This window comes from Hydra vulgaris, chromosome 05, assembly GCF_038396675.1.
Source record: "Hydra vulgaris chromosome 05, alternate assembly HydraT2T_AEP".
NCBI classification, from domain to species: Eukaryota; Metazoa; Cnidaria; class Hydrozoa; order Anthoathecata; family Hydridae; genus Hydra; species Hydra vulgaris.
This window is the reverse complement of record NC_088924.1, coordinates 40,807,944-40,875,000: the sequence shown is the minus strand read 5'-3', so window position 1 is coordinate 40,875,000 and position 67,057 is coordinate 40,807,944. Positions and strand designations below refer to the sequence as shown.

General features: G+C 27.8%; 1 protein-coding gene across 1 annotated transcript; it reads left to right on the top strand.

Annotated features, from left to right (window-relative positions):
* The first annotated feature begins 6,436 nt into the window (after positions 1 to 6,436).
* LOC136080867 (uncharacterized) lies at positions 6,437 to 45,596 on the top strand. Its single transcript, XM_065798206.1, has 4 exons — positions 6,437 to 6,538; positions 22,764 to 22,866; positions 27,870 to 27,929; positions 45,424 to 45,596. Exons 1-4 carry the CDS (start codon positions 6,473 to 6,475, stop codon positions 45,498 to 45,500), a joined length of 306 nt encoding a protein of 101 aa, XP_065654278.1. The 5' UTR covers positions 6,437 to 6,472; the 3' UTR covers positions 45,501 to 45,596.
* Positions 45,597 to 67,057: the final 21,461 nt, after the last annotated feature.

Sequence of the window (67,057 nt, the reverse complement as noted above, 5' to 3'; positions counted from 1 at the left end):
TCCATTTCCAACGTTAATCTAACCAAAAAAACAACGTCATTTAACGTTGTATCAACGTTGTTGTGCCCGCTGGGAATTTTGTCCAAAATAGACTATAAAAAGAATTTTCTAACAAAACATTAAAATAAAACATCCACGTCACGCTGTAAAAAATACCAAGAATGTGTTACAAGAAGTAATATAATCTATCTATTTTGTGTGGTTAAAGGTGATGCGATTTACCTACAAAAACTTTATCAAAAATGTTAATACAAGAATCTAAAATTCGTACTTTTACAACAGTAGCAAGTTTAAAGCAAATAGAAAAAGTATTAAACAACATTTTAACAAATTTTTGTATTTAATGTAGGCTATAGTGTACGTTTAGGAAAATTGGCTTCCTTGTTTTCGATATAAACACATCTAATAAACAATTTAAGACAATTTATTTGCAACAATGCTTTCCTTTTTTAAAGCTTCAATTTACTTTTAATTTCAAATTCTTCATTGCAAACATACGGTGGTAACTCGAACTACATATAAAACCGTAAATGCAATGATAAATAATCAGTGGGATTTTTACAACCAAGGATGTGATAACTTTACGTTTATTATTATTAATATTTTTTTGATAATGTTGCAATTTTTACTAGTTAAATTGTTTGCATTATGATTTTGAATTTATAAATACATTTATTTTTAATTATAAATCAGACATCATTGAGGCATCGACACTAATATTTTCAAACAAGAAATTACTTGAATTATGCGTTCACAGAAATTAAACTCTCAGTGAAACATTAAAGAAACTTTCTCACTAAATTTTAAGTCGGACATTATATTTCAACAAAGATAATCATATATTATCATATTTCACATAAACGACAAACGCCTAACCCTAACTTATCCTAAACAAAAAGGCAGACTAAATTCATATATATAAAAAAGACAAAAGCCTAACCCTGACCTGCCCAAAGCAAGAATTCTGACGAAATTCAAATAAATAAAAAAGACAAAAGCCTAACTCTGACCTACCCATAACAAGAAGGCTGACAACGTTTGTACATTAGACAAATAAAAAACTTTTTAATTATTTTTCATAATCGGATCTTTTATGATTATTTCTTTGTGCTTAGCTTTATCAAATAAATTGACTTCTTTTGTAATTTAAACAATTAATTTAAATTCGTTTCCATGCTACAATTTAAATATATATATATATATATATATATATATATATATATATATATATATATATATATATATATATATATATATATATATATATATATATATATATATATATATATATATAATGTGGTAAAGGAAAGAGTTATTAAAAAGCAACAATCACACAAGTTGTGTAACACAACAAAGTTTATTTGGTAAGATTTTCTGATGTTTTAAAAATATTTTGGTTTAAGTTTTTTCTGTGTAATTACTGTAGTTGTTACCGTATATGAACAAAAATCGAAAGTTTTTTTATTATTATGAAAATGTAAATAGTTTTATATATACCCAGTGGGCTCTAAACAAAGTGTTACTACGTGTTAAAATGTTTTTTAAACGTCTAAAACACTTATTGTCCCTACTATTGGAAGTTTTAAAAAGTCTTTTAGAGGTGTATTTAAGTTTTCAAAAAATTTGGTGTATATCAATTTTGAGAAGTTGACGTAAAACTTGACTATTTATAGGTGCTCTACAACAGAAATTATTATTTTCTTTATCTATTACATGGACCCATAGTCTATTATTAGATCTAATATTTAAATAGATGAATACAGGATATTAATATAATAAACATTTTAGGAGCCCATCTACAAAACTCGTTCAGCCACAAAAATAAAAATGAAATAATTCTATTTCCACGTTCTATATACTAAAATCTATCATCAATATAATTTTTTGACCAATTAAAAAATTTTTGGTACTAAATATGAACAAAAAAAACATCAATTTCTGTTGATGTTTTTAACATAAAATGTTTTTTAAAACATTTCTCGTTTAAAAAACTATATATATATATTTATATTTTTATGTATATAAATATATATATATATATATATATATATATATATATATATATATATATATATATATATATATATATATATATATATATATATATATATATATATATATATATATATATATATATACAGATACATATATATATATACAGATACATATATAAGGGGTACTTAACGTAACTATTATTTGAGCTCGTTTATTTGTATAGTTTTTTAGGAAGAACATATTTTCGTGCTTGAATTGAAAAATTAATTCCAATTTTTTGTTTAACAAACATTCTTGGTTTGCATGTTTTATTATATGGATTGTTTCCTCAGAAATAACTGTTTGGCTAAGATTAGTGAGATTTTAAAGATTAGTGAGATTTTAAAGATTTGTGAATTTGTTGGACTATATATTTTAGATATATTAAGTTTAATGATCAATATAAATGATTTATGCCTTTATCGCTACGGTGGTTTAATTGTATTGTGTAATAAATCTGGTCTACACCACGATAAAATTAGCAAAAGATATTATAAAATTTTTTAAAAATATTTGCTTTCAAATCGAAATAAACATAAATTTAAAAATTGCGAACTTTCTTAAAGTCACATTTAACCTCTCTGAAAATTGATATAATTCTTTCAAAAAACCAAACGATAAATTTTTGTATATTAAGAGTCAAATCACCCACCCCAAATTCTTAAACAAATCCTAATTTCAATTAATAACAGACTAAACCAAAACTCCTCTTTTGAAAATGTATTCAATTCCTTTAAACGAATATTTGAAGATGCCCTTAAAAAAGTCATTTTGAAAATTTTAAACTATAATTTGACCCTAAAAAAATGAATTCAAAAAAGCGAAATAGAACTAGAAATGTAATTTGGTTCAACCTCCCATAAAGAAAAAATGTTTCCACTAAATAAGGAAAAGTGTTTTTAAAATTGGTCGATAAGCAGTTCCCGTCGGCTAATAAATTATATAAACTTTTTAATCGAAATACATATAAAGTTAGCTACAGTTGCACAAAAGATATGGAAAGAATTATGAAAAGGTCACAATAATGCTTTGTTAAACAAAAAAGAAATCCTAAACGAAAAAACTACAAAAAATTGTAATTGTAAGCAAAAAACAATTGTCCAATGAGTGGAAGTTGTTTTTCAAAAAATGTGGAATATAAATGTGTTGTTTTCTCTGAGAATGTACCTGATAAACAATATATTGGCATAACAGAGGGTGAATAGAAAAAAGGTTTTGCCAATCATAAGCAATCTTTTAAAAATAAAAAGTATTCAAAAGACACCATGCTGTCAAAATATATATGGAAACTAAAAGGTAAAAATATTGATGATTATATACTGAATTGGTCCATCCTTAAAACAGCGCCTGCATATAACAATACTTCCAAAAAATGTATACTATGCCTACAAGAAAATATTTTTAACAATTACACTTATAAACAAAGAATGTTTAATAAACAAAAAAATTGGAATTAATTTTTAAATGCAGACACGACCCATTGGGCACGGTACGTTCTTAGAACGTTCATTGAACATTTTAATTAGGTTTAGGCCTAATAAAAACGTCTAAAGAACGTTTAAAAAACGTACCGTGCCCACTTCGGAAAGTTTCTCCTAAAAAACTATGGAAATAAATGAGCTCAAATAATAGTAAATTAAGTACCCCTTAATAAAAAATGTTTTTCTAAAAAAGCATAAGTAATCATTTCTAAAGAATTCTTTTTATAATAGTGTCAGCAAATTCCATGTGAAAATATACTATACAAATATACTATACAAATGTGTGAAAATATACAATAGTATAACAAGACATTTGCAAATTCCTGTAATTAAATTTTTGGTATAAATTGAAGTTTTATTTTTTTATTTTTTTGTTAATTCATCTCCCCAAGGCCCAGAAGGCCACTACAGACGGGGAGGCTATTTATATATATATATATATATATATATATATATATATATATATATATATATATATATATATATATATATATATATATATATATATATATATATATATATATATATACGCACACACGCATTGCACACATACCTCTAAAGGCTGTCACATTATGAGCAAAGCCTGTTTTTGAACAGATGTAAAAATGCCGTGCAATTTTGTTCTACAGAAATTACGTCAAAAACTTATTTGTTTCTATTTCTGTAGCTATTGTTTTACAACAAAAATTTCGAAGTACAACTGACGCTAAATTGTAGAACTTACGCTAGAACATGTTTTGATTAAAAATCAGTTATTGTGTAACTGTTGTACAACAATACGACAGTCTAACTGCTGTACAACAGTACGACAGTCTAACTGTTGTAAAACAGTACGACAGTCTAACTGTTGTACAACAGTACGACAGTCTAACTGTTGTACAACAGTGCGACAGTCTAACTGTTGTACAACAGTGCGACCGTCTAACTGTTGTACAACAATTGGTAACAATTACAACAGTTGTTATTGTTTTCAAATGTTGCAACTGCTAAAGTTGTTGAAAGATTAAAATAATTTTACACAGTAACGTTTTAAATTTTACTTATTTTGAGATCAATAATACAATAACTGTTTAAAAAATAATTCATTTAGTATTAGGATTAAATAAATTATTATAATAAAGATGTATTTGTTATTTAATGATTTTTTATTTGCTTAGACGCAAGGACGGATCCAGCATTTTTTGGTCTTTTTGATAACTTCCAGGCATAGAGCAAATTTTAATTATTTATATGTTTACACTTATGTCAAAAAGCCCTAAAAATTTTTCTCCTACGCCCTAAGCGTGAGAGCAACAAGTAAACAAAATATACTTGACTTTTCTCAATTAGACTTACATTCAAGAAAAAATTTTAAGTTATAAAGTGTAATATCTAAGTGTTCAAAAATTATGACTATATACTGTATGAGCTCCCCTCAGTTTTAGGGGGTTTCATAAAATGCTGGATCTGCCCCTGTTTATAAGCTGTTTATATATGGCGGGCTAACCTGGTTAACCGAGCTAGCTCACTTAAACGAGATCTCGGCATGTTTAATAGTTTAAAAATCAAACTTGTTTAATTTTTAAACTATTAAAAATGAAACAAGTTTAATTTTTAAAATATTAAACATGCCGAGATCTCGAGCTAGCGCGGATAACTGAGATCTCATCTAATTTCAGTGGGATCAGACAATTTTTCTCCATATAAACACAAAAAAATAAGCCAGCTCTGTTCATAAATGTAACTGATTGGATAAAATAAATCATGCCATTTATTTTATTCTATCAAAGACATTATCAAAAATAGCCAACTAAATAAAAATGCAAAAATTCAAAGTTTAATTAAAATTATAATGCAAACACTTTTTTTTATTCCTTTAATTTTTTTAGTCAGTCTGGTTAACCAGGCCAGCCCGATTCATATAAACAGCCTCTAAGTTTGTAAAACGAAATTTTTGATTTTTGTTTTAAATTTCTTTTTATTGATATCATCTGATAAAAAATATTTTTACCGGAGATAAAAATGTTTTCCTCCGTTTAAATATATTTTAAAACATATGTTATAAGGTTGTTAAGTATCCCAATGTGTACGGGGCATTAAAAAGACTTTTTTAACGTTCAACAGGCATTCAAAATGTTTAAAAAACGTTTAAAAGACGTCTTTTTTACGTTAGGTGCCCACTGGGATACACAACGTTATAACGTATGTTACCATGAAAGTATAAAATAGATGGAGGTTCAACCGCATTGAAATGCTTCGAGACTTGCTTGTAACCTTTTGTTTCGTAAACAAACAAAAAAAAGACATTAAGACTGTACCTAAACGGTTAATCTTTATACGTTCATGCAAATAGGTACTTTTATAATAAAGTATTTTGACGGTTTTCCAATAATATTCCTAAGTAATTGGCAATAATAATAAAAGTATAAATATTGAAAATGTTTTTACTTGAATATTATTGACAAAAATGAACAAATAATTCCTTAAAATTTTTATAAAATGTATTACAAGCATAAATTTAATTATGATATACCCAACACATACCGTTTTCTTTTTTAAATCTTAAATTTATTTAATATTGTAGTTAACAGCTATGTATAGTATATTATAGTGTTACGGAATCTGGGAAATACTGACCTGGTAATTACATTATCGATTTATTTCAAAATAAATAAAATTTATAGATGTATATGGTAAATTAAAATGAATTAACTAGTTGTTATACAATAAAGGACCACGTGATGTTGTAAATGAGTTTTTATTTAAGATTAATATGCGTGCAAAAAGAGATCAGTAAATTCCGAACGATAAATCTTGCGTCATTGATTTTATTTAATTTCAGAATAAAAATAAAATTACTTTTTATGTAAAATTGCGTAAAAATAAAAATAAAAATTTATATTGAATGCAATATATAACTTTGTATTTCTTTTTAGTTATCTTTTTTTTTAATTTTTTTTTAGTCAATTGAAGCCAACATGCATCTTGTAATTTTAGCTGCGATGCTTTCTATAGCTGTAGCTGTACCAACATATCAATTTGTTGTAAGTAATTAGTAATTTTGTAAGTAAATCAGCTTTATAATGTAAAAAAAATAGTAAACTAATCTTCAAATTAACCATTTAGTTTACCTAAACCATTTAGTTTACCATCCCAGCGGGCACACGACGTTGGAATAACGTTGAAATAACGTTGATTGACGTTGATCGACGTTGATCAACGTTATTTCAACGTTATTTTAACGTTGTGTGCCCACTGGGATTGTAAAAATAAAATAAAAATATTTTTTGTTTAATTTTTTTTTTTTACTATGGTATTCTAAATCGCGTTCAAATAAAAAAGTATACTTTGGTGATTTATTTAAAAGATATGGACATGTTGTTCTACAACAACATTGCAAAAAATGAGTATACAAACTAAACACATTTTTAAAAGTAATTTTTGAAATACAATCATGTTAAAAACAAATACAAATCAATATAAATAATAAAATTATATAAATTCCCATTTAAATTTCAAAACTCTATAAAAGTTTATATTCATCAATAAATTATAAAACACACTTTACATGTCTATCCCCCGACTGTAAAAAACCGGTTGGCAAATATCGGCTATATTTACTTTGTCGGAAAATGTTGACTTTCAGTCAAAAAAAATTTAAAAACGGGGACGTTTTTTGTTTTTTTTAATTCTTTTTCTAATAAAATGTTAACAACTGAAAACTCGTCGGCAAAAAGTCATGTTTCGTCCCCCCCCCCCCACCCCTCTCATGCCCATTTTTTCGGGACGCTACTACACTATGTCGTATCTTTATACAACTGGATGGCCAAAAATAGTTTTGAAGAAAGTAATAAATTTTTTTTTTATCTTTATGTCATTTAAACTAACAGTTTATTAACTTATTTAGTTCAAACAACTGGACGGCGCTGCGTATTGACTCAATTTTAAGAGTTTTTTATAAAAGTACAAATTTGGAATTTTTTTTTTTTTTTTAGTTAAACTTAATGAAGGAAAAAATTTTAAAATTTTTTGAGCCCTAATGACTGTTTTTTTAGGGGACAACTCCAAAAAACTTGCCGCACCACTGATTATATTTATTATTAATTATATTGTTTCGTAGAAGCAGGTAACTTTTAAAGATAACCCATTACCCTAACAGACCTAATTAGTAAACTGTGAAGTAGGTCATACATACCTTAGAGGACACTAGTACTTCTACAAAAGGTTATAAATTTGTTTTAATTTTTAAAAAGCCAATATTTCAAAAACTATCTTCAAAGTAATAACTTTTCACAATTTTTACTTTTAATATTGCTATATTTATTTCACACGTCAATGTTTTCATCTTCCAAATAATCTTCATAAGTAGTTTCTAAATCGTTTATTATTTCATCTGATAATTCTAAGTCTGTGGATTCTAGCTCTGAAGGTTTTATTGATTCCTTATTGTCCACTTCTAAAATTAAAAAACTCTTTACTTTTTTTGACATTTTTCTTCGTCCGTCTAGATTCTAAGAAGATAGAACTAATAAGAGGATCGGATGATCTCATTGCACGATTAAAAACGTTTTTAAAATTTGCTTGTCTTGAACATTTTTGAGCATGTAGTTCACGATGTTGTCTGTAATATTTGTTTTATGCATTCAGATGCTTCTTTTTGAACATTAATTGCTGGATAAATTTATTTTTTTTATCGTATACTGTCTTGAAATCTTTGATTCCATTTTTTGAATTTGAGTCGGTATAAAATATGTAAAAGATACTCTAGAAATCTTATCTAAGCATGTAACGGAGATATCCCATAGATAAATGTACCTTTTTTTGCTGTAAATCCACTTAGAAAGTTCTTCAAACATGTCATTGCAGTTAGTGTAGCTCCGCAAATACAACAGCACTGCTTTGATGATGTGATTGTTATAATTGCTAAAACCTTTCCATCAGTCATGCACAAAATAAGATTGAAATCAATAATGACAAACTTTCCATTAACCAATTCAATATTCACTGAATGCAAATCCAAAATTTCATTTTCTATTTAACGTTGTTTTCCTAAAACGACTACGGCAGTTTCTTTGATGAAATGAAATTCAATTGGTCTACAAAATCTTACACTAAGAGGCATTAAGTTGGTCCACAAAAATCAATTTTTGAATTTGACAACCTGAGCCTCAAAGGTGTTGTTACAACTACAAACATGTTTGAATTTTGACTGTCAACATAATCGGAAAACGCTCGGATGTATAAAGCCTGCCCAGTAGATCCATTCATACCCCAACTGTTTAAAAGCAACATATTTTCATTTAGTTTGTTACTGATATCCAAATAATCCATTATTTCTTTTTAACTCGTTTTTACAATTCTTTTAACAGTTTGATTCATAAGTGCGTGTTAATTTACTTTGACTCTTAAATCTTTGACTTCCAAATGATTTTCCTGTTGGACCACACAACTTAAGTGCTTTTTCAATTGTTGAATAAGATGAATATCTTATTTTAGATGCATGTTAGATTCGTTTATAGCCAGATACGTTAAGATTTACATCAAATATTATTGCAGCGGCTTCTTCAGTTGTCATTTTATTGTTATCATTTGTCAACTGAACAAACATATGATGTGAATCTTTATGATTTTTGATGACATGTGTTAACACATTGAATAAAAAAAAATCTTTTTAATTATATATTTTTCTACGGACTATAAGTAATGATATTTCAATTAAATCAAAAATTGATTCTGTATGCTCTCCTGCGATTATCAGACGTTTACTTCTCTTACTCATATTATTGAATTCTTTTTTTGCCCTTTTATATTTTGTGCCGATTCCAATGAAAAATAAAAATTTATATCAAATTTTTGATTTAACCATTTTTCGTGTTTCTTTTCAAAAAAAAAACTGTATTTCTTGATGAATCTCTCCAAAATATTTGGTTATTCGATTTAACTCCATTTAACTTTTGTACAAAGTTTTCTTTTTTACCATCACTCGTACAAACTCTATAAGTTATGAAAAGTAAAGCATTGTTTATATTTTCTTTTTTTGTTGAATATTTGAAACAGCTAATAATATCTTTGGTTGTAAAATCCATTGCTTTTAATTTTAGTAGAATATATAACTTTTTATTCTTTTGACTTTTTTAATTTTTTTTTAATTATGTTAATTTCAAGCATAGAATGTTAATTTTAGGCATAGGATAATAACACATATGCAAATAATTACCTAATTAAATATCAATTATCAATAATAAACTTTGTATTCAATAATTATTTTCAATTGATTACTGAATACAAAGTCTTATGTCGACTTTTGATCAATTATCACTTGGAAAAACAAAAAATTGAAAATTGGCTATAATCCAGGTAACACAAACTTTAAATAGAAATTATCTATCCGACTAAAAAGCTGAAAATTTTTTCTCTGTTACACCTAAAATGATTTGTTAACATGTATGTAAATTTTTCATTCATATTACTTTGAACAATTTATAAAACTTTAGATGTGAAAACGTGAGACGTAATTGTTAACAATTCAATAGTAAAATGCTATGAAAATACTACATTCACAACTAATTGTAAATTTGTGTTCTGATCCATCTATCAACTAGACAGTCTCTAAATTTTTCTGGATTGCCAGGTCTTGCCACGTGGAGGCGAGACACATAAAACCCAATACAAAGCATTGAATGCTTGCATTACCTGAATCAAATATAGTGGCATTGCCTTGATGCCAAGAAGCACGAATAATGCAAGCTACATTATTAATACTAATAAAACTATTACGTGCTTGATTTGCATTCTTGTTTAAATTATTATTTACATTATTTTCTTCTTGTGGCTCTGGAGGAACGATACGCACAAGATCTTGCATATTAAGTCTTGCTAAATTATTAGTTGTAACGTCATGATATAATGGATTATTCGCAATAAGCCAATTAAGAGCGTTATATACTCTTTCTCAAGATATATATATTCATGAGGTTCTCTGTTGAGATTTTCAAATCTTTCAATGACTACGACTATGATTGCCTCATTGCTAGATCTTGGCAACATGTTTCGTAGAGCTTCAGTGACCTCAAATAGATCGCATGACCTTTGAAGCCATTCTGGCCGAAAGGGCAATCAAACTTGGCAACTTTAATAAATGGTATTATACGTGCCAAAAATCTTTGTTCAAATTCATTTAATGCCTTTATCTCATCTGGAATAGCACCTGGGTCTTAGTTATTCTAGTATGCTTTAGACGGTGCCTCATTCTTTCTACTTTTCAGATGTGTATTACATCTGTGCCAAACTAATAATTTTGATATATTGGCAAGCTCTGGAGGCAAATATGGCTAAACGACATTCAAGTGACATTTCACAACTTGATTTGGATAACATTGTTTAGTACATATGTCGCATGCTTTATTGCAAAAGACATTTATTGTGCGATTAAATTCGTCAGCCTCTTCTGATCTTGCAGCATAAACTTCACGGAGGCGATTTAGTCTTTCTTCATGTACTTGATCTGTTTCATTCGCACTCAACTCAGTTTGTCTATTTCTATCAATTTCGCGGTGAGAATTTCTATTTTCATCTGTTTCATTCGCTCTCAGCTGATTTTGTCAACTCTTTTGTTTAGCCAAGGGAGAAGTTCTTTTTTCTTGAGATTCTGTGGAGCGAGCTAATCTTTTTCGTTCTCTATCTTTTTTAAGTCGTATACTTCGCTGCTCTTCAGCCTCATTAACATATTTCTTACGTTTTAAAATAGCATTGCACCTACCTGCATCCCCGTGTGTTCTCTTTGATGCTATGCTTGCTTAAACTCTAATGAAACTGTAAGGAAATGATAAATTGTTTGAAACTTTGAGAATTTCCATTCAAATTGAATCTCTAATATATGCACGAATGAATATACGATAGCTTTAGACTTGAAAATACACTTTCATCAATATTGACTAAACATTTGATTTGTTCGTAAGTTTTATATGCAACATAGTTTCTTGAAATTCAATCCTTAAAATACCAATTTATTCAAATAAACAAATGAAATACTTTGTATTCCTCTTAAGAATTAAATCCAATGCAATTATTAAGCTCATAAAGGTATAATTAATTAAATTAAGAAAATTTTTTGTAGGTTTTACGCAGTAATGCGCTAACCTTTAAAATGAAACAAAGACTTTCCTCTAAAATCTTACAAACAACAAATAGTACACTTGAATGGCTTAATTTTTACTGTTTTTCAAAGGGATTAAACCTTTATTATTTGAAAAGGTAAATTTCAGCATAAAACTTTTCTACAACATTGAAGACAAAATAGAATTTTCAAAGTATTATACTTAAATTGTATATAAACTTACCCTGAAAACTTAAAGAAAACATTTTAATCGATTAAAAATTAACACTTGTTAAATAATATTCCATTATCAAATTTAATTTCCTGCATTATAATGTTATTATATGTCACTTCACTAATTTTCTTTACAATCTTTCCTTTTAATTTTTTTTTTAATTTCTTTTCTTTAATTTCCTTCTCACACTATACTCAATAATTTTCCTTATTCTAATCACTAAACACTAGGGTGTTTCATATTTTATCAATTTTTGAAATCAAACTTGCGAATCGATTTATAAATTGACTATTTGTATAAAAATAAGTTTGAGTAAAAAAAAATAAAAAAAATTTAATTTTCAGGGTCCCCGCCAGTGGTTTTTGGGCCAAAATTGTCGGGTGTTTTAAACGCCTGGCGGGGACCTTAAAATTTATCTAAATTTATCTTTTTTTTTTTTAAATGTTATATGTTGGATTGAATGTTTATCACATAAAAGGAGCATGTCAAAAAATAAAGAAATTAGTCTACATAATATTTTGAATGTTTTTTATACGCGATTGAGTGATAAAATAGATTTTTAAGATGGAAAATTTGGATTTTTCACCAATTTTAAAAGATTCTGTAGACTAATTTCTTAATTTTTTCAACATGCTCCATTTATGTGATTAATATTCAATCCAACATATAACATTTAAAAGAATAAAAAAAAAATTTCGATAAATTATAAGGTCCCCGCCAGGCCTTTAAAACACCCATCATTTTTGGCCCAAAATCGAACTGGCGGGGACCCTAAAAATTAAATTTTTTTTTTTTTTTTTTGCTCAAACTTATTTTTATACAAATAGTCAATTTATAAATCGATTCGCGAGTTCGATTTCGAAAATTGATAAAATATGAAACACCCTACTAAACACTTTGTTATTTATCCACAAAAGCACTAAAATCCGCGAACTACTTTTTTTTCTTTCGATTAGTAATTATTTAAATAATTTAAATAATTTAAAACTATTATATATAATTATTAATATAATATAATTATAAATCATATTTAATTATTAATATAATATAAATTATATAATATAGTATAATTATATAATATATATAATTATGTAATATAATTATATAAATTATATAATATAATATAATTATATTATATATATATATATATATATATATATATATATATATATATATATATATATATATATATATATATAATTATATTATATAATTAATATATAATATAATATAAATTATATATAATTATTAATATAATATAAAATTATTAAAATAAATTAAAAAATTATTTGAATAAATACACCAATTACCAGATGTAAATCTGTTGTCGACCTTAAAAGATGCTCGTCGAGTGCGTTAAAACAATCAAATTAGAAAACAAGAAAATCAGAGACGAACTACACTTATTACAAGTCAATTATGATGAATTACAGCAAACGTGCAAAAAAATCGAAAAAAAATCAAAACACGCTGCATTCTAACAACTGCAGTAATTTATCATCTCAAAAACTGCTGCTTTCTAACAGCTGCAGTAATTTATCATCTCAAAAACAGCTGCTTTCTAACAGCTGCAGTAATTTATCATCTCAAAAACCGCTTAATACTGAAATCTTTTGTTTCTGGTTCAATAGAAAATCATTCCACAAATACTGAAAATACTCTTAATGATATACCTTAACGTTTCCTTCATGATGAGACTACCATTTTGAAGTCTAGTTTAAAAACATACAAAAACGGAAACCAAAATAGAGTCACCTATGCTAACAAGGTCCAAATGCAACCTCCAAATATTGAAAAAAAGAAAGGACTGAAAAAAAAATGATAGTTAAAAAAAACAACAATGCAGCAAGTAAAGCCCTAACATAAAAACCTAAAATAAAGCCAATTTTCGGAAACAAAGTTGCATTAAACAGAAACTCCATTGCTGGTGAACGTACGGTGCGAGAACTTTATATTTTTGTAGGATGAGTCTGTATCACAATATCGGAAGAAGATCTGTCTAATCACATTAAAAATGAAATAGGTATCGAACCAATTGATGTAGAGCTTAACCGTGAAAATAAATACAATCGATCATTCAAAGTGAATATAAAAAGTACTGAAAGAGACATGATCCTAAATCCTGATGTTTGGGACAATAATATTATTGTTAAACCATTCAGGCTTCATCGTAATATCTCAAAAATTGAAACACCACAGCAGAGTGCAGTTAATACGCTACACTTTGTACAACCACCTCAAAAATTATTTTCTACATTTCAAGAACAACCTTCTTATGCAGGCATCATTCTTACTCAATTCGGATACTGAATTTAAATTCGTAACAATCGTAATCAAAAAAATCGTAAACAAGGAGTACCATATGACTTAACATGTTCCCCATTTGAATCAATAAATTGCGGAGTTCCCCAAGGATCAATACTTGGACCCCTGCTGTTTTTAATTTATATTAATGATATTTATTTGTCTTCAAAAATACTTAATTATATTATTTTTGCTGATGACACAAATGTTTTCTTTTCTGACTCAAATTTAAAAAATATTTTTTATATTGTAAACACAGAATTAATATATCTTAATGAGTGGTTTGAAGCAAATAAACTTTCATTAAATATTGAAAAAACGAAATATATTTTCTTTGCTAAGTCATCTAAATCCGTGAACCTTCCACTCAATTTACCTGAACTAACAATTAACAATATTAAAATAAAAAGAGTTTTTTCAATGAAAATACTAGGAATAATTTTCGATGAGAATTTAAATTGGAAAAGCCAAATAAAGCTAGTCGAGAACAAAGTTTCAAAGACCCTGGGGATTATGTACAAGACAAAACATCTTTTAAATAATTTATGTTTAAAAAATTTATACTTTTCATTTATACATAGTCATATTAACTATTGTAATATTGCCTGGGCAAACAATCATTTATCTTTCCTAAAAATTATTTATACAAAACAAAAGCAAGCAAGTAGATTAGTTTTGGGCGCAAGTAGATACGAAAGTGCCGAGCCGTTACTCAAGGAAATAAATGCTCTAAATGTATACAAACTAAATATATACCATAACTTGTTATTTATGTTTAAACTTCAAAATGAAATGATTCCAAAATATTTTTTTAAAAGTTTCACTCGAATTAATCATAAATATGAAACAAGACATTCAATGAGTAATTACTACATCCCACTAAAATCACTCAAAAAATCTGACTTCTCGACTATATGCCGGGGACCACGTTTGTGGAATTCGGTTCTTGACGAAAATATGAAAAAAAATTTATGTACTTTATTTAATTTTAATATTGTATTGAATATGTATATGCATATGAAGCGAATTAAATTTTTTTTTTTTTTTTGTTTATTGTCTTTAATATGTATACGAATATGTACAGATTTGTAATTTTTTATTTGTTATTTTATATTTTAACTTTATCTTAAATTTCTTCTTTTTTTAACTTTAAGTTCTTTTTTTAACTTTAAGTTCTTCTTTAACCTTCTAAAATTTCTAACCAATTTTTTTTTTTAAACTTATTAATTTCACTCTTTTATGTAATATTGGAAAATGTAAAATTTAATTGTATTTTTTTTTGTATTTCACAAAGGGGCTTGATGATAAGTCATTTTGACTTCTACTTGCCCCAGTCAGCTTGTAATTATATATGTTTGTTTAAATTTATAGATAACATTGTAAAATGTGTAAAATGACGAAATAAATGGAAAAAAAAAAAAAAAATTCAAAATGAAAGGAAACACAGTAAGAAAAACCTTTGAAAATATTACTTTTTGTGCATATAATTGCCAAAGTTTTAAATCAAACTCAATTTATATTTCCGAACTTGTCAAATCATTTGATATTATCTTTTTATCGGAACATTGGCTTTTAAATATTGAACTCTTTTTGCTAAAAAACATAGCAATGCCAACACACAAAGTCATTTTTCATGCGGCAGAAAAAAAGGCATATGGAAGATCATTTGGAGGATTCAATTTAACGCATTCATTGTTAAAAAAGATTCTCTCCTGTCTCCGCACATAGTTTATGAAGGTAATAATATTCTCGCTATTAAAGGTAAACAAAATTGTCAAAATCTAGTGTTTATCGGTTTCTATCTTACCCATGGGCGTAGAGTACTCAAGTTTTCAAGGTGGGCAAAAAGTTGAAGGTTCAATTTTTTTGAGCAATTTACGTTAACTGTCCAGTTTTAATTGTTATTTATATAGAGATAAAAAATAACAACTTTTTCTATCAAAATTTTGGTTAACTAGCATCAAGAAATATATGTAGAGAATTTACTTGGTTTCCAAATAAAACATTCTACGGCGCGTTTCGTTTTTTTCAATAAACCTATCTAACAAAAAATCCATTTTAATACTCCGGGTAATTTCTTTATGGGTATTCATTAGAGAAACAGCGTTCAGCCTTTCTTGGCTCATGGTCGATCGAAGAAAAGTTTTTAGTCTACGCAGACTACTAAATGATCGTTCTTATTATTTCTTCTTATTCTTATTCTTATTACGTTCTTGTTATTTATATAGAGATAAAAAATAACAACTTTTTCTATCAAAATTTTGGTTAACTAGCATCAAGAAATATAGAAATATATGTAGAGAATTTACTTGGTTTCCAAATAAAACATTCTACGGCGCGTTTCGTTTTTTTCAATAAACCTATCTAACAAAAAATCCATTTTAATACTCCGGGTAATTTCTTTATGGGTATTCATTAGAGAAACAGCGTTTAGCCTTTCTTGGCTCATGGTCGATCGAAGAAAAGTTTTTAGTCTACGCAGACTACTAAGTGATCTGCTGTACAAGTTGACACTGGCTGGACCAAAATAATCTTTATAAAACGGACAATTTCCGAGACAATGCTTCTCAATCCAATTTGTTCTTTAGCACGGATAAAATCTAGAGCTGATTGAAAATCTACTAACTGGACTTTTTTTCTCATAGCTTCGTCAATCAAAAGGTCCCGGTGAAGCTGTAGTCTTTGATAATTTGTAAAATCGTCCTTGTAGAAGTTTTTTATGTAGTCAATACTGCATTCAGTATTATTTGATCCAATAACAAACTCTTCGACTCTTGTTAAATGGCGAGTGGTTTCAGTTGGTTCAAATCTATCGGTTAGGCTAACTAAAACTGCATCTAGACTGATAAAGTATAAGTTCTTGTACATCTCTTTTGGGTCATTTGGCTGGTAATAAGTATCCCTGAAACCAACTTCAATTTTTGCAGGTACTTTCCTTTTCCTGGGCAGAGCTGGTTCGTCTAAATCCATTATTTTAGCAGATTCAGTTACCGCATCGAAAAGTGTTTTAAAACGTGACTCAGTACGCAAAGATCTCAATATTTGTTTCAGGGTCTGAATGATGGATTTAGCCTTACTAAAGTTTAGTTGGCTTCCCTGAAGTTGAATGCTTGAATCTTCTAGGATGGTAAAAATGATTCGAAGAAATTCCAACTTAAAAAAGGTGTCAAAAACCTGAAAAGAAGACAAAAAAGCCATTGCTTCCACTCGGCATTTGGTAAAGTCAGGGTTGGTGGTAAGGTCTTCCAGCCAAACCAAAAGTGATCTGTAATTACTGGTAATAGATATTAGTGATGGCTTGCGCATTATCCATCTGGTTGGGCAAAAAGGTCTAAATGATGTTCCATTTTGGTGTCCGTCTTCGCTTTCATTTTGATCTTTTAGGCTTGAAAACCAAGCGAGCCTCTTTGGTAAGCCTCTGGTAAAAGCGATAAACTTTTGAACGAGTGACATGATGTTTTCTATATCAGGGATGTTTTTTATTTCATCTTGTATTACCAAATTTAAGTTGTGAGCTCTGCAATGAACATAAAGGGCTCTGCTTTCTTGTTGAAGAACAAGTTTTTGCAAGCCAGCTATTTCAGAAGACATGGCAGCAGCTCCATCGTAGCACTGTCCCCGACAGTTCTCGAGCCTTAAGTTGGAGCGAAGAAGGACGTCTTTTATAATCAAAAACAAATCCTTGCTTTTAGTTGTGGCTGTCTCATAAAATCCACAAAAATCCTCATTAATTTGGAACTCATCGTCCACAGTACGGAAGGATATCGATACCTATAAAATTTAAAGCTTTTAAAAATTATTAAAAGAAAAAAATAAGGTTCATTTAATTATTGATTTGGCTAATAATACCTGCTCTTTTCCCGTAATATCGGACGATTCATCCATCATGAATCCAAAAAAATCCTTCTTTTTTATCGTGTTTGATAATTCACGTTGGATAACTAACGAAATATCCAACACAATTTCATTTGTGACATCTGGTGATATCCACTTGTACTTCTCTGGTCGATTCATCCATTTTTTCAAGACTGGTACATCCATAGACCTCAGTTCTAAGAGCTGCAATAGATTTGAAGACTCCTTTGTCTTGCCTCGGATGGCCAAACCTTGACAGCCGAGAAAAATCAAACTAGAAAAAATATGATCAAGTGCTTTTCTTGCGTCCTTCATATCTTGTAGATGTTGAGTGGAAAGTTTACTGGAAACTGTAGAATCTGACGTGCTTGTCAAAATCATTTCGTTAGCAGCTCGGTGAAAATGGCTAGCTTCATGACGGCAAAACTTCTCATGAGCTTTCTTCCAATTATTAAATCCATTTATAACAAATCCCAGAGCGGATTTTTTTTCTCTTGATTCAGTAGGCAGCGGAAGCTTCATATTAGTAGCTTTGACACACGAGGAACAAAAGGCTTTTTCTTTAACAGCGTCATAGTTAATCCACTTGAATTCGTCTTCCCAGCTAAAAAGATATCGACGAATATTTTTTTCCAACCTTTTTCCGTTTGCACCTTGTGTTGAATTTGATTTGGATAAAGAGGAGTAGGGAATTCTGTAAAGAAAAAATCTCTTATTTTAAGTTGTTATTTAAAATCTATTATAAGTTATTAAGGAGGTTGGCTGGTACCTTTTTTGTTGGTCCTCACTATTATCACCAACAAAATCTGAACTGTTTGCTTGTAACTTCAACTTATTGTCGGAAAACGATGATACTTGTAAGGCAGATGAAATAGGCACATTGGCATTATTAGAATCATTCTTCTTAGTTCGAATGATAAACTTATCCATGCTGTAAGTTCTTCACACACAAAAGATTTCTAGTTTTTTAACTTTAATTAATTATTTCTTAATTAATGGAAATAATTAATCATTTTTTATAAGTAATCTACAATAATTTGTAATTGACATAAATAATAATGTAAATAAAAAATTATAGCAATAATTGAATTGCGAAAGCAAAAAACAATAGCAATAATTGTACTCATGTAAAAAGTGCTGTATTTGTAAAATCACACATAATATTTACACAAGTAAAAGTAAAGAACTGTTAATTAAAATTTTATTTAAAGTAAAAGTTACTTTTTTAACAGCTGTTGTCCGCTATTCTTAAAGTTTTTTTATAATACTTTGTATGAAAATGTTAACTTAGTAAAAATTCGATTTAAATTTTCTTTTAAAATTTAAATAAGAAAGACTAAAATTCGAAACTTCAGTGACGGAAGTGTTTGAAGTCTTTATAACTTCTTTAAGTTATTGTCAAGCGAATTCACTGGTACTTTGAAATTTGCATAAAATAAGCTTCATTACCGTTAAGTCAAGTTCACCAAGGTACCTTGTCTGACTGGCTTTCTTTAAAGATTTTTTAATTTGTACTTTCTTTTTAACTTATATAAAATCCATTTAAAAACAAAAACGTCGTTACAAAAATTACTTTAATACACTAGGTGGAGCGTGTTTAAAGCATGTATACCTGCGAAAAAATTTTAATTTAAGATCAAAAGACCATTTGAAGTTTATCGAAAAAACGCATTTTTTAGCTGAAAAAAAAGATTTCCTCGATCAATAAGTTTTCCAAGTTTTTATTTAAAAAAAGGGGGTACGTTTATAGCAATGGATTGTTAATTTCTTCGCTTATTTCGGAAAAAACTTGATTTCTTTCTCTGTTTAAAAATAATAAATTGAAATAATATTTATTTTAAGAATGGATAAAATTTCAAGGGGGGCAAACGAAATTTCAAGGGGGGCAAAGTTGACTCAAGGGGGGCAGCCTGCCCCCGTTGCACCCCATACTCTACGCCTATGATCTTACCTCGTGTCGAAATAACGAGGAATCTCTCTCAAAGTACACACAACAATTAAACCTTATTACGTCAGCCATAAAAAACTGCGAAAATGTAAGTGAAGTTATTATTGCTGGAGATTTTAAGTCATATTCCGAGACAGTTTACGATTCTGAGAATCGTAATAATAAAACACGAAACAAATTCTCTAATCATCTAACTAATTTTATTAAATCAAATAAGCTCTCATTTATCGATATCACCAGTGTCGCTGGTTCAACATACATCTATCAGCATAAAACTCTCCTTAACTCATCGTATATCGATCACGTTGCTGCTCTAAAAGAGTCATCCTTATCTTTTATAAATACTAAATTTATTCCTCCTTCGCCTTTTAATTTTAGCAATGACTTACCATTCGCTTCAAGTATCGTCGTTGCACATACTAATCTGTCAACCGTAATAAATAGCATAATACAAAAATATATTCATATTCTAAATTATGCATGGAATAACAAAACTTCATCGAAATATATAACCATAATCTCTCTATAGCTTTCAATAACTACACCTTCAACGAGGAAAGAATTGAACTAGAGTTAATAGAAACATGCAAAAAGATCAAAAATGCTGCTTTATTAGCAGTTAAGCAGTGCTTTAAAAACCGCGAGTCCGGTAAGTATTCAAAACTGTGGCGGACAACAGAACTTAAAAAATGCAAAGAAAATCTTTTATTTAACTTTAAACACTGGCAAAAATTCTTTTTATAATAAGTCACCCGAATGCATTGCATGCAAAAGATACATCCTTGCACGTAAAAACTTTCGAAAAGCGGTTAAAGCAGCCCATAACAAAAAGATCCATGAAAAAACGATAAATATTAAAAACCTACAAACTACAAGCCCATAACAAAAAGATCCATGAAAAAACGATAAATATTGAAAACCTACAAACTACAAGTCCTCAGAAGTTCTGGGACAACATTCGTAAAATTAAAACTAAAGCAACATTTCGTTTATTTACAATTAATAAATCGCAAAACATAAAAGATATCGTTAAAGAGTTTAGAAAACCTTTTCAATCTATACTTAATACGCCGCTTATTACAAAAATGACCATATTCCTTATCAAATTCCACCTTTAAGTAACGAGCCTAATTCACTAGTTATTACAGCAATTGATATTATAAACTGCATATCACAACTAAATAGTAATAAGTCCCCAGATAGCTGTGGGGTAAGTACTGAACACCTTAAACATTCTCATAATAAGAATCTTTTTTTGTGGCTCGCTAATTTTTATAATAGCATTCTAACGTATGGAAAGGTTCCAAAATATTAATCAACTTCAATAATTATTCCACTTGTTAAGTCATATAAAAAAATCTCTTAATAATCCGGATAATTACCGTGTAACTAGCATTTTACCTATCTTTACCAAACTTCTAGAATATCTAATCTTGCATTTATGTCCTAATATAATAGATAGCCACTCCCATCAGTTTTGTTTTAAAAAAACAGTTCTACGCTCCACGTAGAATTTTTATTGAGCGAAACCATTAAGCACTATAGTAACAATAGCACACCACTATATATGTGCAGTTTAGATGCAAATAAAGCGTTTGATACTTGCAACTGGGATTCGCTATTTGAGAAGCTCTACTGTAAAAAAAAGTTACCTTTATCTGTAGTACACACAATCTCATCGCTATATCTCTCTTGTATTGCTAACGTATCCTAATGTATCCTATCAGGGAATTACCTCAAATCAATTTAGTCTGTCTCAAGGGGTGCGTCAAGGGTCTATTCTATCGCCACATTTATATAGCATTTATACTAAATGTATCTTAAATGAAAGTGTCTCAGAATGTAAAGTAGGTTCAACAATTAATGGTATCTATACTGGTGTCATTGCATACGCAGATGATGTAATTTTGCTAAGTCCAACAATCTCTGGTCTGCAAGAACTGATTGACAGGTTTCAAACATATGGAATATCAAACTTTATTAAGCTAAACACTGAAAAAACAGAATTTCTGATTTCTGGTAAAAGTTCGATTCTGAACAACGTTGTTCAAATTAACGGAAGCTATATATGTTTCCAAAATAAATTAAAACATCTGGGTTCCAATGGGATAATGATAAAAACAACAAGAAAATTGCAACACTTCAAAAAACAAATCTAAATGAACGTATAACTCAGTTTCAATTGGTTGCAATAGCTCTAATTGACAGTGGAATTCGTTATTGCCAGCCGCCAACAATAGTTCATTTATACAACACTTTAGCCATGCTAAAGCTTTTATATGGCCTTGAACTATGCAACTTTGATTTCAGTTTCCTTCGAAACATAGACGCCGTTGAAAGGGCAGTTTTAAAATCATTTTTTGGTATCTCAAAATATAGTAAAAATTAACTGCATTTTTTTTAAAATAGAGGATATTTCAACTATTCTAATTCGAAATAAAGCTAGTCTATTTATAGTCTCTTTTAAAAGCTAATCTATTACAAGTCTCTTTTGCTCAAGCTGTTTTGTTTTGAACTTTTATTTTTATGTTACTGTATTTAAAAAAATTGACAAGATTGAAAAAATACGAAACATATTGTCTTATCCAAGTTGAAAATTTGAAAATTCGATTTTAGATTTGCCCTTCTCTTGATAACTTCTGATTACTAAAATTACAATATTATTGTTATGACACTAATTAAATTACATTAGTTAAAGTACAAGTACTCTTATTATAATTGTTATTTCTAAAAAAAAAAATTTTAAAAAGTTAAATTTTTATTGCTTAAGCAACTTACTCTAATTTTTTGTTATTCTCAACCAGATTTATTCTTTTTTTTTGTTTTGTTTAGTGTCCGAGTGGAACTATTTTAGTAGGACGAAGAGACTTTTCTGACCAACAACCAACAGGGACTAACTTTGTAGCCTTTACTTGTTGCCCCAAAGATTATCCAGGTAAAATAATTTAACATATAACATTTTTAGCTTTTAATTTAAAATTGCTTTGGCTTTTGGTTTTATTTAACTCTTTGAAAATTTCATTAAAAGTTTCTTTTAGTTTCAACATAAGTTAAAATTATTTATTATTTAAACTTTAAAAACCTTGGGAAAATAATATGACGTAAAAAAAAATGATGTAGAAGTAGAATGTCTTAAAAATATTAGTGAGATCATGGAATGTTTAAAAATGAATGAGTATAAACCACGGCTATCTAAAATACAGGCCTATTAATCGTGCAAACCGTAAAAATAACTGGAGGCCGATTAGTAAAAATTTAATTTAGGCTTTATTTTGATTTATAAAATTATTTTAACAAATTACAATTGTTATCTAATTTGTCAACTAAAGGCATACTTATTTTATATTTATTGAAGAAAAAATATTATCAAATTTCAATGAAACATAATTTATTCAAAAGAGTTTTATATAAGTCAAACAACAAAAACAACACAAGTTTTAATTTAATCATTCAGTTTTAAAATTTTTTGAGATGGCTCCTTGTAAGAGCGTGGAGTGTTTAGCTTTTAATAATTATTTAAAAAAATATTTGACAAAATTTTACAACTTTTCATACACTTATTATTTTTAAAATAAACGAAAAAAAAATTGTTGATTGATTGAAAGTAGTATGATAAGAAATGCAAACAAACTGGCAAAGTCATATCCAGTGCAATAAAAAGTATATAACAAAAGAAAGTAAATTGACTTAAATAAAATTAAAAAAAAGTAAATGTCAGTTGGCTTTGTTAAACCACCTCTATCTAAGTCTAAGAGATAAGCACCATACTCATTACAATATGAATATGTATCAGTGTCAAGATCTTCATAACCAATCTTAAATTGAAGGTAACCAGCAATGTATACTAAAGCCATTTTAACAGAGTCAGTTAAACTAGACTCTAATATTTTCAAAGAATCAAATATTTCACTTTCCTTTTGTGTTAGTTGCCTCTGACAGTTCATGCAAGTATGACCAACATGAAGCTCACGAAAGTTTGAATCATATTGTAAAAGTAGTTTTGAGTGCTCAATTTTAGTTTTTTCTAAAACTTGTTGAACCAAAATAAAATAAGCACCACTAGCACCTTGAAGTAACTTACTAAATGCCTTTTCAATAGGGTCAGATGTAAAGTCACCAAGTTTTACAAATTCGTGTGATGTACTTAACAAATATTTTGCTAACTCAACTAGTCCTTTTAAGGTTTGGACTATCGCTTTAGATGTTTCAACAGTCAATGTTTTAATTCTATTTTTTCCATTATGGCAATCTATATCTTCACAGATTTGTGATAATGAAAGTATCTGTTGCAGACAAAGATCATCAGTCGAATTTATGACAGAGCGCAATGGGTCTCTTAACCTTTTATCATCACCCAGTTTGTGAACATTAATAATTTTCCATGCGTCTATAAACATTTTTAGAAATACAACAGTTCCTTTAACATTGGTTTGGTCTATTTTAGGATGTGTTGATAAGGCAGAAAGAGTTTCATCACAAAAAACTCTCAAACGCAAAGAAACATTTTGTCCCTCAACAGGTTTTGGAAAGATAGAAGCTGTATTTAAACGTGAAAGAGTCACAAGTGTCTTACTTTCTAAGTTGTAAAGGTTCTTAAGATCACTCCACCTTGCAATTAAATTATCATCATCATCCTTAAATTGAATTTCTTGTGTTTTTTCAGTAATCCAATTATTTCTTATGTTTTTCCATATATGAACATAATCGTAAAGTAAAAAAATGTTATTTTTAGTCAGCCATGGTTTCTCTTCTAAAGTTTTAAAGAGAGAGAAAAACTTTACATTGACTTTATTATTGTCACATATAATCGCAACACAACTTCCATTTGCATTTGAAATTGATCCAAGTATAGAATCAACTACTTCATACTGAAAATCTGAATCAAGACAACATACTGGAATCATGCATACTATAAAAGTGGGTCCACCAAAAAGACATTTAATCATAACAGCTAATATTGTTTTAGCTAATTTGTCTGGTTGATTAACAAATTTCCCAAAAAGTTCTCCACCGTGATAAGTTAATGAAGCTTTAACATATACTTCATCAACTATTAAAATGCACTGAACACTTAAAATGCAAAATAAATTCATCATTGTTTAATTTTGAAGCTTTTGATGTCAATTTTTGTAGAGTAGAAACACTGGGAAGCTGATAATCATTTCAAATTCGCTTATAAAAGTGCTCTTGAAATAGAAAAATATTCAAAAGTTCGAACAATAGTGTTTGAAGAATACAGTGTATCTCTAATACTTAAGACTTTCATAGAAGATAAACTTTCTACAATAATTTGTTTTTTTATCGATAACTCAATATTAGTCAAATATCTTATAGCTTCAGCCAAATTCGACAATTTGTCTAAAATAGTTACATGATTTTTTGACAAACTTGTTACATAGCATAAGCATCCACAATGATACGTCTCATATTTTAATTTAGAAGAAAGATTTAGTATGAACCTATAAAAAATCAAATAAGAAAATCAGTAACAATTAATTAAATTTTTTTTATAAATTTATAATAATTTAAAGAAAGCTTATCTTACTTTGGTAAACCACAGTAAAATTCAGTTGATTGAAAACAAATTTTTTCATCACATTTGTAGACAACTATACACTTTAATAAATATTTTGGGATTTTTTTTTGGTAATGAATAATCGCATCATTGAAATTCAAAGAGTCCATCGCTTTAAAAGTTTCAAGTTGATCAGCTTGTACACTTCTTGCACCAGAAGTTGATGAAGTTGTAATTCTTGACTTTGGAGGTGCAGTTGGTACAAGGCTGGACTTAACACTATTAAAAAAAGAAGGTGGAGAAGAGGGTCTTTTCTTACCATAAACATTTATTTTTTTGAAATTTATAGGCCAATGTTCAGAACATACAACAGTGTCTTTGCTATCAGGAATGTTGCTTCTTGGAATAGTAGATAGCCACTTTCTACGATCTTCTGGATCTTTTGGTAATCTGTAAACAGCACACTTTTTTTTATCTGTTAAATAATTAGTAGAGCAATTCGCAACACAACACTTTAAAGGCATAATAAGTCTCAATAAATATTTTTTCTTCTTCCAGTTTTAAGCAACTATATTTAACCTTCGGCAAATATTTGTGAGTTAATCGGCCTCCAGTTATTTTTACGGTTTGCACGATTAATAGGCCTGTGTTTAAGATAGCCGTGGTATAAACTGACAACAAGCTTGATTATGGATATAGAGAGCAGGCCAATTCTGTTTAAAAATTATATTTCCAAATATATTGGAAGTATAATTTAAAAATTTAAAGTGACAAAGAGAAAGTTGATTAAGTATCTATATATTTTATTAACCCCTTAATATGTGGTTGTGTTAACATGAAATAGTGGAAGAGTGCTGTTCATAAGCAAGACAATCCTAGTTTGATTTCCACCACATTTCTGGTAGAATTGTGCTCAATTCGTTTCTCAGCCTAGTGATATTAGTAATATTTGATCACCTTGATCAACATCATCCATGTTTTTTATATAGGTTAACAACAGCATTTGTTATCTTTGCTTTACCATGTCTAGTTACTTCTGTAATTTTTAATGCATTTACTTAATGAATAAATGTTCATTTTATCTCTTTATTTAGTACTCATAGTTACTGTGCGTTCTTTGAAATTCTTTCTAACAAACCTCTTATCTTGTTGTAATTTTTAGGTAATTAATTTAGTTCGAAAACCTTTCTAATTTTTTCTTACTGTATCAACACAGTCAGTTTTATTTACTTGAAGATTATAACAAACTTCAACAGAAGTGTAACAATTATCAATAAATACACAACAACCTTTGTTTCAAATATTACTTATAAGTGCCATTACAATACATGTGGCTATTTATTATTATTGTTTAACTTTTCAATCTTTTCTGTTTACAGTTAACCATTTTAAATATATCCTGTTTTAGATTCTGCAAAAGAATATTATAATGTGTCTGACATCACACTGAAATTGCCTGCTGCCGCAAAGATCTATATTTGCTATAAGAAGAACGAAAGATTGCTACTCCATCCTGAAGCCTCATTAATATATCTACTATAGCATATATACATCAACAGAATTGTCTACTAGTTTAGCTTATCTTTATAGCATATATCTTTTCAGAAAAAAGAAGAAAGAGATAAAAAAAGAAAAGATTGCTGCTCCATCTTGAACTTTTAATCAATGTAGTGGCCCTCTTTTGTGGCAGCAGGCTATTTCAGTGAGACATTAGGCATGTTATTTAATCACACATTTATAGTTGTACTATAAATCTTTTTCCACTTAATTGTGTTTATAACCCTCTCTCAACTCTGTAACTCCGAAACACGAACCTTGACAAAGGTCGCTGCGCAGAAAAATAAGTTTAGCGCGGTACTACCAGGGATGTGTTGGGGATTGAACTCAGAACCTCTCGTTTATGAAGTGAGTGCTCTACCACTACACCACTACCACATCATATACATATATATGTATATATGTATTTCATCTCATATTAGTCTACATATTAAACCTAGAACTTGGCTCCAACTTTTTTTTTTCAAAGTTTGCAAGGCATATAAGCTCAACTATGTAATTACAAATGTTATTGGTAAAAAAAAATCTCAAAGAGTTGATGCAGTTCAAATTAAGTTCTCTGGATGTATTCCTGGGGTTAACTCATAACTATCGTAGTGAATTAAAAGTTCAAGAAAACTTTTCTTCTGACAATTAAACCTTCAATTTTCCACTTTCCAAAAAAATGATAAAAACTGAATCATTAAATAAGTGAAGTCATAAATAAGTAATCAGTCTTGTGATATTTTTATAGAATTTAGTTATAGTTTTGATATTAGAAAAAAATTTTTGTTTGATATAAATATGATTTTTTGTTTGCTTGTTTTTTATTAAATTTCTGAACCTTTAAAAATTGTTGCTTTAAAAATTTTGTTTTTTCTGTTTAGACTTTCATTATAATAATGAAAACTATTTTTGTTGTCCTTCTGGAACTGGATCTTATTGTAGTAAGTAAATTTTTATCTCTTTTTTTAAAGTTATTTTATGTAGCAAATTTTCAACTCTCTAATAAACTTATATATATATACCTTTATAAAAATTATACAACTTGTGTAAACACTGGCTTTAAAAGAAAATTATACAACTTTTGTAAACACGAAAAGTGTTAACTTAAAACACAATTTAAGAATTAAGGCAAAAAATCTTATAAAAAATATATAATAAATGTACAATAAAACTAAAAACTAAAACCATATTAAAAAATATTTTTTGTATTATCTGTAAGGAAAGAGACATAAACTTTTAATTAAAATGCACTTCAACTGTGCTCTTTGACAAGACCGTAAGATCTTCTTGGGGCACCTAAACAGAAATTATAAAAAAAATTTTTTAATTTATTTAAAAAAATATAAAAATTAAAATAAATGTAAATAAAAATTTTGACTTAATAAATCAAATTATTTTACCTTTAATTTAAGAATATGCTTAAACTTTTTTTTTTTAAAATTTCTTTGAACTGAAGTAAAATAATTTATTAATTTTAATTTTTTATAATTTATTTTCATTTTAACTTTTACAGCTTTTTCCCAATGATATACATTAAATAGCTATCTAAGTCGAGCCAACTGCGGCTCGAGGTAGATATCTATTTTAAATTATTAAATTATTTTTAAATTATTAAGTTGTTAAAAAACCTGAGAATGATAAGCTTATATCTGCTGATACAGCTCAATTTCTTGATAATAGTTTTTCTGGTCTTGTTTGTGATATATTTAAATCTGAACTAGTGAATAAATGCAAAGATCCTAGAGGTCACAGATATTCAGAAGTAAAGAAATTTGCATTGACACTTCATTTTTATTCACCTCGTGCCTATACTTTAGTCAGATTATTGTTTGCATTGCCTTGTATAAGTTCTTTATCAAATTGGTCTTCATCTATCACCTGGGTTTTTTTAAATGTTTTTTCTTTAATACAACAAAAGGGATTAGAAAACAATACATATAAAGATTGTGCATTAATCTTTGATTCTATGCATATTAAATCAGGTCTTCTTTATAATCCAAGTAATGGTAACTATGAAAGCTTTTCAGAACATGGAAACAATATATCTGCTTTTGATCAAATTGTATAGCTACTGAGGCTCTTGTCTTTATGCTTGTTGGACTTCGAGGTCATTGGAAATGTCCTATCGATTATGTTCTATGTGGAAAGATTTCAACAACAAGTTTGGTTTGTCTTCTAACAAAAGCAATTGATTTGTGTATTCAACGTAGTATAGATGTTCACAGCTTAACTTGTGATTGTGTTTTTTCTAATTTTAGAGCAATGAAAAGTCTTGGTTGTTTGTTTGATAAAGTTGAAAATATGAAAATCATTTCAATATTGAATCTTATGATAAAGTTATTTCTTTTATTCCTGATTCTTGCCATATGCTAAAAATGTATTGTTTGATCTTGGTTTATTTATTGATAGTCAAAAAAGATTTGAAAAGTAGGAGCACATCACAGTTCTGCAAAATTTGCAAGAGGACATTGGATAAAAGTTTGCCAATAAGTTAGGCAATAGTTATATTATTTTAAATAGCCATTTTAATAAAATAATTTTATTTAAAGGCATATATATATTTGTTAAATTTAAAAATAAAGTAAAACTGTTTTGGAGATAATGCAAATAGTCTTTTTCTAATATGTACTATTTTTATAAAAAAAAATTTGTTATGTTAAAATTATACATTTTAGCATATAATTTTTTTTTTTTAAGTATCTCCAAAACGAGGTTTTGTGTGTGTATATATATATATATATATATATATATATATATATATATATATATATATATATATATATATATATAAATTATGTCAGTGTGTTCTACAAATAGAGTGCTCAATGTATATATATATAGAACTCTTATATGTTGTCAGAAAGTTTTTTCCGTATTTTTTTGACAAAAAGTAAAAATTATAATGCATTTATTAATTATTTATTTATTAATTGATAGACTGCCTGCCCCAACCAAACCCTCAGTCAATGTAGCAGCAGTCCCTTGCGAGTCAGGCTAAAAGATAGTAGATGTAGCAGCTCTCCGTTACGAATCAGGCTATTTGTCAGTCGATATAGCAGCATTCTGCTGCGACTCAGGTTATTTGTCAGTCAATGTAGCAGCACTTTGTTGCGAGTCAGGCTATAAGATAGTCGATGTAGCAACACGTCGATGTAGCATGATTTACAGTAAAAAAAATAAAAATAAAAACATTTTATTAAAAAACATAAAAATAAAAACATTGTTTATATTGTTAAAAATATTCTGGTCAATTAAATTTCCGTTTTTTCGGTTTTTTAAAAAAATGATTAATTTGCAAATGTTGGACCAAAGTCAAAAGTAATTAAAAGTGGCGTATTTGTTCGCAAAAGAATCATTTTTTTCCTTCCGTACTCCCAAATGCAACAAACTATAGAACTATATATATATATATATATATATATATATATATATATAATGTTTACTTATAATATTTTTTTTTTTTTTTAATATCAATTATATTAGAAAAACACAATTTGCATTATCTCCTAAACCAGGTTTTGTGTGCATATATATATATATATATATATATATATATATATATATATATATATATATATATATATATATATATATATGTATATGTATATTGATTTTATATATGATATAATATATATAATAGTATGGGAATTCTATTATTAATTGTTAATTTATTGTATAATGGTAATAGAGTATTTACTAAATATTTTCTTATATATTATATATATATATATATATATATATATATATATATATATATATATATATATATATATATATATATATATGTATATATATATATATGTATATGTATATTGATTTTATATATGATATAATATATATAATAGTACGGGAATTCTATTATTAATTGTTAATTTATTGTATAATGGTAATAGAGTATTTACTAAATATTTTCTTAATCCAAACTATGTCCAGTTTTTTTAAAGCATATCATAAATAATAGCTTCTTTACAAGGTAATTAACTTATTTTTATAACTTTGAAGTAACATCAACTTTATAAAAACAGATTAAGTAATTATAATCGACTTCTTCTACAAAAGCACAACATTAACTATACTAACAAGAATATATTGTGCCATTTTTAATCAACAAATCTCAACAGGTCAGACCTATTATTTAATGTTTATAATTTCTTGTAAAACTAATGTAGAGCTTCATCGCTAATTTACGATGCTTTGCCAGTATTCAATATAGCTTCTGTCAAAAAAAATAGACTCTTTTTTCCTAATTGTATTTTACGGAGTTGACATCTATGTGATTGTATATCATTGCTTTTAACTGGTGTAATTTTTGCAAGGGTATGTTTCTACTTTTAAAACTATCTTCAACTATTAACTATTCAAAACATTTATGATTTAAATAAAACTTTTTTCCTCGCTTACACTTTGTAAAAATCCGATAGTTGCTGTAGCAACTATCAGATTTTGATATACGTTTTAGTTATGCTGGGTATTAAGGACTGGGTATTAAGGACACCACAGAATTAAATTTATATTTATTTAGTAAATTTAATAAATTTAATAGCTGAGTAACTGTAAGTTACTGTATTAACTTAACTGGTTGTTTTGATTTAGTTTAAAGTAAATCAACTGTGATGTACTATATCTATTCAGTAAATCAAACTAAATATAAATTTAAAATTAAATTGACTTAAAATTGATTTAAAGTAATTTAAATTAGAAAAGAAAAGAAAAAAAACAACAGAAAAACAAACAAATCTCAAAAATATTTTTTTTAAGCATAAACTAATCGTGACTGTTAAAAGCAATTATGATACACTTAATTTGAGCCCTGGTTTAGTTTTACTAACGTTTTATTCCTTATTATCCCTATTTACTATAGCATATATTAAATATACATTTGATAACCTTTTTGCTTACTTAGCAAAAAAAGTAATCAAATATATCTAACTCATACAGTTTTTTGATAAAAAAAAGAAAAAATCGAAGAATAATGAAAAAAACTTTACTGCCCCAAACCAAGCCCTTAATTGATGTAGCGACACTCCTTTGCATGTTCTACCTTGATAGTCAGTCGATGTATAAATTGAAGCCCTCACAACTACTTAATTCAGTATAATGATTTGCTTAGTGAAAGATGCAATTATTACTGAAATAATAATATTTTTATATATTTATATATAGATATTTATTAATGAGACAATAATGTTCAAAATTCCCTTTTTCTGTTATGAATCAATCTATTAAGATATTTTGACAAAATCTAGCCATCACAATGTTTGTAAAATATATTGATTTAGGCTAAAAAGAATGTAACTATTTACTGTTTAAAATCGTTTTAATAACTGAAGCATTTTGATTCATTCCGAAAATTTTCTTATTTTCTTTTTATATAGTTTATGTTTTGAGAACCTTTTGAATATATCAAGTTTATTCTAGGTGTCCCCTCATGTACTTTAGCTGTTCTAGAATAATCTAGCAATGGTTTTAAAAATGTATTAATTCAGACTAAAAAGAATGTAGTTATTTACTGTTTAAAATCGTATTAATAACTGAAACATTTTGATTCATTCTGAAAATTTTATTCTATTATTTTTATCTAGTTTATGTTTTGAGAACCTTTTGAATATATCAAGTTTATTCTAGCTCTTCCCTCATGTTCTTTAGCTGTTCTAGAAAAATCTAGCAATGGTTTTGAACCTTATTCTTTAAAAGGATTATCTCTCTCATCAACAAAAGCTAAATATTTCAATAGACAATTTAACAGTTAATATTCCACAATTGATAGCTTGCATGCTATGTACTATAAATTTCATTATAAGTAGTTTTTATCATTGACAATTCAAAGTTCATAGCATAAAAAAATTTAATTTTTCAATTCACTAACTTTCCCAATGGGCACACGGACATCTATAGCATGTCCAAAGTGGTCTGTTCGGGCATCCATTGGATGTACCAAATGCAACAACTTTCGTCAACACAACAGTCCGTTTGGAGGCACAATTAGAGGACGTCTAAAATTACTCATTTCAACGAAAATTTATCAAGATTTGAATTAAGTAAAATGTTTCAAGTTTCCATCAAGTTTTCAAGGACCCTCTACAAATTGGAAATTTCTAGATGATCTAAATAAACACAGAAAGAATGAGATGCCACAGCTTATAAATATTGGAAGTTGCTCCTTGCATGTAATTCATGGTGCCTTTAAAGCAGCTGTTGAATCAACCACATGGAATATTAAAGAAACTCTGAAAGGGTGTTGGCATATTCTTCATGATAGCCCGGCTAGGCGTCAAGATTATGAAACAGTCACGAATGCAAAAAAATACCCTCTTTTCTTTTGTGCAACAAGGTGGGTTGAAAGCAAATCTGTTGCAGATTGTGGCATTGAAATCTGGCCTAATATATGCAAGTTAATTGAGTTTTGGGAAAAGTTACCATCTTCAAAGCAACCCAAATCGAAAAGCTTTTTAATTGTCAAAAAAGCTGTTAAAGACAAATTTACGCTTTTAAAGTTTGAAGTTTTGTTGCCAGCATATTAGAGCCATATTTATTGGCATACCAAACTGACAAGCCAATGACTTCATTCCTGTATAGTGACTTAGAAAGACTGTTGCAGACCATACTGAGCTTGTTTGTGAAACATGAAGTTATTGATAATTGGTCTATACCAGAAGTTGACTTTCATAAAGAACAAAATTTGAATGAAAAATCAATAACTGCAAGACGTTTAGTTAAAGATCATATACTATCAAATAATCTTCAGCCACATAATATTGAAATTACAAACAAAATGATAATCAATGTAAAATCATCCCATGAAAAATATAGAAGCTACCTCAATAACAGACACTAATAAAAAAAAAGCAAGTTGATTGGCAAGGAAAGTTGTTAGCGATGAAATATAAGATGTTGAAACAAGGCGAGATCAACTGAAGAAGACCAGTGAAATGTTGCAGTTTGATTTTGTAAAATTTGTTGAGGAAGCCAAAGAGAAGCAAGATCTAAGGTTAATTTCTAAAGCTAATGCTATGAAACAAAAAGCAAATGAGAAAGACGAAGAAATTAAGAAATTAGAGCTTGCACTTGATATCCTAGAGCAAAAGAGAAAGTTGCTAAAATAACTTTATATAGAATAGTTCTCATATAAAGTTTATATTTGTTAAAACACATTACTTTGTTCGAAATATCTTCAAAAAAAATTTCTTCATTTTATTTTTCTAATAAAAGAATAATAAAATGGATAAGGTTTAATTATCAATAAATTGCATGGAAAGATTATATGATAGATACAAATTATTATTTTTTAAATATAGTTTTTGTATTTATTGGACTTCTATGGTTTTGTATATTTAACTAATTTTTATTACTTAAAAACCTTCCTTTAACAGATTGCTATCAATTTATTAAGAAGTATTTAATTCCATAAAAAATTCTTATAAAAATATTAGGGGAACATGGATTCAGTTGCGAAAGTATTATATCCTTCAACATTAACAAGAAAAATTATATACTTTTCACCAACCGAACTCAGGGAAAAAGTACTTGAAATCAGGTGATATCAGGGAAAACTCAGGGAAAATGGATTTCTAAAACTGCCATGAACCCTGATTAAATATTGAACCAAATTTAAATACCATATAGAGTCACAACATTTTGTGTGCAAATTAATCACCTTTTTTTACAAGTTTGTGCAAGTACTAATGCAAATCTCTATAATTTATAGTATAAAATATCTAATAAGTTTATATTGCATGCAAAATTTATATTGAAAAAAAAAGAAACGTAAATCTATTATTAGTTTGAAGAAGTTTGAATTTATTGGTTTCAATTTTAGATAGATAAAGACTTATAGTCACAAAATAAACTTTTTGAAGTAAAATTTTTTTGCCTATTTGATTACTTTTTATAGTCCATATTTCTTAATTTATTAATCTAAATAAAATAATATTATATTAGAGCTATATAGTTAAAGCATAAGTTAATATTTGATAGCTATCACTAAATAGTTATATTTATCAAATAAGTTGAAAAATTGGCAACTTTTAAACTATGTTTTTTTAATAATTTTATTTTAACTATTTCATCATAATTTGAATAGGATTTAATATCACAGGTCTTGTTATTTGCATTACGCCATTTTAAATGAAATTCACCTAAGCATTAAGCCATTACTTATTTAAAATAATTTAAAAAAGTAATGGCTTAGGTGACAAAACAGTCTTCTAAAATTTTAAAATTATAATTTACAGTCTTTTAAAATACCTATTCAGAAAACATTATAATTAATTGTTGTAAACATTTTTACCGCAAGAGTGAAATAATTTTTTTTAGATAAAAAAAGTATAAAGTTTAGAAAATTTTAATTTTATTTTATTTTAAACTAAATGTTTAAAATAAAATGTATAAAATAAAATAAATGTATAAAAAAAAAATGCTGTATATAAAAAGCTGCATATAAATGCATAAAAATAACTGTATATAAATAAATATAAAAAACTGTTTTTAAACTTTTTTGAATAATTTTATTTTAACTTCTATTGGACCAAAAATGTCCCATTTTGGACTTGGACGAATGGACCTAAACGGCACATACTTATGGACGTCCTGTGCCCATTGGGTTATCAATAAAGTATTTTCAGTGAAGCAATTTTAAAGAGCAATATGTTTCAGATGTAAGTGAACAGTGTCTTCAAGTTTTTATTTTAATTTTATTTTTACTACATTTAAAACAACAAAATAACATTTCAAATTAAGAAAACACATTTCAGATTGAAAAATGACATTGTTTTATTTTAAAAAAAAACTAATTTTAAAACTGTTGCATTGTTATAAGTAGAGTAAAATAAATGCCAAAAAAATAATATAACCTATAAACATGTAACACTTTATAAACAAAGATTTAGTAAACCATTATTTTATAATAAATACCAAATATTTATACTATTTATAAAGTATATGATCATTTTTAGATAGTGTTAACATTGCAACTTCAAAAAAGAAATGGAAAATAATTGATAATTAAAGTAGTCATAACTAAATGAAATATTTTAATTGCTTTTTAAATCCTATTTATGCTTTCTATATTTTATTTAAGATTTAGGGACAAGTAATTAATGTATACCCTTGTTAGTTAAAGAATTTTTTATAATAAATAAATATGAAGACTTGCAAATCAAAAGTGGTCTTAATAGATAATTTAAATTATGCATATATTTTTTATTAAAGCTTTAGCCTTTAAGACCATTGCTTTTGGATGTTAAATTGAAGTAGTATTCAATACAAAGTTCAATTAACAGTCATGCTCTTTGTCTATCTAATGTCTCGTTTAATCTTCTGACCATAACATTATTTTAATTTTATTAAATAGTGAACCTGAAAAATTTTATCTTTTTATTATTTAGTTTTAAAAGTTAAATTAAACAAAAAGTTCCTAACAAAGACTTCTTACGAACTTTAAAAAATCTATATATATCAGACTTTGGGGTCATCCATAAATTACGTCATGGGTTAGGGGAGTACTGGTTTTTGTGATGACTCATATGGGTCTTGTGACTAAAATGTTAAGATGTTGTGATGAGGGGGAGGAAGACAGTCAAAAACAATCAAAAACAATCAAAAATTGTGTGATGTAATTTGAAGACTACTTTGGTTTTAAAAAACAATTTAAAAGGTTTTAAATTGAATAAATCATTTAAAATTATTACATTTTCGTAAGCTTTTTGTAATTGTTTTCCTTTTTTACTTTATGTTTTTGTTGATATTCACTAATCAGCCCTAAATACTTATTTATACTGCGTTGTTTTTATTAAAACTTAACGCAATTTTTTGTGAAAACTTTCACGATTATCTCAATTGTCTTATTTTTTTTTTTTAATTATTCCGCTGGCAGATTGTTAGCAAAAAACTATTTTATTGCTGAAGTTTTGTATATATTTATACTCTTTTATCCATCACTTATTTACTTATGTAACGTGGCTTGGTGATAAAACAAATCTTCTTGCCCTGGCCAGGATTTTTTATTATTGAAATTTCTTTTTTATAAATAAAACAATTTTAACAAAAGGCAAAATGAAAAAGAAAAAAAAAATTAGTTAAATAAAAGTTGATAAAAATAATATAAAGTTTGAGCAAATTTTGAAATTTCTTATACTCTAGGAAAAAAAACTTTTTTTCAAGAGTTTAACAAAGGAGGTAGGATTTTTGAGTTTCTTAGGAATAATAAAAAAGGTTTTTAGGACTAATAAAGGGGGTCTTAATAATAGGGTGAGTGGAAATTTTTACAGAAAACAAATTAAAAATTTAGTTCTAGTGTAGCTCTTGGTCAAATGCACATTTTTTAAATAGCTATTTCATCATAATTTGAATAGGATTTAATATCACAGGTCTAGTTATTGCATTACGCCATTTTAAACGAAATTCACCTATGCGTTAAGCCATTACATTTTTGAATTATAATTTAAAAAAGTAATGGCTTAGGTGACAAAACAGTCTTCTAAAATTTTAAAATTATAATTTACAGTCTTTTAAAATACCTATTCAGAAAACATTGTAATTAATTGTTGTAAACATTTTTACCGCAAGAGTGAAATAATTTTTTTTAGATAAAAAAAGTATAAAGTTTAAAAAATTTTAATTTTATTTTATTTTAAACTAAATGTTTAAAATAAAATTTATAAAATAAAATAAATGTATAAAAAAACAATGCTGTATATAAAAAGCTGCATATAAATGCATAAAAATAACTGTATATAAATGCATTGCTTGATAAACCATAATCAAGTATGCAGAAAAAATTATTTTAGGGATTTTTTTAGTAAACTTTATATAACAGTTTTATGAATAGATGATTTTTTTAGTTAGGAAATCAATTTTTAGCTTAACTTTTTCCATTATCATTAATTTTTTAGATTGATCATAGAGTGAACGTCAATTAGAAATGATTAATTAGTTAACTGGTGGTTGTTTTTTTTTTGTTTTAACGTTCAGAAATTCACCCATAAACAGTTTATGAAAAACTTCTTAAAAAACTTTCTTTAAAAAAACAACTAATTTATGAGAAAGCAAATGTAAGATGTTGAAATGTTGTAAACGTAAGACATTGTAATGTTGTCTGTTTTATAATGAATGTTTTAAGAAACTTGTGTTGTGTATTTTATAACAAAATGTTTTAAGAAATAATTAGTACAAGTTTTTTTAAATAAGGAATTTTTTTTTTTTTCAAACGACATTTAAACTTTCAAAATTTTATTTATACAATATTGTTTAACTAAAGGGTGCTTTATAAATATTTTATAAAGACTTTTAATGATTTTTAATGTGTTTTTAAATTAAATTTGAATTACAATGCGGTTCTTTAAAATACGCAACTGATGTAATTTAAATTTTATCGATGTAAATATGATTAAGGGAGAGAGGCCTAAAACGGGCTCCCTTTTCAAAAAATTATAGAATCAGGTAGCTATAACCAACTGAAAAGTACAAACAAAGTATTTTTCAGGAAATTTAATCTATGCTCTACATTAGAAAATAACCATTGAACAAAGAGATGCCTGGGGCCCGTTTTACCCTGGACGTAGCTTAAAATGAGCACTTATTTAATTTCTTAATAAAACCTGATTGTTAAACGAAAATTGACTGTAACTAATATATTGAACTATTCTTGTGCAAATTAAAAATAGTTTAATAATATGTTAAATTTTAAAAAATATCAAAAAACACAATAAACATAAGTGCTTTTTATAATTGCTATAAACATAAATACAATATTTAACAAAATTTAAAAGTGGTCTTTTCAAATATATTTTAAAAAATGAAACCTCCGTTTTATTTATTACTTATAGCAGTAAAGTAGTAAGGATTAGTTATCTTTATTTTTCAATGCTTCAGCACGTAACATTGCTTTTTTTATTGAATTTTTTATTTTTATCAGTTTCTTTGACATAGTGTGGTCTTTTTTTTGATTTCGTAATTTATTTTTTTTACTTTTTCCCTCTTGATTTCTGGTAATAACTTTTGGTTTTCTATTAATAACATTTTTATTGTCTTTTTATTTTGCTTTTCTTTTTTTTTTTTCTTTTTTTTTTGTTATTCACCTCCTTAAAGCCGAGAAGGCCACTACAGATGAGGAGGCTGCTTTATAGTGGTTATAGCCCTCTCTCAACTCTATAACTCCGAAACACAAACTTTGATGAACAAGGCCGCTGCGCGGAGAAACAAGTTGAGCGCGGTACTACCAGGGACGTGGTGGGGATCGAACTCGGAACCTCTCGCTTATGAAGCAAACGCTTTACCACTACACCACTACCGCATCTTCCAAATCATATTTGTATGGACTGCTTGTCAAAACAGCAGTAAACCTTCTGCTGATGATTTTTTTTTCATTGTGTAATAACCTTTGGAATAAAAGAAACTTCTGTCAAGGGAAAATATTGGTTTTTATTTGAAACTTTTGGTGGAACAACTGGTATTGAAAAGTTGAGACTTAATGTCAGAACTTAATTAACAATTGGTGTTACAACTTTTGAGGCCTAAAGGTCATTGAGCAAATCCTCGTTTTGAGTAATGTCCAGAATCTGCTGTGGCGAGAGTAATGTTTGATCAAGTACATTTTCTTAAGTCATTTTTTTATTAAGCAACTGCTGAGAAATATTGGTTAAAAGTGCTGAAGTAAAATAATTTTCTGTAAAAGCATTTCGATTTATCGTGAAATGGCATTTCACGATAAATCGAAATGCCATCACGATAATGTCTTAACGAAACCATTACTAGCAATGATTGTAGATGCTGTCTGCAAGTAACTATTTTTAAACAGTTCCGCTATTTCATAAATTGTTACAACTCGTCCAGGATGATTTCTCAGCCAATTTTCAACCTCTTGTGCATAATAGGTCATTAAAGGCTTCATAAAAGCTACATCTAAAGGTTGAAGTCTATCGCTACAATGCGGTGGAAGACGCATTAAAAAAACATTATTTTGACGAGCTAAATTAATTACTTTTAAATTTGAAGTATGAGTTTTATACCTATCTAATATTAGCAAAACTGGTTCATTTGGGTTGGCATGCTTTATAAAGTGCATGAACCAAGTAACAAATATATCATTTTGCATCCAACCTGATGGGTGAAAAATAGCAATTGTACTATGCGGTGCAGCATCCATTAGTTCAGATTTCATGTAAACCTTTTGAAAAACAAAAAGAGGTGGCACAAAATTGCCTGACACACTCATGCAGATTTCCACTGTAACCAACTGCCCATGCTCAGCAGAACATGTTTCTTTTCACAAATAGCAACCACTTTTGATGGCTTATTTGGAACAGTAGTGATGCCTGTTTCATCAACATTATAAACTCAATCTTGAAAAAAGTGATGCTTTTCATGCAATGCTTGCAATAAAAAAAAAACTTTCCAACATTGACTTGATTAAAGCCCTGTGCTTTTGCTGCAGAAGTTGGCTCTGCTGTTCTTACAGATAATTGTATATATCGAGTTGAACGTTCACGAAACCAATTAATACCAACTTGTTCACTTTTTGAACTAAACTTTTTATGGAGATTGTTAAGTTTAGAAAACTAGTAGGCAACTTTACGCAAAACTTGAGGTGTTAAACCAAAAAGCATAGCTTCCATTTGCTTGGTATGAGTCACCAGCTCATTTTCCATTTCAATAGAAAACACACATTTTACTGATCAAAGTGATTTCAACAAGATTTGTACAAAGTTCAAATTATGTCTACACCTACTTTGCTAAGTACTCTGTAATACATTTAACTGCTTGAGTGCTTTTTTTAATCCCATTTCTTTTTTTCTTACAGCCTCAATAGCTGATGGCATAGACATCTCACTCCAGCACTGCTTTTTTGTTTTTCTGACATTTTTCCCCATATCTAAAACAAAGGGAGTTAATAGAAAAAAATGCTTATAAAATTAGTCCAATTGGATTAGTTTGATTAAATTGGCCAATTCAATCATAAAAATTTCACTTTTTCTTGATTTTGAGTTAAAAATAACACAACCAATGCCGTGTTAGTGTTCTGAAACCATGGTAATTTAATAATAAACAAACATTTAGAAAAATATTAATTAATGCTAAGAATTTTAAGTTAGTTTTATCGTTGTATGTCAATTACGAAGTTGCGAGGTGATTAAGTTCATATTGAAGTTGTGTTGGTGTTACGTTGAACAGTATGCAACAGAATAAAACTTTTAATGATTAGTCAAATTAGTAATAATTAATATACTGACTGGATTTAAGGGAAGTTTATTTTTTGAAACTATAATATATCTGTAAATTTTTATAAATTAATAATGGGTAAATGCTCGGACATTAGTCCCGCAAAACGTCGTGAGGTTGCTACCTTGTTGCAACATTCGTCTTTTACAAATATGGATATTGCTAAAAGACTTAATGTTTCCCATCAGACTGTTGGCAGAATTAAAAAAACTTTGTTTACTGGTGGCAATATTACTGAACTAGAGAAGTAACTGTGCCAGATCATGCAAATCAACATATCATCCAGACTGTATTCAAGAAACTGTTAAACACCCACAGAAGATTATGGTCTGGAGAGTGATATCTATTCATCGGACAGGGCGACTCCACATTATAGATGGTATAATGAACCAAGAAAAATACAAAAACTTATTAGAGAGAAAGTTATTTACACAATTAGATGAATGGTATCCAGATGGCGATTGCATATATATGCATGATGGTGCATCTTGTCACATGGCCAAATCCATCACTAAACTTCTTCACGAAAGGAATGTCCCAGCATTAAAATGGCCAGGAAACAGCCTAGATTGTAACGCCATTGAGGAACTGTGGAGAGAGTTAAAGAGGGAAGTAAATAAAACAGTTTCAACGAATAGGGCACAGTTAATTGAGAAGCTAGTTCATGTCTGACATCATGATGAGCGTCTCAAGAAACTTGCAGATCAATTTATTCGTGAAATGCCAACACGTGTAAAAGCGCTAATAGTTGCCAGAGGAGGACATACAATATATTAATTTTTTTCAAACTGGTTTATTATGTGATTTAGGATGCACTCACTAACTATTTCATTATCAGTATTTCATTTTAGTGCATTTATATATGAAAATAAATGTAAGATGTAACTTTTTTGTCAATGTCCTAATTTAATGGCCAACACTGTATATATTGTACTTAATAAGGATTGATAAAAAATTTTGCAAAATCGAAAATTAGGTAAGATTTGCATATTTTCACAAAAATGTACAAGTTATAATCAATATTCAAATATGTAGGCAAATAAATGACACAAATAAAAGATTATAAAGATTTTTAAAAATACAAATAAGGAAGTTGTTGTAAATACCTTCTTCGAATAAAAATAATAATAAAAGCCTTATCTACTTTAATAATATTGCTAATTTAATCTTTTTTTAACTGACTCTAAGCTGAAATAGTTTGCCGTAAAATCTTACAAATTGCATGGATGAAATGGACCCAAAGGACCCATTTCAACCGGTTTGGAGTTTGTTATTAATATTCAGTGAAAAACATAAATTGTTGACTATTCTCATAAAAATCTTGTGCTAATTAAGAGATAACATGTTAAAGCTTTAGAAAGTATCAACAAAACACAATAAAATGTTTTTTACGATTACAGTAAAAAATATTTAGCTCGAAAAAATTTCAAAAGTACGACTTTCAAATAATCTTTTTGCCAAAAAATACCAATGAAAAAAACTATGTTTTTATTCTGTTGCACAATATTCTACAGTTAAATTTATAATAGTTATTGTCTAAACAAGAGATTTGATAGGGGCCTGTCTCACCTAAGGGGCCCGTTTAAGACCTCTTTCCCCTATTTAGTAAAGTTACGCAGCAAAATCTCATAACAAGGCCTTATAAAATATGCTTATATAATATAAAACTTATATAATATGGTTATATAAGTTTTATATTAGGGTGAGAAATAAAAGAAAATTTTATTTTAGAGATGTACAATAGGTCAAAAATGTTTAATTTCTTAATTCACTGAAAGTTTTTGTTTATATCAGTGACTGATATATTTGTTTTCTTTTTTTTTTTTTTTAAGTTTCGAGATCTTTTTTTGTTGATAACAAAGTAAAAATTATCAAAAGAGGGGGTCTTAATAAGCTTAAGGTGGGTGCAAAAAATTTCCGAAAATTAAAAAACGTTCCCTCCCGTGTATTAAGCACCCAAGAGTACATTATTACTCTGATAAGGTTCAAAAGAGAATTCTTTACTGTTGCTAAGATATTTATGCTATTTTTTTATTTAGTCAGATTTGATATAATATATTAAAGTTGATTTCAATTATTTAAATATTTACTTTAAATTATTAAATTATTTACTTTACTTAGAGTAAAGGTATTTTAATATCACTAAGCTGTTAATATCTTACTAGGAATTTCAGTATAATATAATATATATATATATATATATATATATATATATATATATATATATATATATATATATATATATATATATATATATATATATTATAAATAATAACTAAGAGTAACATATATTATAAATAATAACTATAATAAATAATATTATAAATAATAACTATTAATATATGTTATAAATAATAACTAAGAATAATATATTATAATACAATTACTAGGAATAATGTTAATAACTAGGAATTTCAGAATAATATTATGTATATTATAAATACAATATATATATATATATATATATATATATATATATATATATATATATATATATATATATATATATATATATTTGTTAAATTTGATTAAAACGGCTGCGTATAAACATTTTGTTTTAAATATATTTCGATGTAATTATATATTTATTTACACAATATTTCGCTGACCTTTTGCGGTCAGCATCATCAGGTGTAATAAAAAACGTTACAAAATTGTTACAAAACTACATAAACCAAACCGTCAAAAAAGAAGACATTACAGGCGTAAAATAAAAATAGTTTTTATTAAATGGTATAATGGCGTCAGTTAAAATTTTTTTGAACAAAATAAATGGTCTCCAAGTTCTCTTGTTTTTATTCATTTTATTTTCACCTTTCAATTTTCTATTCTTTTTTGAAGAAGATCTTTCGTTTGCTTTTCGTATCTTCATGATTTTTCTTTTTCTTCGTTTTTTTTTTGAATCTCTTTGCCGTAAAGAGCAGTGATAAAATCTTTTAAAATCATATTCTTGTTATACGATATTTATATTTGTTAAATTTGATTAAAACGGCTGCGTATAAACATTTTGTTTTAAATATATTTCGATGTAATTATATATTTATTTACACAATATTTCGCTGTAAATAAATATATAATTACATCGAAATATATTTAAAACAAAATGTTTATACGCAGCCGTTTTAATCAAATTTAACAAATATAAATATCGTATAACAAGAATATGATTTTAAAAGATTTTATCACTGCTCTTTACGGCAAAGAGATTCAAAAAAAAACGAAGAAAAAGAAAAATCATGAAGATACGAAAAGCAAACGAAAGATCTTCTTCAAAAAAGAATAGAAAATTGAAAGGTGAAAATAAAATGAATAAAAACAAGAGAACTTGGAGACCATTTATTTTGTTCAAAAAAAATTTTAACTGACGCCATTATACCATTTAATAAAAACTATTTTTATTTTACGCCTGTAATGTCTTCTTTTTTGACGGTTTGGTTTATGTAGTTTTGTAACAATTTTGTAACGTTTTTTATTACACCTGATGATGCTGACCGCAAAAGGTCAGCGAAATATTGTGTAAATAAATATATAATTACATCGAAATATATTTAAAACAAAATGTTTATACGCAGCCGTTTTAATCAAATTTAACAAATATAAATATCGTATAACAAGAATATGATTTTAAAAGATTTTATCACTGCTCTTTACGGCAAAGAGATTCAAAAAAAAAAAAAAAAAAAACGAAGAAAAAGAAAAATCATGAAGATACGAAAAGCAAACGAAAGATCTTCTTCAAAAAAGAATAGAAAATTGAAAGGTGAAAATAAAATGAATAAAAACAAGAGAACTTGGAGACCATTTATTTTGTTCAAAAAAATTTTAACTGACGCCATTATACCATTTAATAAAAACTATTTTTATTTTACGCCTGTAATGTCTTCTTTTTTGACGGTTTGGTTTATGTAGTTTTGTAACAATTTTGTAACGTTTTTTATTACACCTGATGATGCTGACCGCAAAAGGTCAGCGAAATATTGTGTAAATAAATATATAATTACATCGAAATATATTTAAAACAAAATGTTTATACGCAGCCGTTTTAATCAAATTTAACAAATATAAATATCGTATAACAAGAATATGATTTTAAAAGATATATATATATATATATATATATATATGTATTACTTTTAATAAAAAAAAGAATACAATAATAACTTATTTTTTATATATATTACTGTTTAAGAAAATTCCTTATTGAGTTTTCTTTTTATTTAGTGTTCAACACTTGCAACTGTAAAACTGTCGAATTAAAAGGCGGAAACCTCCCAACTCTTACTAAAATTGCAAATTAGGTACAATAGAAGTGAATGGCAACGAAGTCTATTAATTTAAAACTCAGAAACTTAGAAAGAATGTGTTGTTTATTAAAAAAAAATATTTTAATTTTACTTTTTTTTTCATAATAGCAAAAGAAAAAGAACTTAAAAAGTCTTCATTTTTTTAATTCCATTAAAATTATAAGTAGCCCTTTTTAAAAGGTGAAGGTGCAGGATTATATTAACAGTATGATTTACTTGACAGATATTTGGTGTTCTGATCATTTCAAAACAAAAAATAAAGATAATAAATAACAAAATCTATTTTTAATAATAAATGAATACGAAGCAAAAATAGAAAACAAACAACGAAAAAAATATTCAAAGTTTTACAAAAAAGCTTTTAATAAATACGATTAAGAAATCCAAAATAAGAAATAAATGAACAGAATAAATAAAATTTATGAAAATTTTTTAGTTTTTTATTTAAATATTCGCAAATGAAATGAAAATATACTAATAATATACTAAAATAAGAAATAAATGAAGAAAATATACTAAAATAAGAAATAAATGAACAGAATAAATAAAATTTATGAAAATTTTTTAGTTTTTTATTTAAATATTCGCAAATGAAATGAAAATATACTAAACAGTATTTTAAAGACCAATAATTAAAAATTACTCTAGAAGAAGTTCTTCTTGATTTAATTAAAATTATTTCTTTTAGTTTTGATTTTAAAATATTTATGCTTTCAAGCATTTTGATATTGTCTTTAATTACTATACTCCTTAATTGGGGGCCACTAGCTGTGATAGAAAGCTTAGTGGCTTCAAAGTGGTGAACATATAAAATTTTTAGATTAATAAATAGTGGTTGTGAATGAGAAAGACTGTCTGCGTTGGATATTATTCCTATGGCATGTTTTTGTTGTTGAATAGTTTGTTTATTTTTTTTTTTATTGGTGCTGCACCAAGCAATGTTAGCATAATTGGGATAACAATGAATAAAAGCGAACCAGATATATTTTAAGCAAATTTGATTTAGGTAAGGTGTTACCTTATAAGGAATGCCAATGCTTTTAGAAATTTTATTTTCGATTACTTTTATGTGATTTATCCATGTGACATTTTCGTCAAGAGGAACACCTAGGAACTTCATTGAGTGTTCTTTTTTTATAAGTTGATTCCCAATGTTAACATTTGGGATCTTTAGAAGAATTTCATATCTTTGATAAAGGCGGTGTAAAAAAACATACTTAGTTTTGGTTAAGTTTAATGACAACTTATTTGTATGAAACCATTCAGTTACTTTTAACAGTACTTTGTTAACTGTTTTAAATATAGTCTTTATACTTCTATGAGAATAAAATAAATTGGTATCGTCAGCACACAAATTAGAGTCAAATATATTTGAAGCTCTGCTTAAATCACTAATGTATATCAAAAATAAAAACCGATCCTAAACTGGATCCTTGAGAAACTCCACAAGTGATTGTCTTATTTTCAGTTTTACCACCATCATAAGAAACTGCTTCCTATTATACAAGTAGTTTTAAAATCAAACATTTGCATTCTTAACTCCGTAATTTACTAGTTTATTTTTAATTGTTTGTTATATAAAATATTATTTGCTTAGAGGAAAGAAAATAGTCTATTATACATTATTCTTTACAGTATTTTAGAGAAGCAAGGAAGAATGGATGTAGGTCTGTAATTAGAGACATTAAAAGAATCACCCAATTAAAAAACCGCTATAACTTTTGCAATTTTAAAATTTTCGGTAAATATTTTTTGTTTTAAAGAAAGATTAAAAATATGCATTAATGGTTTTATTAAATAGTGCATTATTACAAGGTTACTGATTATTTCATCAACTCTTAATTCTTGTTTAGTTTCAACGGTTAAAAAGCAGGTAATACCTCATTTTTACGAGGCATAAAATTTACTTTATTTTATCTCATCCATGCATATACTGTACGAGCTTTATCTATGTATTACTTTAAAGTTCCTTCATCACTAAAAATTACTTGCTTTCACCTCTCCAAAGACCTCCCAGTTCTCTCCTTACACCACCGAAATCTTATCCCCGCCCATCAACGTAAGTTTTCTAACAGCTGCATTGATACCTTTTTTTTTTCTTCAGTGAAATGTTTCTGACCGTATATGACAAATAACGTTTTTCAAGATGTCTCATAAATGCGTCGGTGAGTTCACGAAAACTTAATATCGGATTGGCTCCTACTTAACATAGTATAAGACTATTATATATCTGACGCAATTCTATGAAATTTTTAATTTTCTTGCTATTTTTCTATTACTGATCATGTATGTATTAGCATAAATACATAAACAAACTTTATTTTAAACAAATTTACCTTACGCAATTCATAGCTACGTGTGCAATATCTAATGCATTGTAATATTTTTATTCCTGTTGGTTTCGCTAGCAATAGAGGTAATTCTGCATTAGTAATTTCATTATCCCAGCAGGCACACAACGTTGCATTAACATTGTATTAACGTTCATATAACGTTGTTTTTCTGCTGGGATTTGGTTCTATTTCATTACTGAAATCACTTCTTGATAGCTAATTTCATCTGACCTATTATTTTTTAAAATTAAAATTACATTGGTGACTCAATTCTTAAAACATTTTTCTCAATCTTTTCTTCGTATTCTTTTGAACTGTTTCCCGGTTTCAATGTTATCAAATCAATGTTATTAATTTGAAACTCAGTAAAAGTTCCAATTTTAAGTTTATATATTTATGAAAATATATAAACTTAACGTCATTAGATGGTATTTTGTACTCTTTGATACATTTGCATTTATAATGAACTTCTTTATTACAATCATCAGAACAAATAAAATTATCACATTTTACAGTTACACATTTGCATACTAGTGTATATAAACTTTATCAAGTTTTTCATTAAAGTTTATTATATGTTTGGCTCCTACTTTTTTCGGACAAACTACTGTTGAAGCCTTGTTCCGCAACGTCAGTATATCACAAATTGTTTGAAAGTAATTATTTTAGGTGATGTAAATTTCAAAATTGCACTTGACCACTGGTGTAGTAAAGTTGGTTGTATATCATTGGTCATCTTTTGATTTCAAATAATTTTTTTTTGTATTCTTTTACAGGATAATTTCTTTTGTATTCTTTTACAGGATAACTTTTTTTTATATGTCACTGCAGCTTTCTCTTAATAAAATTCCATATCTTACAACGTTTCTGTTGGTTAGTAATTCTGAAACTAGAAACTGTTCTCATGCACCAAATGCAACACTAGTATAAGTACTATACTTATTCTGGTTTTTGGTGTCATTATTCCTCCAAGTTATAAAATATTTAAAAAAATTTATTGTTGAGGAAAAAAAAAAAGAAAACTTTCAAAAATATTATTAGAATGAAAGTAATTGAGTAAAAGTTCTTAAATTTATACTTAATAATATGCAGTTAACAGTTTCGTTATGGCGGCAATAAAAAGTTAAGATTAAAAAAATGTTTAAGTAAACCTTTTTGAGAAATTAAAACTACTATTTTACAACACAAATAATTTAAAATAAAATTTTACTAAGCAAATATTTTAATATATTGTCTGATAACCTTGTTATTCCGACTGACAGAAAACAAAAATCGTTCACACTTTCATTAAAAAGTCCTTTTAAAAGATCATATGCATAGACTAAGGGGTAGTCCATAAAGTACGTACGCCTTTTTTGTCTACTCTCCTCCCCCCCCCCTCCTTCTCCCGCTTTTTGCAATACCTTTTTTGAGTACCCTCCAGCTCCCTAAAAGTACCTATGCTTTTAATTTATTTATTTTAATCATTTTATAATATTTTTTTAAATTTAGTGTCTCCTTTTTTTCATAATTCACCCACGGCCCTCCCATCTTATATACACCATTTGCAGACCCCCTCTTCCTCATCGAGCGTACACACTTTATGGACAATCCCAAAGTAAGTCTGTTTTGTTTTGTTCAAAGAAAGAAATATTTGCATTGAAAAATTTTCTACTGAAAGTTTATTATTGAAAACAAAAATCCCTATGTTTTGAGTTAAGTAAATAAATGATATTCAATTTTAAAATACACTCTAACACATTATCTTGAGTTCATGCAAATGAACTCACGAAATTGTGTTAGAGTGTATTTTAAAAGTTCTGCAAATAGAATACGTTTTCAAATGGATAATCATGATAAAGATAAGCAAAAGTCTTGCCATTTGGGGAGAAATATTTTACGTTCTTCTCTGCTGATGTTACAAGTTTAAAGGCTTTGCTCTTTGATTGTGTGGTTTGCCAACCCAAAAAAATCACCATAACAGTCCATAAATCATCACTTTCAAACACTAAGCCTTGTATAAAAAAGGACTCATGCTGGCTTACTTGACCACTTTGAAGACACTATCAAAGCAGGCTCAGTAAGAGTCAGAGTCTAACATTGTTTGTTTTAGTTTTCTTCACATAATTTGAGATAAGAAGCTTCTTCACAGTTTTCCAACTACAATTATTGTCTGTAGGACAAAAATATTGAGCGATTTTTTAAACAGCATGATTATTTTTGATGTTAGAATGTGAATAGATAGGAGATTCAAAATTTATTATTTTATTTGTAATTAATGATTAACGATTAGCTATTAGCTCCAAAGAGCATTTCTTTGATTTTACGATTTAACTTTAACGGAGTCAATTGTAAAATAAGTGTTAGATCTGTTAGCGAAGTTGAATTTTTCGATAATTGTGCCCACCACTGGTTGTATTTAAGAAACGTAAAAAAATGAAAGTTATAAATAAGAAATCATAAGATGTAGTTAAGAACGCAATATTTGTAATTAAGAAAAGTTTACAATATAGATTCTCAGAACAAAGTTATTTGTATTTTTAATTTTGTTACTTTAATTTACCTTGTAATTTAAGGTTGGATCCTGTTTTGGCAAATCGACCATATGCGTTGGTTTTTAATAAATAACAATAATAATAAAACAAAGAATCATAAAAAAGGCATTTGCGGTTTTGGCATTAACTGGAAAAATCCTTTTGGATGTCAGATAGAACTTTCTTTTTCTTTTGTTTGTTAAAAAATCAATTGAGAATTTAGATAAATATAAATAAAACCAAATATTATGCTTACAAAAAATATAAAAATTTAAATTGAATTTAAACAATTTCATCAAAAACCATTGCTATATTCAGTTCAACATAAAATATGCAATGTAAAGTATAGTACACAGGGTAAAAAGACTTTTAAAAAACTTGTGTATTATGCAAATACTTATAAACTTTTTATAATTTTTGTAAAATTATACATATTTTCATAGCATAAAATCTTTTAAAGTTTTTACTTTTATTACATTAATACTTTTATTAAAAGTCTTTAAAAAACTTTTCCACGCACAAATTTATGTGCAATATTAAATTTTATTTTAATACCGAAATATTAGTACTTTTGCGTCGGCAAACTTTAATTCAATTTCGACGTTTATTTTAAACTGTATAAATTTTAACGTTATTTCGACGTAATGAAACGGCTTCAAACAATAAATTAAACAAAGAAAAAATTGCACAACCATTTAGTATGTGCACTTTTAATTTTCATGGACTTAAATCAAATAATAAATATACTGAGTCCTAAATAACTTCTCATGACACAACGCTTCTATGCGAACACTGGGTATCAAAATTCGAGTATTCTATAACCAAAAATATTTGGAAAAACTCCGACTCATTTCTTTTCAGCCAGGCAAATAAACACGAACAGGGTCGACCTTTTGGTGGATATGCATTTTTTATAGAAAAAAATAAATTTTAAAATATCATACCCCTTTACGAAGATGATAATATATTTGCACTAAAATTACAAAAAAATAATACTAATACTATTGTAATTGGCATATATCTAACCTCATCACAAAACAATCAGTCGTCATTGCAAAAATTCATAACTAATTCATAAAAAGTCATAATTCCTTTTAGAGATACTAAAAAGAATTATAAATGGTCATGAGGATACTGGTAAGGTACTTGGAGATTTCAAATCATTTCCTTACAGAATATGCGATCTACTAGAAAGATCTTAACCCAAAAGAAACAATTTGTTTAAGGTTTTATCGGAATTTGTTGACTCAAATGAATTAGATTTAGTCGACGTAACTAAAGGTTTTGGTCTTGCAATCACTTATCAACATCTCACATTGCCGAACTCTTCTTACATTGATCATATAGCCAGAGGCGAATCTACGAAAAAAATGAGGGAAGGGGGTGAATGGTTAAACAATACCAACTGGCTCCTTATATATATAAAAAATAGGAAAAAAAAAGGCTCTTCAAAACTAAATATATCCGACTGAACAGTGTCAAACACTGACCATCCGACCAAATTCGTCAAAAAACTGATACAACTTGAAAGTCGCCTTTTTTTTTAGAGGAGGGGGGGGGGGTTGTTCCTTCCCCCTCCCTTTCCCGTAAAATTGCCTCAGCGTATATCTGTATCTAAGTATACATCTCTTCTCTTTTATAAATCTATTGTTTTTCCTTCAAAATGTTAGTGATTATTTACCACTATCAATTTCAATTGAAGGTCAGCATCATCAAGGAAATGTAAATAATATAACAGAGGACTATAGCATTCCAAAATATGACTGGAATAATTATGACTTTATAAACTTATATAATGATCACTTAAAATCGAGTTTCATTATTCTTAACTCTATAGGTAATTTCAAAAACGAAGTTGCCCGAATTTATGCAACATAACTAAGAGGGAAACATCGGCTCCTAGAAAACACCTAAAGTTAAAGAAACAATTTATACATTTAAAAACCTGGTGGACTCATGAACTACCCTAACTTTAAAAAAAAACTTTTTTTTCAAAAATGGAGTGAAGCGGGATTCGCAAAAAAAACTCTACTTCTTCTATTCTAATCGCTACCTATTTGCTCAGAAGAATTTCCGCAAAGCTGTCAAAGCAGCCCAAAACAATACATATAAATTGAATAACTTAAAAACTCTAACCTTTTAGGTGTTTAAAAAAGGATTCAAATTCATAACTTTTTACTATAAACAATAAAAAATATAAAGAATCTATTACCGCATGGTTTGCTACTATTTTTTCAAAACAGTAAAACACTGAGAGAATAAATGATTAATTTACTAATATTCGAATTCCAACTTGAAAAAATCCTTATGAGATATCAGCTACTTTTGAAAATATTATAACAGCTATTTCTAGTTTAAAATCAAATAAACGCAAACGTCATTACAATATCTCTGCCGAACATTTAAAACATGGCTAATGTGACGTACTAACACAATTAATTAGAAAATTATTTAACTTTTCAATTAATCACGGATGGACCCTTACATCAATTTTAACTATTATATCTCTTGTTAAGTCCTATAAAAAATTACTTACCGATCCAAACAATTACCGCGATATCAGCGTTATTCCAATATTTACTAAACTTTTAGAATAACTTATCTTATTCATAGTGATAAAAGAAACTTTTTAACTTCAATTTGGTTTTAATAATAAAAGCTCAACCCTCCCGGCTGAATTTGGTGTAAGCAAAAAAATTTAGCGTTATAACCGCAACAATTTGCCAATTTATTTATGTTTACTAGATGCTAAAAAAGCTTTTGACAACTGCAACTGGGACATTCTTTTTAACAAACTTTGTTTGGATAAAAATCTACCATTCCAAATAGTTCACGCTATAACTTCTTTATACCGTAGCGCCAGTGCAACTGTTTCATATCTAGGTTTCAAATCAGTCTCATTTAATCTTTAGCAAGGTGTAAGATAAGTATCGATTCTGTCACCCTACCTATATAACATATACATTGAAAAGTTACTCGAAACTATAAAAAATGATGACATTGCCGGTACTACTATATATGGGAACTTGACTGTTGTTGCAGCTTAAGCTGATGACATCATTTTTCTCAGCTCTACTCTCTCGGGACTAAAAAAACTTATTACAACGTTGTACAACAATTTAATTTTAAAGCCTAATGCTATTTTAGTTGTTGTTTATGTTACATGAGCTCTGTGAAAATAAAGAGTCAACAATGAAAAGACTCGACACATTTGGAAGGAACCCAGTTAAATCGCTTTGTCTCCAAGTATAGTAAAAGTTATATACACTCTCTATTTAAAACAAAATAAATCTATTTATCCGCCTTTTATACAATTTTTAGTTGAATCTTCTTTTTTAGATGAAATAAAAACAATATGTAATATTCACAAACTGAATATAAAAACCCTAATGCTGGTTAAAAAGTAAAACTTAGAGACTCAGAGAATGTAATTCCTGAAGCTACTCTTCATATTTTGGTACAGGCGGTTCAATGTTTAAATGTAAAACAACAGCGAACTATTTTTAAAAACACACTCGAAGAAAACATTTCCAAATGATACTTTTTCATCTCTTTTTTTTTCTTAGCTTGTTAATTCAACATTTATTTTAGTTAAAAATAAATGTTGAATTAACGTTGATATTTCAAAGTTTTTTTTTAACGTTAAACTTACTTTGAAGTAATGTTGAAATTTAGATCGTCATTTTTCAACCATATATTAGCCAATTCGCAACGTTGAAATGACGTTATGTGGTTGCTGGGATGTCAAACTCAATTTAATTTTGTCGTTTTTTGTATTTAAAATAAATTTTTATGTACTTTTGCAAATATAGGAAAAGGTGGATATCCGAGTCTGCATCTAGGAGAAAGAAAGTCATCAATCTGCACGCCAAAAGAATTGTGTCTGAATGCTGGAAGAGTCGGAAATTGGCCAGTAAAATGCTGCAGGATAGGTTGAAACAACATGTTTGGAAAGTTTCAGAGAGCTGCATTTTTCGCTACTTCATCCAGGTTGGCTACACTGCCCGTCAACCGCAGAAGAAACCATTACTTAAGAAGAAGCAGAAGGCTCACCTTAAAGGTAACAAAGTAATTTTTAATGGTCTTAGAACTCTTCTACATAAAATTTTAGCTTTTAAAGTTTAAATTATAATTAATTATAAAATGATTAGACAATGAGTACGTTCTTGTGTTATTCTTTGCCAATTGATTAAGGTGCAAATGATCATTCTATTAGTTGTCTTCCTTTTCCTTATTGGGAAAATTTGATGACTTTTGTCTTCTTATTTATTTTTGTGTTTTAGGTTGTCTTCAGTAATGAGTCAATATTTTAAGTCCTTAATAACAAGTTTCAGTACGTTAGACATTGTTATGGTGAGGAGTACTTACGAGACTGCCTGGTGAAAACTATAAAACATCTGACATCATTGATGTTATGGTCAATTATTTTAATCCATGATCTTGGAAGCTTGTATATAGTGGAGGGGTACAATGAGAAAGCAACAGTATATCACAGTATATAAGTGTTATGAAAGAAATGCTACCCGACCTGTTAGTTTGCTTTCCAAAAGGTGGAGCAAAAGTCAAACAAGATGGTGCACCTTATAACACAGTATATTCTGTCAAGCAGTATCTGCATTGCGATGTTGTCACAGCTTCGGATTAACTTGCCTTATTACCTGATATGAGTCTCATTGAAAATTTTTGGGTCATTGTTAATCTCAGAATTGACAACCAGAAATCCATCAACAAGAGTGGTGGTAATTGATGCGCTTACAGACGTATGGGTACATGGCTTAGAGTTACAGGAAATGTGCCAATGATTATATTCTAGAATGCCCAAGAGGTTTAAGCACCTATTAAAGCAAAAGGAGGTTCTACTAAATAATGATGGAGGTTTATTTCTTTAACTTTAAATAAAACGGTGGTTTTTTATCTAATAAATGAATGAAACTGCGAACTTACGTTAATTTTTTGGTTTGATTCTGATATTTTTCACACCATTGTACATGTTGTGTTTCTTAATTACATATTAGGATACCTATATTACATGTTGTAGGGTAGAGCGGGGCTAGTTGAGCAGTTTTCATGTTTCAGTTTCAGTTTCAATTTTCATCAACAGATCTCATGAACAGTGCGTCGGATTTACATAATTTTTTCAATATTTGAAAGATAATTTAACCTGCTAAAAACTTGTTAAGAAAAAAGCATAGGTTTTGATTTTTTAGAGAAGATATTACCTAAAGTTTAGCAATAGAGTGTGGTAAGTTGAAAAATCAACAAGTAAATGAATATGTTTGGTAAGAAACTTGGGTGAATCATCAATAAAACATTCCGTAACAGTAAACAACAGTAACAGTAAACATTCAGTAACAGCAAACAACAGTAACAGTAAACATTCACTAACAGTAAGCGTGTATATAGTTTTAAACTTATTATTTTATACACTATAATGACGTAATTAAAAAAAGAGAAAAAATTAAATAGTAAGAAAGTGTCATAAAATATAAAAATATAATTTTACACAACTATCATGAAATTCGAAGCCCGATTTAAAAATTACTAATTTAAAAAAAATATATAATAATGTACCGTTTTATTATTTCTCATCAAAGCTGTTTTTTGTGTTCAATAGTTCAGTTTTATTATTATTTTTTTAAAGCTGCTCAACTTACCCCCTACTTGACAAGGTGATGCATTAGTTAAGTTTTAAAAAGATCTGTAAGACAAAAGTTCTATAAATTGGTAATTTATCAGATAAAAAATCTGGTAGCAGATAAAAAAGTTTATATTTGCTTTTTTGGTCCAAAATAGAAAAAGGGCCTGTGTACCTTATTCAATAGCTCTTCAGCAATGCTTTGTTGCGCATTGTGTTAACATTCTAATTCCCTAACTTTCATCCATTAGATGTTTTGTCATGTGATGCGCAGTTTTATGATATTTTAACTGCCCAACTTGCCCCTTTGGCCAACTATCCCCGCTCTACCCAACATCATAAGTAATTACATCATGAAAAGGTGTAGTAACTTACTACACCTTTTTATGATATAATTACTTACTACTAGTAAGTTGAAGCATTGCATGTTCAGTAAAATTTATTTTATCCAGTTTAATTGCTTATATAATGTTTTATTTACAGATAGATAGATGATTATAGATAGATAGATGATATACAGATAGATAATTTACAGATAGGTCGATGATTACAGACAGAAATATGTTTGATTGTATAAAGTTTATTTTTTTTGAATTTTTAATTGTAAAAAATTGTCCTTCTAAAATTTTTGAAACAACAGGAAGAATTAAATTTGAGCGATAGTGATTGAGGTTTGTTTGTTCCTCTCATTCAAATATTGGGGTCGATCTATTTTGCGAATATCTTGAAATATTGCTTGTTTATTTGAGCAACCAAAAACCTTGAAAATAATATTTTTTTATGTGTATGAACCAATATTTTTATTAACATAATCTGATCCAATCTTTTCATTAAGTTTAAGCATTTGGTAAGAGCAGACGAGACACAGTGGTAGCGCATTTGCCTCAAAAACAAAAAATCCGCGGTTTGAAAGCCACTTCTGAGCAACATTTGTGACATCGGTTAGAAAAGTGGTGTGAACTTCCTATTAAATGTTCTTCCACGGCAAAGTTATTTAGAGAAAAAATTTAAAAGATTACAGAATTAGTGATGATGAGGATGTTTTTAGCTAAGTTTAGTTCAGTTGATACAAAAAACGAATATATTTTGCTTATTTGAAATAGTTTTTACAAAAATGAATTGATATTGGGATTATGCCAATATCAATTATTTGAAATAATTAAAAATTATTTCAAATAATTGTTCGTGAAAGTCTATTTAATATTGAATCGCCTTCTTGGTACGCGAAGCCTAAATCTTTTGAACGACATGCCTAATAAACTTGAAATCTTTTCGCGCGTTTAAAGCAATCTAAATTAAATCATTTCAAGGTGTATTTGTTAACATTAAAGATTTTTTCATGTGTCACAACATCATAATATTAATATGTTGAAATCTATATAATATATTGGGTATATTGTCCCGCTATTGAAGCGAAAAGAATAAAACTTTTTAACGACAAACTTTTTTAACCTGAAATTTAGTACACTCCTAAAGCAACTCAAATTTATCATTCTGCTATAAAATTCTGATCATTACAGATGTTTCTATGGCTGCACGAATAACTTTAAATTTAGTCAGAATTTATCTATGAATTTTTTTTTCAGTTTTGTAGTATGATCATCTTTGTTGTAATTGCTGTTGTTGAAGTTATCGATAGTTACGCAGTGGCGGATCCAGAATTTTTTGATCTTTGAGATAGCTAACTTCCAGACATGGAAGTTGAAAATAAAAAAGACTATAATCAGTTGAAAACAATTTTAATATCTATTAGATTGGCCTACAAGTTACTAAATACTAAATAATTTCATTCAAAAAGACTTGAATATTTACACTATTTTTCTTGATTTAAAGCAGTGGTTCTTAACCGGTGCTCCGCGGAGCAATGGTGCTTCGCGAGGTAGTTGCAAGTTTTCCGCGAAATTATGAATCTCAAAATTTAATGTTCACTTACTTATTACATTACACTGTAATGATTACAGTTTAGGTAAGAAGCTACAATAATTGGGTTAGTTTGTATTTTATTCTAATTAAGAGAAAATAAAAGTACATTTACATTCATTTAATTAATACGTATTGAGTAAAAGAAAAAACTAATTAAATTTAAGAAAGAACGAAGTAAAACTTCTAGAGATTGTTGACAATAATTACATTTTATTTATGTTACCGTAAAAAAAATTATATTATATTAAGGCAGTTTTATCATTTTAAAATTCTATAAATAATTTTTTTGTTAAACTAAATCGACGAATAATTTTACAAACAACGAAGACTTTAAACAACGTGTTTTTTTTTACTTTAAAATTTATTTTTTGAGCGAATGTTGCTTGCTTTGCAATCACCGATTTTAATAGTCGTTATGACTACTAAAATCGGTGACTTCAAAGCGAAAAACATTCGGGCATTCGTTTAATGTTTTAAATTTATTATGTACGATAAAAATCGTTTTGAAACGGAATGTGAAAGGTGTTTTAAAAACTAAAGTATTTTTAAAAATTATGAAAAAGTAATAATATTAAATATATAATGAAATATTAATTTGAATTAATAATAAAAATTAGTTTTATGTAACGTTTTAACTGCTGTAATATAAATTGAACTATGTAATTAAAAATAAAATTTGCTACAAACATCTTAAAAATTTGATCAGACATTGTCCGATCAAATTTAAATTTAATCAGACATTTTGGACGGGACTTGATAAAACATTAAAATAAATTAAATCCCAAATCATTTTTGGTTTTTACAGTAATACCCCATAATGGACGAATTTCTTATCAAACGAAAAGCGAATGATTCGGAATAACAAAATACTAAAAATGGACCGAAACAAAATACTACAAATGGAAGCGGTAGTAATGCTCTTGCTGCACATATTGTTTCTGATACAAACGATAGGATTAAAAGAAAAAAAATAATCTACAGTATTTTGAAAAATATTTAAGTTTTGGATTTACGTACATTTGTGAGGAAGAATATCACATTCCACATTGTATTGTATTTGGAGAAAAATTATCCAAAAGCGCGATGGTTCCTAACAAGTTGAAACGTCACTTTTCTACAAATCACGCCAACCTTGCTACAAAAACTAAAGATTATTTCGAACGATTGTTAGATACGCAAACTAAACAAGTAAAATATTTTGGCGATGAAGCAACAAAGGAAATAATGAAAATTCCTCGTTCAAATGATACAATAAAAAACAGAATTAAAAGTATGTCGGATGATATCGAGAAAACAGTTGCCGATAAGCTTTCCGAACCGCATTTCGCTCTGCAAATTGACGAGTCCACTGACATAAATGGAAAAGATCATATACTAGGGTTCGTTCGTTTTCTTTCATGAAAACGAAATTGTGAATCAATTTCTATGCTGTCTTGAGCTTACCGAACGTTCGACAGGACAAGATGTCTTTGATTCTATTTCTTCCTATATTGAACAATTCAAAATATCATTGGAGTTGCGTGTGGGAATTTGTACGGACGGTGCTCCATTAATAGTAGGCTCATTAAAAGGGTTTGTGACTCGTGCCAAGAAAAGAAACGCCAATAAAATATCTACTCACTGTTTTTTGCATAGAGAATCTCTGGTGTCCAAAACATTACTATTAACATTAAAACCTGTGCTAGACAAAGTTGTAAGTATGGTAAACTTCATAAAACCGAGACCTTTGAAAATACGCGTCTTTAAAAACTTTTGCATCTCTATGGACGCCAAGTACGAATCTTTGCTTTTGCATACTGAAGTGAGATGGTTATCCAGAGGAAAAGTGTTACGTCGTTTCTTAGAACTGAAGGATAAATTGATGCCCTTTTTCCAAAAAGAAAATATGGATGATTTTGTGGAATATCTTCAAAATGATATTTGGTGTGCTAAATTGGCATATTTAGCTGATATTTTTGATTATTTAAATTGCGTTAAATTCAGTCTTCAAGGAAGAAAAGAAAATTTTTTAACATCGACCGACAAATTGACAGCCTTTCGGAAAAAAGTTATTTTTTGGAAAACTCGTGTGTTGGAGAAGAATAAAGTAGATATCTTTCCTTCTTTTAATTATAACACTACCGACGAAATTATTTCAGCAGGAACGGAGCATTTAACTTTATTAGAAGAAAAGATTAAATTTTATTTTCCATCAATAAACGCACAGCAAAATCCTAGGATTCTAGGTCAAGAATTTTTGTTCTTATTTTAAGAACTTGATTCTTATTCTAAGAACTTCTTTCTTATTTTGAGAACTTGATTCTTATTTTAAGAACTTCATTCTTATTTAAGGATATTTCAATAAAAAACATTATTTCTAATATTATAATATCATAATAATATTAAAAAATTAGGAATAATAATAAGTCCAGCGCGATGCACAGTGAGTCAAAATCCATAAAAAACGGCAAAAAACCCCCCATAAAAAAAGTATTGCTGGAAATTAATTAATTTAATTATAATGTTACTAAATACCATTAAAAGTCAATAATTAACTTTTTTGTGAACAATTATCAAGATTTCACCAATTTATACGCCTTTTTCCAAGACTTATTTATTTTATTTTATTTATCGGAAAACTCGTTCAAAAAAATCTAGCTTTTGTGTCACTCTTTTAAGATTGACATGGGTAAAAACAGTTCAAAATTTAATTTGAAGTCATATGTTTAAGATGTTTGGCAACTACTAACAACATTTTTGACAATAAATTTTGTTTTTAGTTTTTCATTACTGAGATCTCAAAAATGTGTCATAAATTGATTTTTTTAAATTAGTTTAATTATGAGTTTAGTTTAAAAACTAAACGATTCCACTAGATTCCATGGTAATTTTAATATTTTCCCATTAATAGAAATATATATAAGAAGAAAAATTAAAAATCATTTGCCCAAACTTGCCCCAATTAAAAGAAGACCTTTCAAATACTTCGGTTTTTTTGTGTGTTTTTTTTCGTTTTTAATTAAAACTTGCCGTATAAAGTAGCAAATATTAGTTCATTGCTTTCATTCATTACACAAATTATACATTTAGTTTCTATTAGTAAAAAAACTCATGCTCATGCAGATGGTGCTAATTATCAAACCTCAAAAACCAATATATGCAACGTTTGATGGCATAGTGCACGTTTTAAAATTAAAACTTGTGTATAAAATAACTTAAAATAGTTCATTGTTTACATTCAACATGAAAAGAATACATTTAGTTTCTATAATTCAAGAGTTAGGAATTAATCATGATAACTTACTCGAGGCTCTTCTACGTGAGTTTTGTAGACTGGAGGGTCTATACTATGAAAGTATTGAAAAACCTAAAATGATAAATCTAAAGAAAACTCTAATAATATTTAAATGTAAATTCCGATCAAAGTTGCGGAAGTATGCAAGAACCTTCTCTAGACTTTTAGAACACGAGCGAACTTGGTTGAACAAAGATATCACTGTTAACAAAAAAAATGTTGCATCAGGTTCAGGTAGAAAGTGCAAGAACTGGGAAGATTTAGGTGATAGAAGCAGAAGATCTAAGGTATTAATGAATAAATTAAATTCAACCCAGTTAAAAAAATAGTTTACAAGCTTAAATATTAAATATTATCTTGTTTAAGGTTGCCAAATTGGCTAAACACCCTGCTGAAGCATTGGCATTAGCTTCAATAAAAAAAGCCACTAGAGATCCTAGCAAAAAAGACTTCTTTGATCTTGTGAAAAGTGCGACAAACTCTGAAAAAGATAAAATCAAAAAGATAAATTTTCCAATAAAAATGAAAACCGAAGATGCCTTGAGCTTAAAAATTCAGTGTGACCTTTCTGATGAACAGTATCAAATTATTAGAAATTCATCGATAATACATAATGCAGATATTTATCCTTCATTTCATGAAATTAAGAATGAGAAACACAAATGTTATCCTGAGGGTTTAATTGTGACAGAAACATCTGCTTCAACTTCTCTACAGGGTATGTTTAATCATACTCTGACAAGCATATTAACTTTTATGGAATGCCAAGACTCTATGAGAGTGTTTGCTGAAATTGGGGGGAGGTTTAAAGGTCTACTTCATTTTAAAGGTGGTTTTGATGGTACCTCCAGTCAAAGTGTCTGTAAACAAAAATACACTGATACAAATATTGGTGAAGCCCAAGTTAATGAACAAAGTCTTTTCCAGACAGCTGTTGTTCCACTTAAATTAACCATCATGAACAAAAATGTATGGTTAAATAAAAAGCCCTCTAGTACACATTACTGTAGACCCCTCCATTTCCAATATCAAAAAGAAACGGAAGAATTGATAAGAAATGAATATGAACTTTTAAAAGCAGAAATAAATAGACTAGTCAAGTTTGAAGTAAAGTTAGAAGTAGAGGAAGGCAAACCGGATACGACTATCACATTTAAGTTCAAACTAGATTTAACCATGTTTGATGGTAAAGTGGTTAATGCCCTCACTAACACTCTGTCCTCGCAATCATGTAATGTTTGCGGAGCTAAGCCCAGTGAACTTAATAACCCAGCATTGATCAGATCTAAACCAATCAATGAAAAAGCTTTATCTTTGGGTCTTTCTACTCTGCATTGCTGGCTCAGATGTTTTGAATATATTTTACATTTAGGATATAAGTTAGACATTAAAAAATACTTTGCCAAATCCCCTGCTGAAAAAGCATTATTAAAAAGTAAAAAAACGCACATTCAACTGAGGTTTAGAGAAGAGCTAAGTCTTATAGTTGATATGCCCATACAGAGTTTTGGCAACACTAATGATGGAAACACTGCCAGAAGAGCATTTGAAAATGCTGAAACTTTCGCTGATATAACGGGAGTGGCAGTAGATGTAATTATTAGATTGAGGACAATCCTAATAGCAGTTTGCTCCTGTTATGAGTTGAACTCTGAAAGTTTTGGCCAGTATTGCTATGAAACTACAGCTCTTATACTCAAAAACTATTGCTGGTATGTGATTCCCCCAACTGTTCATAAACTCTTGGAACATGGTGTGCAGATATTTGAGGCATTAGAACTGCCAATTGGTTACTTCTCTGAAGAGTCACAAGAGGCTCTAAATGAAGAAACTTGCAAAGCTAGATTAAACCATACAGCCAAGATATCTAGAAAGAATGTTATGAAAAACCAATACCAATACTTGTTGATTATAAGTGATCTTGTAATATTAAACACTTGCTTTAAAAAATACAAGGTTGAAAATGGAAAAACACTTACCCCTGAAGTTTTATCTTTGTTAATGCTGTAATAATGAAATAAAGCCTTTTTATTAGTATTAGGTTTTCTTTTTTTGTTTTCTTGAATGAAAAATTAGATAAGATAAATATTTATTTTGTTTTTAATATATTTTAATATTATATTATATTAAAATATTTTTCGAACCAGTTTTTCTTTTTAGTTAATAAATGTTTTGGTTTAAGGAATTTAATTTTTTTAAATTAAGTCAGTCATTGTGCGCGTAAAAGTCTCTAACGCGTATACGCGTAAGTAGTACGAGCCTTAGGCACAAGAAATATTTAGATTAAAAATTATGTGATATTCTTTTATATGGTATTTTGGATCAAGGAATTCGATTTTTTATTTAGGTTATATTATACGCGCGTAAAAGACAGTTACACGCGTATGCGCGTGCCTTACGCGTCATATGTACGCGTAAAAATTATTTTTAATGGAAAATTTAAATCGAAAAAACTTATCTGTGTAACCCGAAAAAGTCAAGCACTCCATCACTAATTAGGAGCATTTGCTTCAATTTTACTTTAATTTCGTCAGGAGTTTCAAGAGTTTTAAATTTATTAGATAGGATTTTATTCCATACTTTTGGTCCTCTAATGGATAATGAAAACTCAGTTGCGGCATAAAAACATTTGGGCTGAATATAGGTGTTGTTTGAGTATCTGGTTAAGTATCTATGTTTATTTATTTTGAATAACGAATTAAAAATGTTTAGTGTTGTTCTTTTATTAACTTTATACATGAAAATTAAAAGATGAAAAATATTTATTTGGTAGACATTGAGTATATTCAACTTTATAAATAGTTCTTTGGAGTGAGTAAAACGGCCTACATTAGATATTATTCTCATTGCATGTTTTTGTTTATTAAAAAGTTTTTTAATTTTGTTTTGATTTGTGCTACACCAAGCCATATTTGCGTAATTCAGATAACTATGAACAAAGGAGAAATATAACAATTTTAAACTAGTTTGATTTAAAAATGGCCTTTCTTTATAAAGTAGGCCAATATTTCTTGAGATTTTACTTTCAAGATAATATATATGATTTGTCCAAGTAACGTTTTCGTCAAGGAGTACTCCTAAAAAATTTAATGATTGTTCTCTTTTTATAAATTGACTGCCAATATAAAGCTTTGGAAGTTTTAAAGGGATTTTATCGCGTTCATGAAAGCGATGGAAAAAAGAATACTTTGTTTTATCTAAATTAATTGATAATTTATTTGCATTAAGCCATTCTGTGAGTTTTATGAGTTCCATGTTAACTGAATTAAACAACATTTTAATACTGTGACAAGCGTGAAACAAATTTGTATCATCCGCAAACAAAATAGTGTCTAGTAACTTACCAGATTTGCTTAAATCATTAATATAAATTAAAAATAAGAATGGTCCTAAAATTGATCCTTGTGGAACACCACATTTTATATTCATATTATCAGTTTTTCCGCAGCTAAATGAAATGTATTGTTTCCTATTTGACAAATAGCTTTGAAACCATTTAAAATTTGAGTGCTTAATCCCGTAATTTTCTACTTTATTTAATAAAATATAATGATCAACAGTGTCAAACGCTTTGCTAAGAATAATAAATACACCTAGCGTATATTTATTTTCATCAAATGACTGAAAAATATTTTTAACGAGATGAATAATTGCTTGATCTGTGGAGTGATTTTTTTTAAATCCAAATTGTTTGTTATAAAGAATATTGTTATTTTCTAGAAAGGTAAATAATCTATGATACATAATGTATTCTAATAGTTTTGAAAGGCATGGTAGTATTGAGATTGGTCTGTAATTGGAAATGCTGGTATCATCTCCAGATTTAAAGAATGGTACCACCCTTGCAAGTTTAAGTTTATCAGGATAGATTCCTTGTTCAAGAGACAAAGTAAAAATATGCATGAGCGGAGATTTTAAATAAGAAATTGATTTTATTATTACATTACTGCAAACATCATCAACGGCTACCCATTTGTTTGGTTTTAAGTTAGAGGCAGCATTTAATATTTCTTTTTCAGTTAATTTATTATTTTCCATTATGGTATTATTAGCGGTTAGGTGTGATTTAAAATCACACAGGCGTTTTTCATACAGGCGTTGTTTTTTTTTGATGATTTTATGATACCCGGTGTTATGCTCGGATTTTGAAATGTTTTTTTTTAAATAAGTTTTATAATTTTTGGAAATGCTTCATTATAGTTGTTTTGAAATATCTGATTGAAACTGTTAAGCAATATTAACATTTGTAGTTTAAACATAAAGACTAAAATACCAAGCAGTTTTAACATTAAGACTAAAATACCAAGCAGAAGGAGTCATATAATACAAGAATTCTATAGATATCGCATTTAATAAGTGCGATTTTCATATCTGTGAATCTGCATAAATCTAATCTAGTATAAATGTGAATCTTTTGTAAGGGCGAAGTAGTTGCAAAATAATATAAGTGTTAAGTGCAAGCATAAGTGCAAACAAGCATAAGTGCGATTTGGTTTGAAGAACTCCAAAGCTGTGCACTTTTTTATTATAAATGAATAAAGCAAAAATGAGTATACTGCTTAGCGACGTATCAAGAAATTTTTGTAGGCCAGTGCGTGGCTTGCAGGTCTGTCCCCCTGGATAGGGTCCAAAAATCTCAAAAACTCATCTCAAAAATCTCATTAATTAGGCACGGTTGATTACAAACGTTATTGTGCGCATATGCCAGAAGTTTTTAGGAATATCAAAGATTTTAAAATGATTGCGGCTCTTAGCTACATAATCTTTTTCTATATGGCAACTGTTTTTTTAGTTTATATTTGTAAAAATTTACGTTGCAACCATATTTTTGACCTGACTCAATAAATAAATGTCTTTTTTTTATTAGTAAATAAATAAAATTGACGCTATAATAGAGTGAACAATCCAAAATGTGGACTGTACATATATTTTTTTTAATTTAATAACATGGCATGTTATACATAAGGATGTTATACATAAGCATGATACAAGATGTTTTACATAAGCATGTTACATGCTTATGTAAAACATCTATATTTCTGGTAAATATATTGCTTTTGGATGTTGTTGTTGTTGTTATAATATTGAGTGATTTTTTTTTTTGAAATAAACTTTGAGAATTTCTAACTGCTCAAATTTAAAGTTTTTTTTTTCATTATTAATATTATTTTCTTTATACTTGACTATTTTTTAGTTGTTGCTTAAATTTAATTTTGCTGTTAAAATGTATTTTAAAATTAGTTGTATAAAAATGTAATAAAAATCAAAAAAACTTTCTGTTTATATGGTTAGTTTTTGATGAATATTGTTATTTTTTTGATTTAGGAATACTTTTTAAGCCCCTTTTTTGGAGAAAGAATCGATATATGGTAAATAATTTATTAAACTCATGCATGGATTAGCCTCCTTGTTTGTAGTATGCCTTGTTGCTTGTACCTTGTTTGTACTAATATATATATATATATATATATATATATATATATATATATATATATATATATATATATATATATATATATATATATATATGTATATATATATATATATATATATATATATATATATATATATATATATATATATATATATATATATATATATATATATATATATATATATATATATATTTATAATTTCAGTGAAATACCCTATAAAATACTTATCAACCAATAATTTTTTAAGAACATCTTATCCAAAAACAAGACATTTAAAATGATATACTTCAAGAATATCGTAAAGAATTCTAATATCCTTTACTTTCTATCAAAAATTATCAAATTGCGCGCTCTTGTACATATTTTAAATTGTCTATTTGTCTGGAGTCATACGCAAGTTACCATACCTCTCTCAATCTGTAATTTCTTTACTTCTAT

Excerpts from the sequence above, each read along its gene's own strand:
- LOC136080867 (XM_065798206.1), top strand. The coding sequence starts at position 6,473 with ATGCATCTTGTAATTTTAGCTGCGATGCTTTCTATAGCTGTAGCTGTA. Across the intron at positions 6,539-22,763 it reads TACCAACATATCAATTTGTT|TGTCCGAGTGGAACTATTTT; the intron begins GTAAGTAATTAG and ends TGTTTTGTTTAG. Across the intron at positions 27,930-45,423 it reads TGGAACTGGATCTTATTGTA|TGTTCAACACTTGCAACTGT; the intron begins GTAAGTAAATTT and ends CTTTTTATTTAG.